At 46.9% G+C, this 70,366-nt stretch overlaps 6 protein-coding genes and 1 non-coding gene across 7 annotated transcripts; 4 read left to right on the top strand and 3 right to left on the bottom strand.

The window, feature by feature from the left end:
* Positions 1-8,896: 8,896 nt before the first annotated feature.
* LOC133913079 (non-specific lipid transfer protein GPI-anchored 5-like) lies at positions 8,897-9,789 on the bottom strand. The gene is made up of 2 exons (XM_062356121.1): positions 9,303-9,789; positions 8,897-9,197 (listed from the first exon to the last, which is right to left on the bottom strand). Exons 1-2 carry the CDS (start codon positions 9,661-9,663, stop codon positions 9,067-9,069), a joined length of 492 nt encoding a protein of 163 aa, XP_062212105.1. The 5' UTR covers positions 9,664-9,789; the 3' UTR covers positions 8,897-9,066.
* Positions 9,790-10,305: 516 nt separating this feature from the next.
* Positions 10,306-14,730, bottom strand: LOC133913077 (uncharacterized). Its single transcript, XM_062356120.1, has 6 exons — positions 14,007-14,730; positions 12,842-12,944; positions 12,245-12,300; positions 11,689-11,853; positions 11,175-11,288; positions 10,306-10,640 (listed from the first exon to the last, which is right to left on the bottom strand). The coding sequence occupies exons 1-6, from the start codon at positions 14,619-14,621 to the stop codon at positions 10,548-10,550; spliced, it is 1,146 nt and encodes a 381-aa protein (XP_062212104.1). The 5' UTR covers positions 14,622-14,730; the 3' UTR covers positions 10,306-10,547.
* Positions 14,731-26,969: 12,239 nt separating this feature from the next.
* On the top strand, positions 26,970-28,653 carry LOC133910714 (premnaspirodiene oxygenase-like). Its single transcript, XM_062353016.1, has 2 exons — positions 26,970-27,894; positions 28,024-28,653. Exons 1-2 carry the CDS (start codon positions 26,998-27,000, stop codon positions 28,651-28,653), a joined length of 1,527 nt encoding a protein of 508 aa, XP_062209000.1. The 5' UTR covers positions 26,970-26,997.
* A 15,164-nt stretch (positions 28,654-43,817) lies between these two features.
* Positions 43,818-47,106, top strand: LOC133913076 (nucleobase-ascorbate transporter LPE1-like). Its single transcript, XM_062356119.1, has 14 exons — positions 43,818-43,957; positions 44,079-44,176; positions 44,270-44,446; positions 44,541-44,641; positions 44,747-44,822; positions 44,910-44,969; positions 45,050-45,234; positions 45,351-45,447; positions 45,780-45,866; positions 45,957-46,015; positions 46,108-46,199; positions 46,280-46,357; positions 46,463-46,623; positions 46,706-47,106. Exons 1-14 carry the CDS (start codon positions 43,864-43,866, stop codon positions 46,922-46,924), a joined length of 1,584 nt encoding a protein of 527 aa, XP_062212103.1. The 5' UTR covers positions 43,818-43,863; the 3' UTR covers positions 46,925-47,106.
* Positions 47,107-56,421: 9,315 nt separating this feature from the next.
* LOC133913075 (uncharacterized) lies at positions 56,422-61,867 on the bottom strand. Its single transcript, XM_062356118.1, has 2 exons — positions 61,475-61,867; positions 56,422-56,697 (listed from the first exon to the last, which is right to left on the bottom strand). Exons 1-2 carry the CDS (start codon positions 61,786-61,788, stop codon positions 56,688-56,690), a joined length of 324 nt encoding a protein of 107 aa, XP_062212102.1. The 5' UTR covers positions 61,789-61,867; the 3' UTR covers positions 56,422-56,687.
* A 2,828-nt stretch (positions 61,868-64,695) lies between these two features.
* LOC133913074 (uncharacterized) lies at positions 64,696-67,627 on the top strand. The gene is made up of 2 exons (XM_062356117.1): positions 64,696-64,958; positions 67,127-67,627. Exon 2 carries the CDS (start codon positions 67,146-67,148, stop codon positions 67,488-67,490), a length of 345 nt encoding a protein of 114 aa, XP_062212101.1. The 5' UTR covers positions 64,696-64,958; positions 67,127-67,145; the 3' UTR covers positions 67,491-67,627.
* Positions 66,292-66,406, top strand: LOC133913919 (small nucleolar RNA snoR104). The gene has a single exon (XR_009909152.1). It is a non-coding gene; the product is annotated as a small nucleolar RNA snoR104 (small nucleolar RNA).
* Positions 67,628-70,366: the final 2,739 nt, after the last annotated feature.

Genomic DNA, 70,366 nt, shown 5'->3' with positions numbered 1-70,366 from the left:
TCGACCACCAGCCGCTGCGGGAGCCTCGGGGCGCCATGAAAGGGGCCCACCGGGCAGCCTCAGAGGTGCCCGGTGCGCCCACCCTGTCTTGTTCTTCTGCCAGGGCAGGGTGGCAGGCCGAGCGCTTCGATTCTGGCAACGTTATCCCGAGGCACCTGGATGAAACGGGACGGGACCCGTGCATTTAATGGACCCACGCCCCCCTGCCAGTGCATGGCAGGGTCTGACACTGGGGCGTGGGCAGCTGAGAATATCAGGATGTCAGGATGTCAGACCGCGCGTGCCTATTAAATGCGGCATTGGGCCTTTGACTGGATGACACCCTGACGACGGGACCCTTCGGGTCGTTGAAGGATCTTGCGCGAACCTTCGGGGAACCGAGTCCTCGGGGGCTGCCACGTGCAGCCCCGAGCACTCTCTCCCGAGCACTTCGGTGGGACCTTCGAGGCACCGAGTCCTCGGGGGCTGCCACGTGCAGCCCCGAGCACTCTCTCCCGAGCACTTCGGTGGGACCTTCGGGGCACCGAGTCCTCGGGGGCTGCCACGTGCAGCCCCGAGCACTCTCTCCCGAGCACTTTGATGGGACCTTCGGGGCACCGAGTCCTCGGGGGCTGCCACGTGCAGCCCCGAGCACTCTCTCCCGAGCACTTTGATGGGACCTTCGGGGCACCGAGTCCTCGGGGGCTGCCACGTGCAGCCCCGAGCACTCTCTCCCGAGCACTTTGATGGGACCTTCGGGGCACCGAGTCTTCGAGAGCTGCCACGTGCAGCCCCGAGCACTCTCTCCCGAGCACTTCCTTCTTGGTATTTGGGCTCTGCGGATCATCGGGGAACTAGGGTGCTCGGGAACCAGAAGCGGCGGCCCCGAGCACCTTCTCCCGGGACTTAGCTTCTACCTACCTTGCAGGGTGGTGATATGTGGTGGATGGTCGGCCTGGCCTCGGGACTTAGGGACCCCTGGTTCTAAATACACCGACAGTAGCCCCCGGGCCCGTTGGTAGCCGATGGGACGGAGACTGCGAATGGGCCCTTCGTCGTGACCGAGGCCAAGGCTGGCGCGGACGCCATGTGGCAAGCTTTCGAGGGGTGGCCCTTGCGGACCTAGACCTCAAGTATGTTCCAACCGGAAAATGAGTGGACGCGTGTCCACACAACTTCCGAAGGGTATGATATCCATACGGGCGGCAACCGCGGTTGCCGCGCAGATCGAGGAAAATACGCCTTGCAACCGCTGACATCGCGCGATCGGCGGGAGATTCGCCTGACAGTTGCGCCGATCGAGGCGACGCTTCGCCGAGCGAACCGTTCGGGCGGCAGTTTTTGAATTTTGAGATATAAAAGGGGGAATGGATCGGTCCGTTCCCCTTTTTACGCTCTCTTGCACTTGCCTTCTTCGTGCTCCGAAGCCCTCAGGAAACTCCCAGGCGACCGGAGCATTCTCCCTTCTCTCTCTTTTCACCACCAAAAAACATCCCCCATCTTGCCGAGATGACGAGGGTTGGAGGAGGACGACGGGACAAAACTTCGGACAGCATCTTGCCGGAGTCTCGTCTGAGGAACGAGGAGGCGGCGGATAAGATTAGGAAGCTGCTGGTGCCGGAGGGTCAGGAGGGTGCTGTGGCGGTGAGGCCGGCGACTCTGACGCCGGCGACGACTGTCCCTGGGTGGACCGTCCTCTTCACCTCCTTCGTGGCGGCGGGGCTAGTGCCGCCGTTCTCCGCCTTCTTTCTGCAAGTGCTGGAGACGTACGGCATTCAACTGGTGCATCTAAGCCCCAATTCCGTCGTGGCGTTGGCGGTCTTCGAGCATCTCTGCGAAATGTTCGTGGGGGTGATGCCGTCGGCGACGCTGCTTCGCCACTTCTTCGTCCTTCGGCCGGTGGGGAAGAAGAGGGGGCACTCCATGGCGGACGTCGCGGGGTGCTGCAACCTTCGGCTCCGGGAAGGCCTGGGGGACCATTACATTCCCCAGGTGATGCGCAGCAAGTGGGAGGAATGGCGACGGGACTGGTTCTTCGTCGACATCGACCCCCACGAGCGCCTCGAATTGCCAGAGAAGGCGGCGGAACCTCGGCGATCAACGTGGGAGGCGCCGCCACCAGAAGATGCGAGACTGAAGCCGGTGCTGGAGAGCATTCTGGAACTGCGCGAGGGTGGGCTGACCTCAGTCATGGTGGTGGCGGATTTTCTGCGTCGTCGGTTGGCGCCTCTGCGAGAACGGGCCCGGCCGAGCTGGTTCTACACCGGGCCGGAGGACATCACCAGGACCCAGATTGGCGCGAGCTGGGATCTGGGGGCGGCGGAACTGCGGGGGATGACAAGGGTGATCACCGGAACGGAGGATATGAGCCGGGCGGAACTCCCGTGGCCGGAGATGGCGCTCTGTGCCAACCCCAGCCGGGTGACCATTATGGCGGGGCTGCCGGAGTTCGATGCCCAGGGGCCCGTGGACCGGCCAAGAAGCCGGAGTCCTGAGGCCTCCGAACTCCCCGGGCTGGAGGAACTACTTGGCGATGAGGTCGCTGGTAGCTCGGCGCAGGCTGGTGAAGGGGTCGCCGCAAGCGGCAGCCGCCGTACCAGAGAGGAGGGCGCCACTGAAGTTGTTGAGGAGTTAGCGCCGGGAGATCGGGGAAAGCATCCCCGGGCCTTGATCCTAGTGCCGGATTCTCCGCCGTCGCCGACGGCAGCGGCGGCATTTCCGGTGCTGGAGCCACGCCTGGTGCGGATGGGGCCTGCATCGGCACCCGCGACCCGCACGGCGGAGACCGAGACCCGTGCGGCGGCACCCGTGGCCCGCACGACGGCGCCCGTACCCCGCGCAGCGGCTCAGCCGAGCCCCCAACGGAAGAGGCGGCGGGAGGAGTCAGGACCGACAGCGCCGGACCCGGACATCAGGCTCCCAGCGGCCAAATGGCGGTATCGGTGAGTCTTCTTGCTTGCTTTTCCATGGGCATTTCCGGCCCGAACTGAGTTTTGACAACTTTCACTTGTCTCCCGTAGGCCGGCTGCAGGCGCTGCTGTGACGGAGAGAGAGCAGGCGCCGGGGCCAGAGCCGAGCCTGCCCGCTGCAACAGCGGAGGCCGGCATAGGAACGGCGGAGATGCCAATTGACGTGGCGGCCCCTGGGAGAGAGGCGGAGGCGGCGGCTGAGAGAAGGGCGCCGGCGGAACCTACCCCGGGCGCGGAGAGCCCGGGGCGGATAATGGTGGAGGTGGATGTTCTGCCGGGGCCGGCGGACAGGGCGACCGATGCGGGAATGCGGCCGCTATCCGAAACCTTGGCTCCGGCGGAGCCTACCCCGGTCAGGCAGAGCCCGGGGCGGATGGCGGCGCAAGGCCCGGCGGAGAGCTCGGCTCCCCTGGAGGCATCCTGCGGAGAAGCCTGGGCCCCCCCAGTGCCCGGCCGGCCTGCCGATCCCTTCCTGGCCGCCATTAAAGGCGTCCAAGTAGCAGTCGGGCAGCTGGGCGCAGTGGTGAGGGCCAAGGAGGGGGAGCTCGAAGCCGAGTGCGCCCGCCTGGCACTGGAGAAGGCGCAGCTGGCGGGCGCCCAGGAGGAGGCCCGTGCAGCAGCCGCGCGGGAGCAGAAACTCCTAGAAGACATCCGCGCGGAAGCCGCGCGGGAACGAGAAACTCTGAAGACCGCGCGGGCAGAGGCCGCGCGGGAACGAGAAGACGCCGCCCGCTTGGCCGAGGCGTCGAGGCAGCAAGCTGCCGAGGCCCTTGCCAGGATGGGGCAGGCGCAGGAGAGGGAGGTGGCTGTCGCAGCCCGGGAGCAGGCCGCGGAGGAGCGGCAAGCCGAGCTGGCCCGCCGGGAGGGTGCGGCCGAGAAGACGCGCGCCGATCTCCAGCGCTGGGAAGACGATCTCCAGAAGATCAGAGAAGAAATCAAGCGCTGGGAGGAGGACGTCTCCGTCCGGGAAGTGGACAACGAGCTATCGGCGTCGGATCTTGGTGCCCGGGAGGATTCGATGGCCCAGCAGGAGGATGTGTTGGCCCGGCGGGAGAATGAGTTGAGTCGCCGAGAAGGCGAACTGAGTCGCCGAGAGGGCGAAGCTGCTGCTGTGACGGCCGCCGCGGCTACCAGGGCGGAGGAGAATGCGAAGCACGAGGCGGAACTGGCCGAGCGCGAACGCGCTTTGTCCGAGATGGTGGCCAAGACGAAGCAGGCTGCCGTCCCCACCGCGGCTGGCGGTGCTCCCGGTCCGGCCGGGGACCAGGGACTCGAGGCACAGCTGCGGGCCGCCAAGGAGAAAATCGAGACTGCCTTTGTCTCGCGGGTCAACCTCGAGCATATGCTGGAGGACATACTCCGGCGGATGCGACGGGCCGTGGAGAAGGGTGGTCTTGGACGGCTTGTCGACGACAAGAAGGGCGACGGCCCCGCACGACAAGTGTTGGGGCTGCAGCAGGTCTGCGAGCGCCTCGAGACCCTGCCCTGGGCAGTCCAGGAACTTGCTGCCCGGGAGGGACATGGCTTGGCACGTGCCGTGGCCGAGCACGTCCTGGCCTGCTACCGAAGCAGGGACCCGAACTTCCCACTGGAGCCGGCGCGGGAGGGAGTGGTCGAGGCTGAGGGGGAGGTCGCCCGGGCAGCGGTCCGGAGCACCGCCGCTGAGGTGGCAGCCGGCTTCAGGCGAGAGGTGCCGCCGCCGCCAGCCCCCGGGGATGACTCAGAGGATTCAGCCGACGCTTCTGCCGCCGACTAGATCTTTTGTAGCCTCTTTTCTTTTGTTTGTAGATGTAGGAGTGAACCCTTAGAAAATGCCTTGGAAGTATCCTATGAATATTAAATGGCTGTTTTTCCCTGGGCTCGCAACTCCAGTTTCTCTGTGTGTTCGATGCTTCTTCCGATGTTTTACTTCGAAGTATTGGGGAGTACTCAGTCGGGCCGTTCCCGACCTTCCCGTCCCCGAGGATGAAGTTGTCTTTGATCGCTGTTACTGGCACAGTCGGCCTTCAAGCTCTCACGAATCCGTATTGCCTAAGTTAAGAACAAAGACAGAGACTTCCTTGTCCGGGAGATGGATTGATCCCGCGCGGAACACGCCGTGCCTGATGAACACTTTTTCACTTTGCGACCACTCAGTTAGTAGAAGGGAGACGCGTGCGGGCGAGAATGTGACCAAGAGTCCTCGCGGTCCGGTGGTGCCCGGGCTTTAAACGGGCCAGGCCGAGCACTGACAGCCCGCCCCCGAGACCTGAGCTCCGGACTACCCGAGTAGCTCGAGCGATAGGATTACCCAGGGCACCCGAGGACTCGGTAGTGCTCGGGGTCCTTAAAAGCGGACCGAACACCACGACCACCACGAAGGGCTTCGGTCAGACGTTATCGCGAGCACGCTACTCTTTTCTGCAAACCGTTCTGTCGTTCTGGGAAAAAATAGTCACGCGGCAGGGTTTTGCGTGCGAGGAGGCCACCTCGCCGAACAGATTAAACCGCGAGAGCCCCCGAGAGTGACTCGAGGACATAAATTTACTTAAAGCAGACTTGTCTGAATATAACCACTCACCGGACAGCTGTCGGCCTTCCAGCTCATCGATCCAGGAGGGATGTGCTTCCGAGCTCGGGTGCCCGGGGACTCGATTCTTTCAACGGAGTGCCCGAGTGCCCAGAGGCATACGAGGCTCCTAGGGTCGGGTGATCTCGACCACCCGAGCCTAAGTGGTAGGACCACCCGAGGACCCTTGGGGCCGACCAAAGGCCGGGGCATTAAAGCCCTCGCGGCCGAGCTGCTTGCGATCGCCAGCCTGTGACTTAAGAGAAAAAATAGGATTTCTTTGTCTGGTGCGCTCTGCCAGTGCGGTACTTGTTATAGACTGCTCTCGTTTTCGACCCGAGACCTCTCGAACACCCAAACCGGCGGACAAGAGCGGGCAGAGGCATAACCCAGAGGTCCTATGGTTTGGTGGCGCCCGGGTATGACAGACCAGACCGAGCACCGACAGCCCGCTCCGGGGGCCCAAGCTCCGGACTACTCGAGCAGCTCGAGCGATGGGATTACCCGGAGCACCCCGAAACTCGGTAGTGCCCGGGAGCCTGTCACGACACCGAACACCACAGCCTACCATGGCGGACGTAAGTCAGCGGCGACTGCTCGCATGCATACCGATCGGGATTCTTTTGTCAACGGGGAAAAAGAGAGAGCGAACTTTTTCTCGCACAACCGAGCTCCTCACCAAACAGATTAAACATACGAAATCCAGAAAAAGTATTTTGACATAGCGATTGCTTATTGAAAAACTTAATGTGCAATATTTACAAGGTTGGGCGACAGCGACTTACCCCACGGGGCGAAGCCTTCATACTGCTCGGGCAGGGAGAAGCCCCCGGCCTTGCTAACCTGAACCCCCTACCTGGCACGCCAGCTGTCGGAGAGTGAACTCCTGTCGCAGGGATCCCGAGAGACCCCTTTTTAGAGATTCGGCCGGGGGGATGATCCTGGAAAAGCTTGTGTGGGAAATAATCGGGAACGGAAATAAATGCGATGGCTGGTGGGAGACGATCACCCTAATGCAAGGAAAAGTGGGTACGCCGGGTTTTAGACAGGTTCGGGCCGCACGGAGGCGTAACACCCTACTCCTGTATGAGCGCTATATTTATCCTTGAAGGGGATTCTTCAAGGAGGTATCTGGTTCTAAGGGGAGAACTGTTTACAAAGAGCTTGAGGCTCTTCTGTTCTAGCTTAACTTGAGCTGGTTCGAGTGTCTGTCGATCTATCTTTGGCCTGGTTCGCCGGAGATTGTTGGTTGTCTGGTCTCTTGGTCGTCTTGTGGTCGGGGGCTCTTGCTCTCTCCTCCTTTCTTTAGTGTTCTCCATCCTTTCCTTTTATAGGCGCGCCGACCTCAACATATCCTGAATGGGAAAGAGGGGACGTGAATGCCAAGGTGCCACGGAGAAAGGCGTAATCATTTCATCTTGGCGAAGTGACAGGGGCGGTGGAGAAATGCGGCGCGCATTCGACCACCAGCCGCTGCGGGAGCCTCGGGGCGCCATGAAAGGGGCCCACCGGGCAGCCTCAGAGGTGCCCGGTGCGCCCACCCTGTCTTGTTCTTCTGCCAGGGCAGGGTGGCAGGCCGAGCGCTTCGATTCTGGCAACGTTATCCCGAGGCACCTGGATGAAACGGGACAGGACCCGTGCATTTAATGGACCCACGCCCCCCTGCCAGTGCATGGCAGGGTCTGACACTGGGGCGTGGGCAGCTGAGAATATCAGGATGTCAGGATGTCAGACCGCGCGTGCCTATTAAATGCGGCATTGGGCCTTTGACTGGATGACACCCTGACAACGGGACCCTTCGGGTCGTTGAATGATCTTGCGCGAACCTTCGGGGAACCGAGTCCTCGGGGGCTGCCACGTGCAGCCCCGAGCACTCTCTCCCGAGCACTTCGGTGGGACCTTCGGGGCACCGAGTCCTCGGGGGCTGCCACGTGCAGCCCCGAGCACTCTCTCCCGAGCACTTCGGTGGGACCTTCGGGGCACCGAGTCCTCGGGGGCTGCCACGTGCAGCCCCGAGCACTCTCTCCCGAGCACTTCGGTGGGACCTTCGGGGCACCGAGTCCTCGGGGGCTGCCACGTGCAGCCCCGAGCACTCTCTCCCGAGCACTTTGATGGGACCTTCGGGGCACCGAGTCCTCGGGGGCTGCCACGTGCAGCCCCGAGCACTCTCTCCCGAGCACTTTGATGGGACCTTCAGGGCACCGAGTCTTCGGGAGCTGCCACGTGCAGCCCCGAGCACTCTCTCCCGAGCACTTCCTTCTTGGTATTTGGGCTCTGCGGATCATCGGGGAACTAGGGTGCTCGGGAACCAGAAGCGGCGGCCCCGAGCACCTTCTCCCGGGACTTAGCTTCTACCTACCTTGCAGGGTGGTGATATGTGGTGGATGGCCGGCCTGGCCTCGGGACTTAGGGATCTCTGGTTCTAAATACACTGACAGAAACCTTAGAGGGTGAACAGTCGTTAGTACGGATCACAACCTATAAATGTGCTTAGTAGGGAAGATGATCTCACCTACGACGGAACAATGTATTAACATACACTGGGCTGTCGGCGAAGTAGTCCCTAAATAGCCTAGTAACACCTTCCTGGTGCCCATGGTCTATGACCGCATGGACTGGCACGGAGCCACGCTGACTGCTGCAACCTTGGGCAGCAAGCTGTTCCTCCTCGATGGCGAGCAGCAACATCAATTCGTCCTCTTCGTCGCTCGAGTCCGACAAGAACATGAACATATCTTCGGACTCTGATAAGCTCATTGTGTAAATCTTAAATGTGGAGGCAACTGTGCCTCTCTACTATGGAGGCTGTCTCTTTTATAGGGATGGCAGTCTTCTCGAGGAAGCAACCCGTGTCTGGCTTCTCTTGCAAGGTACCAGGCATGTGCATAATTCCTTCCATGGAAAGACTCATGACCACGAAGCCAGCTCGCATGTGGTTCCTGCCTTCCATGAGAAGATTCTTGTACACGAAGCTAGCGGCGAAACGGTTTCAGAAATAAGACCATTTTTGTATAAAACACATGTACATATTGCTGGTTTTTTATTAGTTGCCGCCATAAACTTGGTAGTGTATGTCTAGCTCTGCTTTATGGATTTTGGAAAACAACGAAACAGAGAAGATAGTGGTAGAGAGATTGATCGCGGAAAAAGATTGGGTTCGAGGCACAACGATCGTTCTTGTCCCCGTAAAAAATACATGTACAACGTATATGCATCATGTATACGTAGCAATATTGTGTGTGTCGTGGCAGTTATGAGGAAATGATAGAATATTAGAAGTCTGTTGGAGAAGAGAATGTTGTTGAAGTGCAGGAATCTGAAGTGAACGAATCTGAAAAGGGAATCACTTCGTGAGGAAATTTTAGAGTGGGAAGCGAAGAAAATGGTTGGAGATGGTCTCAAGAGTGTGTATATGAGATCATCTTTATTGCGATTGTAGGAAACAACCAATTGCACAAATGGTGCTAAGACACATGTAGCCACAACACTCAAAAGTCAAAATCCTTCTTGCCAATGCTGAACTAGAAAATAATTCACACGGCACAACACATCCTGATCGAATCACATAGCTCACGCTGCGACCACGGCGTAAAGCGCAACCACCGCAAGCCCGAGCGCCAAAGCGGCCGGCCCCCGGAGCACCGCGCCGCCGGACGCCAGGTACGGCGTCGTCGGCGTCGCCTTCGAACCACCGCCTGACCCTGCATCCAATCCACGAGAAGTTCCTTTCATCAATGTGAGAAAAAGCGTAGCAACCAACGTGCACCGATGCGTCAAAAACTCCATGGCTCGGTAGCGGCGCTTACCGTTGCACTGGCTGACGGGCGGTGTCTGGACGTTGCACGCGGCGGGGAGGCCGAGCGCGCGCGTCCGGTCGATGGTGACGCCGCCCACGGAGGACGACGCGTCGCCGCCGATCGCGGCGCAGAGGCACTGCGGCTTGGACTGCACCACGGTCCTGAGCTGCGAGCAGCACGAGCCGCTCGGCGCCGACGACGTGTCGTTGCCGCTGATGTAGTCCATGCACGGTGACAGGCTTACCAGCGCCGACGTGCAGTCGCTGCTGCCGCCGGATCCGGAGGACTGCGCGGACGCCGCCGCGATGAGCAGCGACACCGCGGCCGCGGCCAGGAGCCAGAGCTGCGCTGTTCTTGCTCTCGCTGCCATTTTCTTAGATTGGCTTTGCTACTCTCTGACGTGAGACTTCTTGCAGAGAAGTTCTTGGAAGTTCGACTGGATGTTGCTGGCTACTTTGTGGATCTGTTGCAAGCTTCTGTGTTCCTTTTGCGTTTGTGTGGGTGCGGTTTTTATAGGAGTGTTTCTGTGATGGAAGTTGAATGAGCTGGTAAATGTTGGTGACCTGCCGGTTCCTGCTTCATTAGGAATTGATACTTCCATTCAACTCATAGACAGAGTTGTTATAGACTTGACTAAGAAAATGTGCTGCAAATTTGGCATTCAGACTGAAAATCAGGCTTCGATTCTTGACGTGTTAGGTGAGGCTACCAACGGTATGAATATCCTAAGGAGAGTTTGTTGCTTCTGTTCTCTCTATGTTTATTGGTTAGGATGTTGCTTGTGTCAACCTGACTAGTAGGAGACGAACATTTGGTAAAGTAAGATATATAGTTCCAACAGAATAAGTAGATGGTACCTACCTACCTGGCAATGATCACAGTATTCTATTGTATGGTAATCGTCGAGCGTAGACCTTGGAACTGTCCTGCAAGATTTCGTTGAATCTTTTGTTTTTTCATCTATGCTTCTTACGGTGAACTATAGTCTTACAGTGCACATGAAAAATGGGTATACGCACAAACATAGACTTACGTGTTCTTTCAGAACAACCTATTTACAAACTTGTGTCAGGAACAGTGAACGAGACTACCTTCATACAATTGCACTGCAGTGCACTACAGTTCTGTAATGTAGGCCGACTTTTACAAATTTATATTTTCCAAATACAAGATCTGTGCTATAGTTAATAAGATTACCGCAAAAACTGAATCTACAACTTGTTCTTTCTTCATAGGGTAATCTGCAATTTTCTTTTATAGAGGCCTCAAAAGCGGGTAATCTTCAAGGAGCTCTCTCTCTGACAACGTGTCGTTCTCATTTTGTGGAGTCCATAGGACCTCGACTGCCTGTAAAGAAGGTAAACGAAGTGTCAACGACCGTTGTTGTAGCATAAGGACATCAACCAAAGGCAGATAACCACCTGAGTTATTTGCGAAAGTAATCTAGCAAGGTGATGTTGGTTTGTGTGGCTCTTCTTTTTAGCGAATTCGTGTGGCTCTTGTTGGTTTCATCTAGCCTACTCCAACTTGCGTAGGACTACATGCTTTGTTAATCTAGCAAGATCCCACAACAAACGAAGGGGTGTTGCTTATCAAATGTCACTGCAACGTGTTATTGATTTGTTGACTTGAGATCTACCAGCCTTCTACCAGAGTAATAGACTGGAGAACTATTTTTGGGCCAAGCGGCATGACATTTTGGAACAGATACTATTTTACATAATTTTGATTTTGGTGACTGCAACCAGGTGCCAGTTCACATTATTTTACTCCAATGCAATGCCACTGACATGTAATGACTCATGAGTATCGATTGTAGGACTGAAATACAAACTTCATGGTAGAATAAGAAATAAAATAAAAAAAACAAGCAAGGGATACCAGTATTTTGCTTGACGGAATAGCACCAAGCTTTTGTAGAGCTGTCTTCAAGTCATTGCTGCCATTTATAGCAGGTAGCTTATGTACTCCCTCAGCAGCAACCAATATGGTTATCTACAAATATGAAATAAAAAGGCTTAGATATCATGTGGTGAATCCTACTAACAAAACAGCTAATCAGAAACATTTTGTCACAACCTATAAATACTAGAAATCAGAAACCAATAAACAACAGAATTGAGTGGTAAGTACCCCCTATCACTGGAATGAGAGCTTACAGAGTTTCTTTTAATCTTAATTCTTGAACGACAAGAGGCATCCTCAATGGTATCAGCAAAGTTTATGAAGCAGATTAAATTTATTTGGCAATATGCTAGTAATGCTGGTCGATAAATCACCACACTGTTGAATGATATAATCCGGCATAAAGATATTACACATCAAGAAGGTCCCCAACATCACCACATGCACATAAGATACTGCATGAAAATACTGGTATCATTTGGTTACATACCACGATGTACTCGTTGCTAAAACCACTTGATCTTTGGCTGCCTGCTTTATTCCTCTTGATGCTGTTCACATTCACGAGTGTCTCTTCATCAAACTTGCCTCTCTCCTCAATTGATAGTTGATTGAAACGTTTCTCCCCGTCATCCATGCTTCGTTTCACATCCACCTTTAGAACAACAAAGAGAGATTAAAAAAGATACACAAACAAGAAACTTACACAATTCCAAACCTACAAAACCTTGAAATACATAATTTAGTGCTCATATACGGGATGTTTATATTACTTACAACCTACAAAAGAGATTTTGTATAAAAATATATAGTATACTATTCAAAAGTAGTGAGTTTAAGATTATTTCATAATTGGTCAAATGAAAACACACATTAAAATATTGTCTTTCCTTTTCTGGGAGGTACAGTGAAGCAGCATAACATTCCATTAAAGGACAAATAGCAGAATAAAATCGTTTCAGTAATCATAAATTTAGAAGGAAGCAAGATAAATTACAATGTGCCACATAAATTGACAATTAAAATTGAAGGACGAGTGCACTTACTGATGAGTAAGCTGAGATACAGCAATCTGGATGCCGAAGTAAAGCCAATGTAGTCTCTGGAGAAGCATACCAACAACCAAACGGTTCAAATGATTTTAACAAAAGCAATTGGTCCAAAGTAACACATATTTACAATTTCTGTAAAAGGAAACTATAGTACATATTTTAATGCTGCTCAGAGCCTGTACTTGAATATCTCATCAACATATTGATTTTCTATCAGGGGACACACATCATTGCTAATATAGAAAATTATACATAAAGAGGTATCGTTAGAGTCTGGAGCACAAAACAAATGCCCCAATTCCCATCAAAGAATAGAGATTGTGTCTATCATAGTATGAAAGTAATCCCTCCCAACAACCCAAGGGGGCACAAGCCCCAATCAGCAACTAGTCAAACCAAAAGAGAGGAAACAAACTATCTGAGAACAGAATGCCAGAGCAGTGGAAAATCAACAGCTTATTTATTGACTTCAAATACCAAAAATAAGAACCAAAAGGAATAATACAATTATGTTGTTGCCAACTATTTGGTCCACAGACCTCCATAACACCAAGGTAGTAAAGTGAAACAGCATATAGGACTTGGTTTTACCTGTCAACACATAGCTCAACCCAGCCGGGGTAGACGTATCTGCTTTCTCAGCTATTTGATCAAGTTCCTTCTGAAATGATCGGGCCATGCCCAGCAAGCCAACCTAGCAACAAATGTTAGCATATACATTATGATTTATGAAGTTAATCAAGTTATATATGGATTCCTATGCTCCACAGATCAATAACTGAATGATGTATGTGAATTTCTGTAATTGTTGTACATGTATATAATGAAAAAAATTGGCATGTACTACTAAAAAAATTTAATAGAAGCAAGCAGATCTAGGTACAATGTGTAACAACATCTATCATGTTTTGCCAACCTTGAATAGTGAAGTCAACGTTGTCAATTATTTATAAACGGAGGGAGTACCACCAACAAGTGTGCTACAAATCAAGCAAAATACATCTAACAATATCATTTTCCCCCCGTAGCTCTTTCCAATACAGTTTCCATGACATGCCATTATGTGTAACACCACTAACTAATCCTAATGTAGCTAGTTTATATATTTGGGAGCATGGTGTTGATCTAAGAGCCTTCTTATTTTTGCATATAATTTCTGTATCTACAAAAACACTAAACCAAACAATATTGATCTCAGTAGATCATATGATACATAACCTAAATAATTTGACATTTATTTTCACAGTTACACCCATGATTATCTCGTAGTAAAGCTGCTGATACAAATTAGGGCAGCAGCCTGCCATTACAGAAGGCCATCATTGTAGAGATGCTCCAATTCTTCCAACTATACAAATGTACGTACAGGCCAAAGCTATTGTTTCCCCTGGACAGCTTCAAGGCATATTTACACTCAATAAAACCTAAAGCTAAGACATTAGCATTTCAAAACAGTTCAGCAATTCACAACCAAACAGCCTCAGATATGAATTCTAGGCAGAGTATCCATTGTACTGCCCACCATGCCACACTGAATTACAATGTCATTTAAACAATGGATTAAACCAACATGTTGAAATGGTGTGCAAAATCAGGAGGTGGAATACATTTAACAGTAGCCAATGTAACATCATTTCATTTGTGTATTTTCCAGCAAACAATATAACTTATGAGACGGTTACAGCAATTGATCTATGCTAATGTGAATTTACCCTCGAACGAATAACCCCGAACACCAGAGACCGCAAAAACCTACCTGTAGCTTGAGGACGGTGGTCTTCTGCGTCTCGGTGAGCACACTGCCACCGCCCGACGAGTCCGAGAGGAACCCGGCGAGGTACAGGAAGGCCGCGAAACCGATCAGGGTCAGGAGGAACCCGGAGCCCCCGAACCCGAAGCCGACGACCGGGCCGACGGACACGAACGGCGAGGGCGAGTAGAAGGGCGCGGCCGAGTACCCGCCTCTCGGCGCCGGCGCGGTGTACCCGTACGACGAGGACGACGACCGCGAGGAGAAGGCGGACCCGCCAACGCGGCCCCCAGAGGCCGCCAGCGCCTGGTGGGGGCCCCCCGCCGCTGCCGTGAGCAGCGCGCCGGCCAGCAGGAGCGCGAGTGCGGGCCTCTTGAGAGCGGCGAGAGAGTCGAGGACGGATCGCCTGAGCGTGTCGAAGACGAGGAGCGCGTGGGACTGGGGTTGAGCCGGCTCCGGGGAGGCGGGATGGGGGAGACGGTGGGCGCGGAGGGCGGGGAGAAGGCGCGGGGGTTTGAAGAGGAGGTGGAGGCCGCGGCGAGGGGTGAGAGGGAGAGAGGATGGGCGCGGGAGGGGGGAGGAGAGGAGACGAGTGGGCTCGAGGAGGGAGGCGGCGGCCATGGCGGAGGTGGTGGGATGGGAGCGGGAGGGATGTGAGGCTGCGGGCGGGGGATGCTCGGATCGGGAGACGTGGGACCACGACCGGCGAAGGCGTCGGGTGGGGGCTTCGCCTTCTTCTCTGCCTTTTAATCCGGCCCACACAGTTTTGCAGTGTAGTGTGAAACCAAGGGAACCGACGGCCTAGATGTAGCCTGACCTGAAATCAGAAGGAAATGCGACACTTTTCCAGCGACTATCGTAATTACCGAGCTTACCGATACTCATCGATTTCATAATATAAATAATTTTTAAATTTGAATTTAGAAAATTTAAAAATAAAAAATAAAAAATCCTTAAAAATTAGAGACAATTTTAAGATTTTCTATAAAAAAAATTCACAAATAATATCGTTTGCATCATATTCCCTAGGAATGAAGTTTAAAAAAAAGTTGAAGCGTTCAATTTATTTATTAACTCATATTAAGAAAAAGCTTAATATGTAAACACATATTTTTCTTGTGTGGTGCGTATCTTAAGAGGATATTTAAAATTGGTTTCACTTCATTTAGATTTTTATTAATTTCTTCATAATTTTATAAAGTTCACAAACATAAAGTGAATATATTAAAAAAACATCACTGTAATTAACTTTATCATATCTACCATTATTTTTCCTACACAAGGCATAGTATAGTTAAACTAATAAAAGTAGTTTTACTAATTTTGGAGGTGTGATGAGTTAGTTATTAATTAGTCTAGTTGCAACACATTTACACAATCCTGCATGTTACAATAATAATTTCATGAGTTTATGTATTTTTAAAAAGACATAGGATCATGTAAGAAGACTAAGAAAATTAGTTTCATGATTTTTAGATTAGCAAAGAGTAAAATATGTATTTAATTAGGTTTAGAAAATATATTTTCTCACATAAAAATATTCAACTATTTTATGAGTATAAATACTTTTGTCATGTAGATCATGTTACAAGAAAACCAACAAAATTTGTTTCACTTAATTTGAAGTTCAGGTGAATTAGTTATTGATTTTACAAGGTTGAGCTATTTTTGGTTTTTTTTAACTTCACTAAAATTCGAGAAAACATTCGACAAATCGGGAAAACTGAACGGTTACGAGAAATGTAGTTAATGTAGAAAATATGGAAAAATCGGTCGATAAATCGGTGAATTCACTCAGTTATCAGTGCAATTTGACTGGTTACCGAATATCGATTCGGTCGATTTTTTCTCTTCAATTTTCATAATTGACTGGGTGAATTTTAAACGAATTTTCACCGAATTTTAAGTGATTTTTATGATAACTATAAATTTCCGGTTACCACCTATGACCGATTTTTGGAGTCCAAATGATATTGTAAACCTTATTGGCAAGTGGCGAGGTTGTTCCTCAAACTTTTAGTTTTCCTTTTCTTTTTGGTTTAATCTGAAGTCATGTGATGTTCCATTGTGCCATGTACTGCTTGTGAGTTCTATTGGAATTTTTACATTTTGATCCTTTTTAAAAATATATTTTACAAATAGATCCCTACGAAAGTAATTTTTGAAAATAGACCCGTGGCATGACATTTGGCCCACGGTTGAATAGCACGGCACCATTACATTTAGCGTCGTGTTAGCGACATTCTATTTCGAACTTAAAAGATCATACGTGGTAGCTACCACAACGTTAATCATCTTGACGCCATACTATTCAATCATGACGCCAAATATCATAGCATTGTAAAAATGGTCTATTTTTATATTATTTTTCCATAGATCTATGCGTAATATTTTTTAAAAATGATCAAAATTTTAAAATTCACATGAATTCCATGCTTTTGAGTTACGACATCTTCGGTTTTTTTCACTACCAGGACTCTACTACAAATGCTCAAATGAACCGGTGCGAAGGCAGCTAAAACCTACAAACAAAACACAAATTAGTGTGGATAACCAAATGCCATGCACAACATCGCCGTTGATCAATGACTTCACCGCCTTGGTTTCCTTTTTGGCGTACCATGGTTTTCCAGTACTGCACAAAGAAATATCTTGGGAACCATCTCTTAGCGTGCTGGGTTTAAATCTCGGTAACTACAATTTACGAATATGAATATTTTTAATGATATTATTTATAGACATGTGATAGGAATACATTCACAGGTCTATAAGTGTAGTGTACGTGTAGTGGTATGTATACGTGTATGCGTCATCTCAGTAATCGGAAAAAACACATTTGTCTTATGAGCAACACCAGCTGGTGCAGATATCAGCTTCGCATTTAACACCATATCATTTCTAGCTTCCATAGTGCCCCACACCTCTGCTCAAAGAAAGAAGAGAGTGTGTTTCGTTTTGGAACTTTTATTCCCTAGCACAGAAGCTTCACACTCTCTACGACTTTGAGGTGAGCTTGACCAACCCAGGGTATCTCGAATAAAAGCGCAAAGAAAACTGCAATCGGGTACCGAACATAGGATTTTTTTTAATAATATTATCTTATTAAAAAAATGCAAAAATAATAGTAAAAAAATAAAATTAAAAAATAGTTACCTTTTGACATGCGCAGTATCGATAACTTGTCATCACTGGGCCTCGGGGCCTGTCGGCACACAAAATACGTATAAAAGTATGTCGGCATTCCGCATGCCGACAGACCCTTAGGTAGACACTGATATGGGTGTCAGTCCAATTGATAGTCGACAAATTACATCTATTTTTTATTTTTAATAAAAAAAATTAGAAAATATTAATAAGCACAGTCAGAACTCGGTGTATATCCTATAGAAGAAGCACACTGGTTCAAAAATAGCAACTATGGCTATATAGAGGCTAAAACAATGAGGCACATGGATGTTTTGTAATGAGGCTAATGACATCTCGGAGTGGTTCATTTATTCCTAATTTCTGTTCGATGTGATTTTATCAATATTTATTTATTTAGTTGATCTAAATTTGTGTGAGTAATTTTTTAGTGAAGTAACATTGGGATGATATAAAATCTAATTTTGCGAATAATAGTAGTTGTGAATCACAATTATCATAGAACCCGATATGGAGATTACATACGCTGATAACCATAAAGAGATGACGATAACAAATATTGGCATATATGGTACGCCTAAAAACTAACCTAATAGTATACCGCTGCTAATTATAACATGTCTTAGGGTATAAAAATATACCAGGTTACAATAGATACTCCCTACTGAGCGCACCTAGGATATTTGCCCTTCTTAGGGCATCGGAGCACTGCATCATAGCGCGACGGACCCTCTCACGCTTTCTTTTCCTCATTGCTTCACGTTCTTCAGTCGTAGTGCTCCTTTGCGGCCGTCCTGATGCACTCCTCCTCTTGTCGTTTCATCTGTCATTCCTCCTGATATTGCTCGTACTTGCGGCGTTCATAAGCTTCCCTCCTCCATCGTATCTCCATGTCGATCTACTGCTTCTTGTGCTTATTTTGATCCATATACAACCATTATATGAAGTCACAGATAGGTGGATATTACTGGACAAATGAAACAAGAGGGGAGAATAGTAAGACAATACCTGCAATCGTATAGAAAAGTGTCGTATGAGTGATCTATATCGCTATACCGGTGGATACTCGTACGATCCATATCGAGATGGGTCATACTGGTAGTTGGCACATATGAAGAAGCATAGACCATAGGTGTAGGATATGTCATGGGACTCGCGAAGCCTACAAAGGTCACCACAGAAGCACATCGGTGGTTCGACCCCTTGGGGGATGAAAATCCCTCAATATTTCTTAGGTGGGTTTGGTGGAGCTGAGGAAGATATTGCAGTTGAGAGAGCTGAAGAAGGAGTGGTATATAATTGGGTGAGGGTGGGGTTATTTATAGTGGCTGGGGCTGGGACATGGACTAAGTGCATGGGCTTGCATGGAGGCTAAAGCATATGATTCGCCATCAAAGCTGAAAAAGTTATGGTATTGATACTTGACCGAGATTCTCTATGAAAATGGTTGCTTGATATGGTTATTTTATTCTGCAAAAGTTTAGCAAAAAATTATTATTGCCTCTGCATGGAAGGCAGGGAATCCTATGAAAGCATTGGCTTAGAAATCTTGTCATTTCATTAAACAAAATAAATTACATCACAAATAAGAGTTATCGTAATCATTCATTGTCTGTCTATGGATATAGCACATAAGATAATATGCACCGACTCGTACACATTCTACGACAAGTTATAATGGCATGTAATACTTCATCGCTAAACAAATCATGCCTTATGGAAAGACATATTGTCAGATGCAAGACAGTATCTACTGGGTAGGTGGAAAAGATGGAGGTTTCTCATCTAGATATTCCTAGAGAATCTCTTGAAAGTTGCATCCATGAGGGTAGGGCTTGTTGTACATGTACCCTTGTGCCATTCTGTGTACCACAGTCCCCGACACAGTCGGTACGCCGCACACGCATTATGGAAGAATATACATGTTACCACATGTAGTGAGGTACTTATCCCACCACTCTTCATTAGATCCTATAGCCTCATCTTTGGTCGTTCAACATCCGTACGCCTCATTGCCTCAGCCTCATCGTAGCCATAGTTGATGTTCGCATACTCTTCCTCGTCCGCGTACCATTCGTACTCGCACCTGACATTGTCATACTGTTGGAGGGAAGCAGGTGAATTAGATGAAATTTGTAGCATGATAGGATGTCAAGCACACTTACCCCATAACAGAACCAAGCAACTGTGACAAACGGAAATGGTTTCAGGTTTGCTATTATACCGTAGTCGCACTGTGGCATGCATACCTCGTGCTCTTCTATTTCCAACTGCAGCTCCCTCTTCTTTTGTTCTTGGTCTTTATTTCTCCTTCACTCTTCGTCCTCACGCTTGCATTTTTCAAGGATGTCACGTATAGCTCGTAAGGGCGCATCTTGCCCTTACCCTCGTCGGACCTAGAGCCGGACCCGAAAGTCATGGAAGGGATTGTGTTCGATTGTATTGAAGAAGTAGCCATAGATAGGTTACCCTTATATACAAAATGGAGGTATACTGTCAAGAACTGCTAAGTGTGTTGGAAGGAGAGTTATTGCGATACCAGGGTGATTTTCAGGGATTCCTTTCACGCAGATGTCGAAAGCGTCCATTGATATAGAGAGAAAGATGTGCAATACTATATGAAAATGCATCTAGGCCCCTAAGTGGGTTTTGGCTTATTGATGACAAAACGATTAAGGATCTAATATGTTTATCTAAGTCATGAACAGGTCTTAGTCTAAATTGAGAAGCCTTATGACGATTGACGCCATTCGGAAAGAAAAGAGAAGCAATGAGGAGTACTCAATAGGATTTAAATTTTTCTATTTTTGAAATTGAGTCTAGGATAGCCGCTCTATTAAGAGGGTTGTATTTGATTGCTTGTTTAGTGTCTCAATGCTCAAGATATCCTTTAGAACCAATAAGTTGAGAGACACACTCACCCACGGACACCGGGATGTTAGACAGAAGTTCACTGAGTCCGGAGTCTCCGGTACTCAGTATTTAGGCCGGAGTCTCCGAGAGAGACTCCGGCAGAAGGTGCTCGGTTCCGAATTTTTTTTTTCCCGGAGTCTCCGGTGTTCACCGGAAACTCCGCTGATTGGTGAGTTTTCAGGCCGGAGTCTCCGAGGGAGACTCCGCCAGAGGTTGCTCGGTTAGGCATTTATTTTTGTTGAAAAAAATACCGGAGTCTCCGGTGTTCACCGGATACTCCGGTAGGAGAAAATATTTTTACCGGAGTCTTCGAGGGAGGCTCCGGCAAGGGTGGCTCGGTTAATATTTATTCTTTTGTTAAAAAAGACTGGAGTCCCTGTGTTCACCGGATACTCTGGTACCTGGAGAAGCCGGAGGGTCCGGCAAGTCTCCGAACTTTGCCTGAGTGGTAGCCCTGTCAGGACCGGAGACTCCGGTGTTCACCGGAGACTCCGGCAACATAACAAAACCGTAATGGCTAGTTCTGACACAGTTCTGTGACCGTTCTGATGCCATTTTGGAATTGAGACCAGATACTCTGGTGTTCACCGGATACTTCGGGTTAGGTGTGTCAGAACAGTAACGGCTAGTTTTTGAGAGAGGGCTATATATACTTCCACACCCCATAGCTTTAAAGGCTTGCTGTTGCTGCTGAACTCTACACTCCTAGAGCATTCCAAGAGCATTCAAAGTTCCTCCAACCATCTCTAGTGCTTAGTTTTGCGTAAATTTAGTGAGTTTGGGTTTGGAGTGAGATTAAGGCACTTGAGAATTGAGTTCTTCATCAAGCATTTGCTGTGATCATTTCTCTTGGAGCCTTGTGCTTCTAGACGGCAAGACGTCGCCCGTAGAGCATCCAATCTTTGTGGAGTGCCACGAAAAATTTGTAATCGACTTCAAATTGAGTAAGAAAATTTTAGCTTGATCTTTGTGGTTGCTAGAAGAGGATAGGGTTGGAAAAGATCCGGTTCTTTGTGAGCTCCTCAACGGAGACGTAGGCACTTCTTTGTGAGGTGGTCGAACTCCGGGATAATCCCTTGTGTTGTCATTTGTGCAATTTACTTAATTGTGTAGTTTTGAGAATTTTCCATATAATTAGTCCTAGTGATCATCTTGCTAGTATTTATTGTTGTTTAAGCTTTGTGATATCTAGTATATTTAGTATCACCTTTAGATTCTAGTTGTTCGCGTTAATTCTTAGTTATTCTCGAAATCCTGTATAGACCGGAGACTCTGGACTAGACCGAATACTCCGGACAGACCGAAGTATCCGACCTTCACCGGAGTATCCGGCATCTTTTAATCCGCTGTTTAGTTTTAATTTTCAGAAAAGCCTATTCACCCCCCTCTAGGAACTTTCACTATAGAAGAAGGGATAAGGTCACAAATGAGTGTTTCCTCATCATTTTACTACGTGCAGTCAGGATGTGTCCAAGCTATAGGATATGATGCTTAAAGCTTTGTCGTGTGGTCACTTCATGTGTAAAGCCAGAGTCATGATAGAGGTGTTGTTATTTTATGATTAAAAATGAGTCATGTGGTCACTCCGTGTCAAAAGTGTGATGCACGATAGAATGATGTGCTGCAGCAAAGTGTTGTTATTTTATGCTAAAAGCTAAGGCGTGTCAATAAAAATAAATTACATCACATATAAGGGTCATCATAAGTATTTATTGTATGTTTGTGGCTACAGAACATAAAGAAATATGCACCGACTCATACCTTATTCGTACACAATCTACAGTAAGTTACAATGGCATGTAGTTATTACTACCGCTTTTCAGCAAATGGACCCCTGAATTGTCATTTCATACTTAAAGTTGAGTCATGTGGTCACTTTGTGTCTAAAGTCTGAGTCAGGATAGAAGTGTTGTCATTTAATATTTGATTGAAACTCTCTTAACCTACTGCAAGAACCACAACCAACTATCTGTAGACTCGCGTTCGATGAATACAAAACCAAAGGCACAACCTGGTTCTCACTATCAACCCCAATAGCTGTGAGTATTTGCTCCCTGTATTTGCCTGTGAGGAATGTCCCGTCGACACACATCACCGACCGGCAATGCCAGAATGCCTGGACCATACAACCTAACGAGCAGAACGCCTGCTCAAGGACTCGATCTTCATCTTGATTGACAAAATCATGTGTAGCAATACAAGTGTCTGTGTTCCTACCCTTAATAACCTCTATTAGTGAAGGTAAATTGCAGTATGAGTTCTTATATGTGCCAAACCTCTTCTCTAACACCTTCTATTTTGCTCTCCATGTCATGTCATATGAAATCTCGTATCCAAATCTGATGTTAATAGCATGCATAACTCCAAAAGAAGACATACTAGTCTTCTTCACAATCCCTAGGAACATCAAATTTGGAACATAATCAACGCTCATATTCCTATTGCGCGTGCAGAGGTCGGCTTAAGTTGCAAGTATGCGGCTCAACAATAAACGCTAAACATATTGTGTCACGCCTCGATAAGAATCTATGAATTCACCAAGTGCAACCTCCAGCTAAACATTTTACGTCGTATGTCCGAGGATTAAATATTACCACCTTGAACTCCCTCGCCTCCGAGAAACACCATCTATTCATTGCATAGTATAGATGGATCTTGTCATGAAACATTTGGCCTTTGGTCACCATGATAGAATCATACTCTCATACCGACTCGTGTCCATCGTTCACCGTCAACATCTCCAAAGTAAAATTCGTCCATTCTTCCGGGATACCTGCACCTAAGTTCACAAATATGCAAAACTCTTCATTATTTGCTTCCATCTGGTCCACTAGTGCCTCATCCCGCTCTCCCTCATCAGTAAGCATCGCGGCCTGATTTCCCCCCGTCATTACGTTCTTCTCTTATACTTTATAGCTCAATCGGTGTACTAGTCTGCATGGGTACCTTTGGAGCCACACTCTCCTGCACCTCCTTATGGACAATATTTTCACCAACAACTTCTACGGTGCTAGATCCGGCTTCTGTGGACCCAACATCGCTCATTTCTACAAGGATACAGTGGAAAAATCCCGTCTCAACCTCAGTGACACAAATTGTTGTCATTGCTTCGAATATGTAACGTCCAATAGCTCCCACTACCAGTCGGTTTTTTGACGTCTAGCAATCAGAACCCTCGTTTCTACTCGTCGCCTGAAGCCGCCCGCCGCATGCCTCCCCGCGCCTCCCACCGCCGCCCCATGCCGCCCGCCTCCCCGCGCCGCACGGTCGTCGTTGATGCTCGCCGTCGCTGCCCGCTGTATATGGTTGCGCGTGGGAGAGAATTCACCGACCGTGGAATATATAAAGGTTTATCGACATTCCATGCCGACAGGTCTAACGTGGCACCTGTAGGCATTCCACATGTTGATAGGCCATAACGTATCATCTGTCGGTACTCCAAGTGTCGATAGGCTATCACGCGTCACATGTAGACATTCGGAATGCCGACAAGCAACTACGCGTCACGTAAAGCCTACGTGGCACCCCCGTTTAGCTAGAGCCATGACTTGTTGGTATTCCACGTACCGACAGGTCCCCGAGCCTAGTGTCACGTACGCTATCGGCATTTGGAGTATTGACGGTATTCCGCGTATCGACAGATAAATATTCTTACAATTTTTTGAATTTAACTCTTATTTTTATAATTTTTAGTAAAATAATATTATTTTCTAAAAAACTCCTGAATATAGGATGGATGTTTACTGCCACATAGTTTGCAATTTTCCCCTCTTACATTCATGCCGCACGCCCTCACCTTACCCACCGGGCTGCGACGAGCAGGTTTGCACGCATCCGTCTGGGCCACGCGGCTCGAAAAAACCCCAGCGCTCTTAGACCTAAAACCGCGGCAATCCGGGTGGTATTAATGCAATGCCCGGTCGTTTCCATGACGCGATGCCCGATCGCTTAGTCTAGGTGTGTGCAGGGTTCAAAAATTCGTCGGTAACCGACCAAAATGCGCGATAACCAGGCATCTCGGTCCGGCTTAGTTTCAGAAACCAAACGATAACCGAATTTGAATTCAAAAAAATAAAAACAAATTCAAAAAAATTCAAAAACAAACTAGACATAATTCTAAGACCTTCTGTGAAAAAAAAATTCAAAAATAATATCGTTTACATCATATTATATAGGGAGGAAATTTGAAAAAATGAAAAAAGTTGAAGCGTGCGGCTTAGTTATTAACTTATATTAAGGAAAAGTTTAACATACAAACACATATTTTTCTTATGTAGACCGTATCTTAAGAGGATATTTAAAATTGATTTCATTTTATTTAGAGTTTTATTAATTTCTCTATGATTTTTACAAAGTTCACAAGCATAAAGTGAATGTGTTAAGAAACAACACTGTAATTAACTTTTTCATGTCTACTATTATTTTTCCTACGTAAATCATAGTATAAATAAACTAACAAAAGTGATTTCACTAATTTTTGAGGTGTGATGGGTCAGTTATGAATTAATCTAGTTGCAACACATTTACACAATCCTGCATGTGACAATAACTAATTCATGAGTTCATGTATTTTTAAAGACATATGATCATGTAAGAAGACTAACAAAAGTAGTTTCATGATTTTTGGATTAGCAAAGAGTAAACTATGCATTTAACTTGGTTTAAAAAATAAATTTTCTCACAGAAAATCTTGAAATTTTTTATGAGTATAAATACTTTTATAATATATATCATGTTACAAGGAAACCAATAAAATTTATTTCACTTGATTTGAAGTTCAGATGAATTAGTTATTGATTTTACAAGATTGAGATAATTTTTGGATTTTTTTGTTGAACTTCACTGAAAATCAAGAAAACCGCTATATAAATTGAGAAAACCGAGCGGTTACGGACAAAACCGAGCGGTTACCGGTAATATGAAAAATTCGAGAACACCGCTCGATAAATTGAGAAAATCTCTCGGTAACCGGTCCAATTCGACCGGTTACCGAGAGGTCAATTCCACAAATTTTTTCCCAAAATTTAAATTTTTTCAAACGAATTTTGTCCAAATTTCCGAGCAATTATCACTACTTTTTGATTACCGCTCGATCTCTGTAATCAACCGGCGAACGGTAAGTTGAACCCTGGGTGTAGGGCAGTTGCCTATGCGCGCCCAGCCGCCGAGCCAATCTACTTTGTTTCGTTATCCTCTGGATGCGAGTTTGTTGGGACAAAAACTAACAGGATGAATTTCATTCCGTTCGGTTTCGGTCTATTTTCAATATTTTTCTGATATTTTAGATTTTTGAGACTTATATAAAAACAGGACAAAAATGGTTTTACTATTTTTTTTATCGTATTACCGATATATTATTTTTAATTTAGATTTTTGTTTTTTCAATTGAGATTAAACTTCATAAATTATAATATAGCTCATGCCAAATCCAGTCAGCCAACCTAAACATGACCCATATCTCAAAGTTCACTCAGATCTAGTGGTCTAATCTCAGTCGGTTGCCAACCTATTGATGTCGTTCAAGCTCTTGGATCTGCGTCACCTCTAACCCTAGTTTTGTGTGATTGTATAAGTCGAGTACTTAAGTTACTATACATTGATTATTTTTCAGTTGAGATTTATGACCTTACGTGATCTATCTGTGTATGGTATGAATTATTTTTATTAAGGTGAATTAATTATGTGTCGTATTGATGTTTAAAGTCACAATTCTATGGGTTAGCATTCTCGATTTGAATTATTAGTTTCAAACCGATACCTATATGTTTACGTTCGAATTAGTTGTTTTCAATATCCTGTCACATGTTTACGATTTCCCCTTTTTAATTTCGTTTTCGAAAAAAATATATAAAAATAAAATGGTTAGAGAACTTACTAAACCATTTCTATCCATTTTCATCCCTACCAGTTTGCCAAGTTTCTGATTTTGGTTTAACACTCCTAGACTTGGCTGGTGTATGCGAAGAAAAATAAGGCCCCGTCAAAGATGGTCAATGCACTGTAGTTTTGCACGCTGTGAAAATTTCCAAGTGGGTGAATCACAAAGCAAAAAGGTTATGACGACAGACAGTGATGCGCTCCTGCTAATGACAGGTCGAAGCACCTTCCTGGTAAAGAACAGAGTCATCGGATAAGAAGAAACGCGGCAGGCAGCAGCTGATCTTGGATACCTCCGATCGAGCTCAAAGAGTCGGAAGCCTCACGAAAGCCATGCGTTCATGCTGCAGCCGATGCACGCATCAGCATCATCGGCGTACGTGGAAGGCTAAGGGAGGAGCGCGCGATTTGGACGTCTAACCGGGACTGAAAAGTTGCACGGTTTCTGCCTATCCAGACTCCAAAATTACATCGAACCTCCCGCTACCAGCCATTGCCAATGAGGCACTGAAAGGTGAAGGGGTGTTTAACCTGTACCGAAGGTTAGAAAATTACACGATGAAACGAGAAACTCCTACTACGTACACAGTTGCTGCACTTGCATGGAGCCAGAGGCAGCGCCTAGTATGAATCGACGGCGCCCTATTTGACCTTCGATCACTCCCATTTAGGAATATTTGCAATGTTATCAGTAATTCACTTTCCCTTTTTGTATTGCCCAAGGACAACTCAGACAGACTAGTAAATTTCTTGCGAGGAGTTGCACATTACGTGCTTCAATTGGCCGGAATGTACAATGGGCCAAACGTTCCAACCGAAGAATGACGAAAGTGAATCTCATCTATTTATAATTTTATACATGTCACCCTTTCATGGGCGTACACGTACGTTCGTACGTACGCACGCACGCACTAGCTCGCATCACACTGAATCGCTGCTATAAATACAGCTGGGAACTCACACCAGTGACAGTGAGTACGTCTGCCAGCCTAGCGAGCTAGCTTCCAGCTCGATCACTTCCATCACCAGCCAATCGATAAGACTGACCGATCGATCTGACGCCATGGACGACACCATGTACAACGCCATCCTCCTGGCGCTCCTGGCCGTGTCCATCCTGCAGTTCCTGCGGCCGGGGGGCTCCTCCCGGCGCCGTCCGCCCGGCCCGCGCACGCTTCCCGTGATCGGGAGCGTGCACCACGTGGTGAACACGCTCGTGCACCGCAGCCTGCGGGACCTGGCGGCCGTGCACGGCCCCATCATGATGCTCAAGATCGGGCCGATGCCGCTGGTGGTGGTCACCTCGCGGGAGCTCGGGCGCGAGGTGCTCAAGGTGCAGGACCCTAACTTCGCCAACCGCCCCAAGCTCCTCGTCGGCGGCATCTGCGGCTACGGCTGGACCGATATCATCTTCGCGCCCGCCAGCGACTACTGGCGCAAGATCCGCAAGCTCTGCATCCACGAGGTGCTCAGCCCCAAGCGGATCCTCTCGTTCCAGTACATACGGGAAGAGGAGGTGCAGCGGCAAGTGGAGGCCATCCGCGCGGCGGGGCCGGACGCGCCGGTGAACGTGACGAGGATGGTGTACGACATCAGCAGCCGGACCATCTCGAGGTCCTCGTTCGGGGAGGTGCGGCCCGACATGGCGGTGTTCCAGGACGCCATCAAGCGCGTCATCGGGCTTTCCAGCGGGTTCAACGTGCCGGACCTCTTCCCGCGGCTCAGGGAGGTGCTCGGCGAGGTCAGCGGGATGAAGCGCAAGCTCCGGGAGATCCACAGGACGTTCGACGGCATACTCGTGGACATCATCGAACAGAGGCGAAGGGTGCGCGCCGAGAGGCTCGCCGCCGGCAAGGAGGTCGTCGATGAGAACGTCGTCGACGTCATGCTCACCCTGCAGCAGGGCGACAACTCCTGGGGCTTTCCACTCACGGACAACACCATCAAAGCTGTCGTATTGGTATCTTACTGCATCTTATTTTCTTTGAAGGATAATATATTCCATCTGCTTCGATTACTTCGAAAAATTTCCATGCTTATTAATTCAATAAGAACTGTTCTCACGTACCAAGTTTATCTACAACTACAGGATATGTTCGCCGGCGGCACGGGGACGTCGGGCTCGTCTACCGAGTGGGCCATGTCGGAGCTCGCCCGCAACCCCCGCGTGATGAAGAAGCTGCAGGACGAGATCCGGAGAACGTTCCGCGGGAAGGAGACCATCACCGAGACGGACCTCCGCAACAGCGACCTCAGGTACCTGAAGCTGGTCATGAAGGAGGCGATCCGGCTGCACCCGGCGGCGCCGCTGCTGGTGCCGAGGGAGAGCATCGACACGGCCGAGCTCGGCGGGTACGTGGTGCCGGGCAAGTCGAGGATCGTGGTGAACGCGTGGGCAATCTCGAGGGACCCGCGGTACTGGAAGGACCCCGAGGACTTCAGGCCGGAGCGGTTCGAGGAGGCCGGCGCCGTGGACTTCCACGGGCTCCACTTCGAGTTCACGCCGTTCGGGGCCGGCCGCAGGATGTGCCCCGGGTACAACTACGGGCTGGCCGGCATGGAGCTGACGCTGCTGCAGTTCATGTACCACTTCGATTGGAGACTGCCTGCCGGCGTGGACGAGGTCGACATGGAGGAGGCCATGGGGCTCGGCGTTCGGAGGAAGAACCCGCTCATGCTATGTGCTACTCCCAAACGAACTGATACATTGCAAGAATGAGTTCAAACAAGTTAAACCTACGTTACTTATATAAACAAGGAAGAAGTTTGATTTTCACCTAAAACTATAGCCTCGGATTGTTTTTTAAACCGTTAGCTTCAAAACCGTTCGGTTTGCATCCTCCAACTATACTATAAAAACAAGAGAGTTTTTAATGTGCTTGCAGATGATGTGAACCGTTCATTGGTTAAAATCCAACGCTCCACAATCAAAGGTACCGACTGAAAGGTACTTAAATATTGGGCCAGGTACTAATGGTGAAAGGATGATAAGGTAATTTTATTTGCTAACACAACTGGATAAAGAATGGCAAAACAGTCTTTAGGAGATTAGAATGGGTACGTGCACAATTAAAGCCTCTCCTTTGCGTCATTCGTTCTTTTCGAGAAACTCCTCTGTCATTCTCGTAGTGTTCATGTTCACGTTTTTTTTTTTCATTCTCAGTTGTTCGTCTCGTATTCTTCTGAAGATTTTACCGGATATGTCGAAGAACACGATCTCTACCTAAACATGACCTCTTACCTACTCGACTGCTCTGCTCTTCTGCTGCCGAGAGAAGCGCGCGCCTGCCACTTGGCGTCTGCCTCCTGTAGTCCTACCCTGCTCTGGCTACCGGCTGCCGCTGTCGCCGGCCGGATGCCCAGTGCCTGGCGGCCCTGGCGCAAGCGTGTAGCGCCGCTCGCCGCACTGCCACAGCCCGCAGCCGTGTGCCACGTGTTAACGTGCCCCGCACGGCTGCGCCCGAGTGAGTCAGTGACAACGCCGAGAAGCGAGAGCCCGCCGCGGCGCCATCGAACGGCCGAAGACTGGAGTTAGGGTTAGAGACTAGAGAGGGATTTCGATTTTTGGGGAATTGTTGTCTGCCGCGGTGTCGCCGCCCGCTGGAGAAGGAGGCGGTGGAGGAGGCAACCGTCGGACCGGATCGAGGTGGAGACTAAGATGCGTTTCGTTCAGTGCTAGCAAGAGTAAGACGTGCGAGAAGATTAATCACATGAATAATTACTAAACTACCCCTGTTTATATTAAATTATGTTCCTAAATTGCCCTTATTAGATAAGGGCTCATTATAATCCGGATGGGAGGTACCACAGTTCCCCTCAAGCACCATAACTCACAATTCAGTATTCATCTTTTTTTAACTATCGGTAAGAGAATTACCGTGCCGTATAAAAAGGTGGAGAGAAAGAAAATAAGTTAGATCTCCAATCTTCTCAACAAAACACACGTAAAAGACGAAAACTCTATACTCTATAAATACGACCTAAGGTAGCCACCTCTAACAATAATTAACTACTCGTAACCCAAGTGTTGCCTGCTCCATGCGAGAAACCGACTCCAGTCTAAGCTCTAGGCCTGAAAAACCGTATGTAGGTGGTCATAACCATTGGCTTTGGCTTACATGAAATTTACCGGCCTACGTTTTTTATTTGATTACGTTGATTTGGATGCCATTAAATGCCACATATGCCATGATTGTGGCCGCCAACATAGAAAAAATATCAAAAATAAAATCAACATATCAGGTATGAAAAACTGAAGGGTTTTGATAGTTACTGGGATGTGTTGTGAAAAATTGAAGGGTTTTGATAGTTACTGGGTGCAAAGTGCCCGTTCTAGAGTTGACTTAAGGTTGAAAAAAAGAAAAACCTAGTTGATTTATTCGCATATATAAATAATTGATAAATACAATATTTCTTTCCTTGCAGGTATAAATAAAAGATTTCTCCCCTCAATTAACACACTACCTCTTGTATAAACAGCGAGTTGATTTCTGGATTGATTTTCTGTTTATGTCGAGTGTCCAAATTTTGTTACGATCATATATAAATAATTGATATAGGTATGTCAAAAAGACTTCTTCCACACACTCGGCATATATACTATTGGTGTGTATAAATAACAAGTTCATTTATTGCTTGATTTTCTATTTGATATCATCATATATATAAGTAATTAATATACAAGTATAGAAAAGATTTCCTCACTAAATATACTGCCGTGTGTACATAACTAGTTCATTTATTTCTTTGTTTTGTATTTGTGTTGGGCAAACTAATTTGGTAACATCGCTGCCTACATAAGCTAGGGCGACCGAACAAAATTCCAATCACAAGTACTCTACGATGAGCTAATGGCAGACCTATTAATTGAAAAACATGTTCCACGCGTAACCACTCGCGTTCAACTCTGTTACATGGGTCTATGTAATTTATTTCTAAAAACTTTTGCATAAAATTTTTTAGTAAACTTTTTCTGGTTAACACTCTTCTTAAAACGTTGAGCTAAATTTTTCTCATACAAACTTTTTTGGTAAAATTTGAGCCAAAATTTTCTCGTATAAACTTTTGAAAAAGGAAAGATGGGAGGAAAAAAGTTTCAAAAAAAGAAAAAGCAGAAGCTATCGGGATGGTACACTCGTTCGCTTGCTCGCACACGCGCGAATTAAAAACGGTTTATTAATGCCGGTGCCAATTCTTGTAATCTTGTCCTCATGGTCCTCGGCCTCCTTTCCTGGATCGCAGCCGCCGCGCCGGCGAACCCAGATGACGCTGCGGCCATGCAAGCCCTTGCGAACACGATCGGCGCCGCCAAGTCGCTGGGCTGGGGCGTGAAATCGGTCGACCCGAGCTACGGCACCTGGGCCGGCGTGCAGTGCAACCATGTGGGCCGCGCCACCTCCATCAGAGCGAGCAACTCCGGGCTGCCCGGCACGTTCAACGGATCCGACATCAGCAAGCTCAGCTTCCTCGCCGATCCCGATCTCAGCTTCAACGCGCTGGCCGACAACCTCCCCCTCCTCCCGACGCCGCTGCAGCACCTCCGCACCCTCGGCCTCCGCGCCAACCATTTCTCCAGGATTCCAGAAGGCTTCTTCGCTGGCTTTCCCGCCCTTGAGACGATCACTCTCGACAACAACGCCATGGTAGCCCCGGCCATTCGGCTGGTTGTGCTCACCTGCTCCGGCCTACGGAGCTTTTGGGTCAACAACATCAACCTTTACGGCCATTTCCCGGACTACTTCGGCAGCACCATCGTGTTCCCGGCCCTAGAGAGCTTGTACCATAGATCCTGTCTTCGAGAAGAACAGCAAGATCAAGCACCTAGACGTCAGTGGCCAGAAAGACAGGGCCATTGGCAACCGAACGCTCACGTCGCGCATAGACCAGTTTATTCCCGTCATGGAAAGCCTCGTGAAAGTCCGGTTGAACCACAATGCCTTCCTCGGACACCACCAACCTTGTAAACATGCATGTCTTTGATGCCGCCGACAACTTGTGTGGGCTGCCCAAGTTCGCCGAGAGCGTTGTTTCAGTCAACGTTACTGGAAACCCATATGTCGGCACGGCATGCTCTTACTTATAATTCGTCGCCTTATAATTCTCATTGTGCTTTCCTTCATAATGACTTTAGCAGGTTGTCAATAATTAATTTCTTTTGGGTCTGTGGGAACAAGAAGAATGGGACTCATACCATGAAAAAATCTTCTTAGTTAGACATCTCTAATAAAATCACGATGGTTTCTTGATTTGGGGTAGAATAGATCGATCGTGAGAGATAAAGATAAATAAAATTGATTTATTTCCAACAAAAAATAGTTGAGATCACATTAGAAGGGGGTTAAGGGTCGGATGTCGTTAGGAGTATGGATGAAAATGGAAGGGCCGTCCTGTCCCCTCCTATTTTCTACATTTCTTCCAACCATTTTCGAATTTTAGAGACTTACGTGAAAACGGGATGAAAAGGAAAAACTTAATTAAAAACGGGGTTGAAAATGGTTTTGCTGTTTTTTCCATCGTAATTTTGAAATTCCATTTTTAATCAGAAATTTTCCACAGTATTCCCGTTTTTCATTTGAGCCCACATGCTACAGCCCGACAGCCTAAAGCCAACTAGCCTTCACCCGATCGGCCTCAAGGCTCCAATCTCCAATCCTAGCTGTCGTCCCTGTCCGCCCACCCTTGCCCTGCACGCCGCTCCTGCCCTGCCTGCCACCCTCACCCTACGCGCCATCGGCCCTCGTCCCCGCCCTGCCCATGTCGCCCCTGCTTTGCGCTGCGCGCCGTCTCTGCCCTGTTCCTCGCTCCTTCCCTGCCTACCGCCCCCGCCCTGCGCATCACTCCTACCGCTGCATTTGATGTGCTGGCAATTTATGTACAGGTTACATGTGAGACTTGCTTGCCAGACATAGTATCATATATTGTTACACAGAGGTGGGATCATGAGAAGACTCAATTTTCATTGCCCCCTCTAATGACCCTTGTAAGTTGCCTAGCCTCATGGTTGATGACCAGGTTTTCCTAAATGGCAATTAAATCATTTTAATGGTTGTCACCAGTAACCGGAACTACTGATCTGCTACTAGTGGTACATGAATTACAATTTTAAATAGTTGCAATGCTGTGATGCTTGTAAGTTATAACCACTAGGCCACGTGTAATGCTACGATGCTTATAAGTTATAACCACTATACCACGTGCAATGTTATGATGCTTATAAGTTATAACTACTAGGCCATGACTTAAGCTTATAGAGACAACATGTGAAAACTACTGTTATAACCTCATGTCATCTCTCTCACACACATCATGCTAGTATGTCATCTCTCTCACTGTCGCCAGACATGCCTCCGCCTCGCCATATTATGTACCTTTACCTTCTCTTAAAAGTGTCATTGCAATTTTACTTCACTGTTGGATGCAAGAGATGGGCATAGCAGCCAGTGTTCCAATAAGACCCCTTCTATGAAACTGCAAGTGTTGTAGTACATCATGATCAAAGTAGAACTTTCAGTGTCATGATTGGCATAATTACACCAACATGAATCACTAAGTTATGAAATTGTAGATAACGGCGTCAATATTTTTAGTCAATCTTGTTTGTCATCTTTGTCCTAATTTTGTAGACTGAGCCAGAATCACAAACAAAACTACAAGATGCCACTATGAATCTGGAGGGCATTCAACTAGAGTGGTAGTTTTGCTGTCTTGTACATGATTCTAAGGTCGGTGTTCCCATTTTGAATTATCAGTTCCCAATCGATACCAGTGTGTTTCCATTCGGATTGGTTTATTTTTGATATCCCGACATTCCCGAGTTCGTACCCGTTTTTGGCTTTTCCATTTTCAATTTCATTTTCGAGAGAAAATATACAATTGAAAATGGTTAGAGGTTTTTCCCTGACCGTTCCGTTTGAGGACGAGGTATGCGTTTGGTTGGAGAACAAGGTTAGATGGGATATGTCCATCCATGTTTTGTTGGATCAAGCGATCCAAATTCTTGTTTGGTAGCTTGGATAGGGCGATTTAATTTCTTGTTTGGTTGGACGATAGAACCTGTATGGAGTTATCCAAAATTTTGTGGGATCCACTTGTCATATATATTAGTTTTTTTTATCAAAATTTAATCATGTGAGATCTTGTTTTGTTGATTTAATTACAATTAATACAATGGTACAGTCGAATCGCAAATCAGATAAAGAGTTTATGAGATAATATCATTTACTCTATCTAACCAGAATATACCACATCAGTAAAAATAAAAACTCAGCCAGTACATGGATGGCTCAGGCAAAACATCTAGGAAGAATATTCCCTCTAGATGGTAATTCTATCTAGCTTGCCCTCCAACCAAACACCTAAAAAAACTAGATGGCCATCTGGATATCCCTTCAACCAAACACACCTCAGGACCCGAATTCTTTAGAATACCTAGCCTTTTTTGTCTCTCTTTTTCCATCCATCATGGTTGGATGGTCATCTCCTTCTATTTTTAACTAGATATAGATTAGGAGTATTTTATTTCTGGTGGAAAGTGTATACATCATTGGCTAACAAATTACTCACTGCTTAACATCACACCAAGATAATCCATCAGCATGAGAGAGGGAGGGGCACATGCCCCTGGGACTTGAGATTGATGAACACAGTTGACCCTAGTGATTACGTCATTCTAGTTGTAGTATACTATAAGCTACCTTGTGCATGAGTTGTTGCATTTCAAGCTCGCTACAATGGAAGTGAACACTGATGTGTTCTCAATCCTAATCAGAGTTTCACTGGTTGATAAGCTTTCTGGCCCGATACAGGAGAATTTCGCCAGCCAGGGGCAACACTACTCGAAGACTAGATTGCAGATGCCAGTCAACAAATTAAACACAACAACAAGTAAACTAGTAGAACTCTAGCACCAGCAATGCTTCAACCATGACAACGAGGGTGGAATGTAGTTTCTCACACATGCTTGGTTGGAAGAAGCTGGAGATGTTCAGCGACGGGTTGCCCTCTACCCATACCTCCACATCATTGTGGAACTTGGGCATACTTCCCTCCAGTGCGTTGTTGGACACGTTAAGGATGCATAGGGACGGGACCTACGCAATGACTGATGGGATGTCCTTGCTGATATTGTTTCCTGACAGGATAATAACTTCAAGTGAGATCAGAGAGGTGAAAGCCTAGTGGATCATGCTATTGAGGCCCAGGCATGACAAATTGACCCCGATTACCCTACGACGGCTGCCATTCTTGTCACCATCACAATGTACATCGACCCATCTGGCACAAGGGTCGTTGAGCCTCCAACTTTCTACAAGAACCTCCGTGGAATGCAATGCCCCGACTATGGATATAAGTGAATGAACATCAGGATCACATGTACCGAGATCCAGCCGGTAGATTCTCCCACTCGCGGCAGCCTCGGGGACATAATTCTGCACCATGCTCAAGAACTCTGGTGCTGGCCCATGCAACAAGTTGCCAACGAGAGATACGAATGCCAAGGTGTCACATTAACGATCGATCCAAGCACACAAATCAATCACATGAACACCCCAATCAACTCAACACCGAAAGATGTATTGCCACCGAGGCCTCTAGTATCTGATACAACTAGTAGAAGTGGACAACTGGTAGAAGTGGAAGCATAGACGGGGAAGAGCAATCTAGATTTGGAGGAGGAAGAGAAGAGACCGGAAGAGAGCATCAACAAGGCGGAGGATCAGAGAAGAGGAGTTCAGAGGAGGAAGAGACATCTTAAGGAGGAAAAAGATGTTCTGGTGTCTTTGTTCTTTGATGGCTCTTCCGTGAGGCCGATTGCTTCCTTGTAGGTGTTGCTTCCTCCAGCACGTTGGGCTAAGGGCCAGCCCACTGTCTTGTCTTGTAGTCCAGCCTAGTAGTCCGAGATTCATCCCCCCTTGAGACTCGGCTTGCCCTCAAGCCGATGCGACATTAGCATCTTCTTCGATGTACTGCACCATCTGAATATGAGGCATGCCATTCGTGATACTCCCCAACTGCAAATAATCACTTGGATCCCAAGATGTGTGCCAATTCTCCAGATCAAACACCAATCCATCATTTCCAGCATTACTCATTACCACATTCTGAAGGATGACATAAGGTCCAAAGAACCGAATTGCCAAATGCTACCTATAGTAAGCTGCCAAGGATGTTATAGACCAAGCTTGTTGAAGAGTAAGCAGAAAAGTGAGCAAACCTTTGGGCCGCATTGAGGCATCTAGGCCCCTAATTCGTGTTTTGTTAATTAATGATAATATGTCTTTTGTGTACTAACATGTTTAAATGAGTTATGAAAAGATTAGTCATTAAGATGTTGCGGAGCTAGAAGATGCATGAGTGGAAAACAAGAAGAATGGCTAGCTAAAGGTAAAGATATAATTGTAGGGTATTTTCTTTTACCGGTCAACTGAGATTAGAGAAGAGAAATTGACTGGATTGATAGGATAAATGTCGTACTATAAAGAGAGGTTGATGTGCGTCTACTTGAGGTATCTATAGTGCCCAAATTGCTCAAACTTGCATTTCATATAGAGTGAAAAATTTAGTTTGAGAGAACCCATAAAAAACTCATCTTTGGGGCGTTTCTGTGTACTAGCGGTTTGATCGCCGAGAGGCAAGTCTGACCGTTGTATAAAGCCTCATCGATGCTGAACAGAACTCAGTCGCGGTCTGACCGCTGAAGAGGCCAGTCTGACTGCTGTATAAAATCTCATCGATGCTGAGTAGAACCCAGTCTCGGTCTGACCGAAGAGTGTGCCGGTCTGACCGCCAGTCATACAGAGAGTTTTGGGTCCTCTGGTCTGGCTGGCGGTCTGACCGCTGGCTTGGCCGGTTTTACCGTCCGGGGAACAAAGAGTTTTTGCACTCTATTCCTTGCTCACGGTCTGACCATGAGTGGTCAGGGTCTAACCGTCGACGTGTGTCAGGGTCATCATGACACTTTCTATAGCCATTGTAAAAGCAGCGGTCCGACCGTCAGAGTCGTAGAGCCGTCTTGTCAACAACAACGGTCATATTTTGGAGTGTGGGCCATAAATAGAGACTTGGCTGGTTCAAATAAATAAATAGAGGCATTGAATGGGATGAGGTCATGTCTATGATAGCCATAGTCCTATAATAATCCATGTTACATTTTTTTTGTGAAGCTCCATGCTGGCAGGTTTAACCGTGCATCTTTGTACCTATTTTCTAATTCTAGCAAAGTTTGTGCACGTTCACATGCCATCACCACTTTGTAAGTTTTATTCTTTCTTCACAGAGCATCACAATTTTTGGACCATGGAGCTACACATAAAGCAATTAACTTGATCAAGTCTTTTCTTTTCTCGGATAAAAGGTAGCTAAATATATGTTGATTTCCAAATGCTCCATGATGTCAATTTTGGTAATGTTACAAGGGAAACACCTTTTCATTTAGGAAAAAAAAGGGAACCATCTGTTTCATATTTTTATTTTAAAAATCTTATTAATTAGTATATGTAAAATAAACCCTTAGCAAAATTTGAATATGAATCCTTTGGTCTGCCATGAACCTTGGGATTGCAGCTCCTTTAGCCACTCCATACCCTTTTAGCCATGACAAGCCACATGGGGTGGCTACAAGGGTTTAAATCTCTACTACTTAAAAAAATACATAGTGGTCAGTTCTCAACCAAGTAGGACATAATAGCCTTTCTTATTGCAACTTAAGTATAAAAATTAAACATTATCTTATGATATAGAGTTTTACTTCTATGAATTAAGCACTTGCATGTTATCCAACTGTTGCAGGTTCAAGTAGGTAACTCCCCAGAATATGTAACTGATAGGAAGCTAGGCAAATGTGGATTTGGTCAGGTCTATGTTGGCAAAAGATTATCTGGTGGAACTTCTCGTATGGGTCCTGATGCATATGAGGTTCCTTGTTTTATCTCTTTAGTTTGACACTAAAGTTCTATTTGGTACACCATTCATATATCTAGGTGAATATCTTGCAGATCATATTGAACCTTAATCATCAAAGCAATAAGGGGTGCAACTACACCCCCCATACGAGTGGCAAGTTTGTCAGTAAGCACTTTACACAATCCTTGTCCTTCTAGGTTCATATTATGCTCTGTATACAATGATCCATTAATCTTTTCTGACCAGCACTCTCAACGGTTGCATTAATCTGCCTGTCAATGTTGCTCATGGCTCTTCTAGCCAAGGCAGAGGTAACAAGGCAGCTGTTGAGGGAAGAGGGAAGTCTGCTTCGAAACATAGAGGAAAGGGGCTTAGGGCTATTGACTTGCAGATTGATTTGCCTTGCAAGAACCTCTCTGAAGCTGTTGCTGGAGAGGCAGTTGCTAGCGGAGCCCAGGAAGACCTTGGTTTGAACAAGGCAACTGACTGGGCTGCTAGCTTGAGAATGGATGGTGAAAGTGTGGACAAATTAGCTGTGGCTGAGGATGAAGCCACAAAAGTGCCAGTGCCTGAGAGGGTATGACTTCTCTTTTCCCATTGCATTTATTTACATGGCCTGTCATTTTGTAGAGTGATTGATCATGTGTTCTACTTTCATTCCTTAACAAAATGGTGTGAACACTGAACGGAGTTTTGGAATGGGGGGGGGGGGGGGGGAGGGATTAGGGTTGATAGATCGCTTCTGAAAAAAGTCATGATCGAGCTGGATGATTGTTGAACAATTGCTGGATGTCTGCTACACTTTGATAAAATGTTGGAATGATTCACAAGTTTCATTGTTGCAAATCCATGTGCTCGAGACATGGTTAGTGTGCAAACTACAATTATTTCATGCTATATATGGGTTTTCATTGCAACGTACGTGCACACAACTAGTCTATGTAAGAAAAATGTATATGTTTTTAGGGCCCATCTACAATTACCGTTAGTTTACATTGGAATTATGTCAATATACACTAGGGTTATAGTCTTTTGTTTGGCGTAATTTCAAGTATTCATGTAAATCAAAGTTCCGGTGTTGGAGTACCCAATAACACATAATTTTTAGTGAATACAAAGTTAAGTTGAATCTAAGCAACACTTCTCAAATTGGAAGGGTAAAAATATCGGATGTTAGCATCCAAAAACAATCGGGTGTCATATAGACAACACCTTTGTTTTGAATTTTGATATTTGACTCAGGTGTTTCACACTCCCTCTATGCTAGATCCCCCCCCCCCCCCTCCTCTTCTCCAATTGCTGCGAGCTCTGGTGAGGTTAAGTTTTGAGAAGGGGGTTTCTTCAACAATGTTAGGGCTAAGGTTTTGAGTTTGGGGTTAGAGCCTTGGTTCATCGTGCCCTTTGGGCTTAGAGGGATGGTCAAGAAGACCGACTGGTCCAATGAGGCGACATGGTGTCGCTGGCCAAGGTGGTGGAGGACTAGTGATGGGTAGGGGAGACTCAACGGTTAGCATGGTGATGGGCTTGGATTTGGCGACTCAGGAGCTTTCGGAGATGAGAGGAGGAAGGGAGGGGGAGGGTGCGGTAACTTGCCGTAGTTGGAAAGGATGTGGAAGAGGGTCCGTGGTTGGGAATTGGGGAAAGAATGTGAGAAGAAGATGGTGGGGGGGGGTGGAGAACTTGGCTGTTGGATTTTGATCAACTGGTTTAGAAATTGGGTGTTTCAAGGGGCCAAAACACGCAAATATAACTTGGTTACTTGAAGTAGAGTTGAAAGTGTGTATGAATTTTAGTGTATTCTTAAAAACATCCCATATCTGAGTATGAAATTTAGTGTATTCTTAAAAGAACCCTAAATGTGAGCCAAATACAACAAATGGACCAAAATCAAATCAGGTCGACATTTTTTTGACAAGTTTAGAGATAACCGGACGCCATCACGAAATCTGGTAATTAGCTTTTACCGGCGAGGAAATTTTTTCATGGCTATGATGGAGACCAATTCTATGGTCTTATCAAGTTCCATACGCTGCATCCCTGCATGCAGGGCCAAGGGGCTGAAAGCGCGTGTGGTTTTGGTCCGTAGTGTGTGCACCGGCGCGGCGTGGCATGAATAGGCAGGCTGGTTGTGGTCGCGCGCATCAGTCTATGGGATGGGCCGATGGGCTATTTTCAGGTTGCAAAGGCAAGCTCAGTCTGGCCTTGTTCTGTCTGTTTCACAACTAGCATACTACTCCGGACTCAGGTCTACTGCTACACATGTATGAAGGCTAAAATCTAAAATTAGATAAGGTATACGATCATATTTGTCGAAATATACAATTTATCGTTGTATTTATAATTTTAGTATCCGTATTCGGCACCTTATTTACTGAAAACTGACTTTCGATACACCATACGTCGAAAAAATATGGATCCGCCATATTCGGCACATGAGGTGCAGAATATGATACTGTAACTCGTATTGGCATCTCATATGCTAAAAATTAGGTGTATTCGGTATATGAGATGCTGAATATGCCAAATATAGCCTATACCGGTACATGAGGTTCCCGGCATAAAATGACAACATCAAAGTGGCCATATTCGGTACATGAGGTGCAGAATATGGTACTGTAGCTCGTATTGGCATCTCATATGCCGAAAATTAGGTGTATTCGGTATATGAGATGCTGAATATGCCAAATATAGCCTATACCGGTATATAAGATTCCCCGCATAAAGTGACAACATCAAAGTACCCGCAGCTGGCACAGACCATATTCGGCACACGAGATACCGAATACGGCACTGTAGCCTATATTCGGCACCTTATGTACCGAATGCACCTGATTTTCAGCATATAGCCATATTCAGCATCTCATGTGCCGAATATGACCGGGCCCGCGTTTTTTCGACGTACTACCGAAAGTCAGTTTTTGGTAAATGAGATACCGAATACGAGTACTAAAATTGTAAATACGATGATATATTATCTATTTCGATAAATACGATCGTGTATATTGTTTAATTCAGGGACATAGCTAGATTATGGAGCGTGGGTGTACATGCACTTCTGTTCTATCCAAAAATACTACTTAAATTAGCTCTGATAAACAGTAGATCACTGTAGCTCCGATGAACAGTAAAACGCCATGCACCTGCTTCGCCTCTGGTTTAATTTTCGATTTTGCTCCGTATATGAACTGTCAGGATCTACCTAATTTGGCACGCATCGAGCTGTCAGTGTCTTTCCCGTAAAAAGAAGAAGAAGAAAAACCCGTCAGTGTCAACAAAGTGCCGTGCATATATGAACTGTCGCCTCCAGCTTTGAATGTCTTTATCCCCCTTGCCCCTCTCATCGCCTGATGGTTCCAACTGACATTTTCAGAACTACCGTTCCTAACAACCAACCTATACCGCTACAGCCTACACCATTGGCCTCACATGAAAAAGGCAAATGACGCTGCCATTGGCAGCAAGTGTTCAGGTATCGTTCCACGTGGAAAGAGAGAGAACGATGCTGGATCCAGCCCAGATTTGAGCGGAGGCTTGCTAGTTATTGGATTTCTGTGACTACAGTAAAAATGATCTACAATTCACTAAATAAATAAAAATGAGTGGGGACCGTGCCCCGCTTGGTATATGCTAGTTCAGCCTTTGGCTGGCGTTCGAAAGAGAAACGCACAGGCTTTGGCCTCAAAGGTGTGTGTGACGTACGGAAAGCTCCGGAATTGGGAAATGGAGGTTGAGATGTCGAGACTACGTTCTGATCGAACTAGTTCGCCAACCACATCTAACAACAGAGGAAAGGAAAAGGAGATGATGCTAGCGCAGCTGAATCCGCTTCCATATCTCTCCTGTTTTCCCACCTAAAAGCCTCGTCAGAGCAGCTACCAAACTACCCCAACCCCATGACCACGAGAGCAACGGCTTGGACCCCCAAATGAAAGAAAAAAAGTTGAAAAATCAATAACGATAAAAAAATATTGTGCCCGGGGAAAGGTAGGAGCAATACGTTAGATATACTTGCAGGAATTTGCCATTGAAGAGAAACAAGGTGGGGTAAAAAATGTCTTTGGGGTCAAATGTTGGAGATGAAGACTCTAGCTAAGCCAAATGCTAGAGCCAAACCTAAGCCAAATGCTAGAGCCAAACCAGCAAAAATGGGAATTATTTAGGGGGTGTTTGGCTGATGGTCACAGTTTACTACACCCTAGGTACGGAAGTTTGTCTGACCTTCCAGATGTTCAGTTTGCTGCCATATACAGTTTTAGCGTGCCACAATACCTTAGTTTTGTGCCTACCTGGCTACCTATCATAGACACAGTTCCTTGCTAACTTTTGTCTAAGTTGTAGTGGAGGATTTCTTAGGCACATAAAATGTTTAGCGAAAACACTTGGCGACCTATGGCTTGCAACCAAACGTGCCCACTTACATGCATTTAATAATGAAATATAGAGCTATATTTCTCACAAATAGTTATAAATTTTTACGACGGTGTATTGAACCTCATAGACAACTCGTTCTGATTCAACAAGGCATCTGGTTTTCATTCAAACAGGCAACACAACTAGAACGCAACCGGTTGTGGTTCAAAAATTCATTAGTACAAGGTGGCATGCAACGAGACGAGAGTATGATCCCATTTAGTAGAACTTTAACTCTTAGCTCTATCTCAAATATGAAGTTTGTAGTTTAAATTGAAACAACATTTCTTATCCAAACATTTTTGATATACCTTCAGCTCCATGGTAGCTCACCCAAAAAGCCCTATGAGAAGCCTAGAGTCAGGGATTCAGAGCGACGTCAGTTGTGGAAAGGGCTATGCTGGCACAAATGTTGAGGGATTCAGAGCGTGTTTGGTTTACGGCCGCTACGTGCCCGGCCAAGATTTGGCATAGCCCATGGTATTTAGCTGTCGTTTGGTTCACCGCCTGATTTTGGCTAGGCCCGAAAAAAATTGGCCACGCCCGAAAACAGCTAACGCGCAGCGCCGGTGAAATCGGGCCAGCGTTTCGCTCGCCCGGGAATTGGCCGGGCTGCACAAGGAGCTGAGGATGACGTGTCAGCACGAGAATGGCTGCATTAAGTGAGTTTCATTTGGAATTAGCAAGTTTAAAATCGTATTATTTGCTAAATCGTGTATCTGATTTGTAATCCGTTTGTACCGTTGTGTTTTTTTAATTAAATATACAAATCAAGACCTATATTAACTATATTTTAACATAAAAAAGATTAGTTGCATACATGTCTACATATTATACTTACTATTCTAACTTTAGCTTGATCACAAGCCACACAATTTTTTTTCTATCAAATTTGACACTACTCGATTTTGGTCATAGCCAAAATTTAGCTTGTTAGGGCAAAAACTAAACAGGCTTTTTGGAAAAACTAAACAGGCTTGTTAGGACAGTTTTAATTTTGTTACTATTCTAACTTTAGCTAGGAACGAAGAAGTCCTAGAGTGAGCATGTAATACTCACATGTACTGGATTTTTAAGTTCAAAAATATACAATGGTAAATAATAACTATGATAAGTGGTACAATTTTGGTAACATAGTGGAAAGAAAATTATATAGAATTCTTTACAGTAAGACCCATGTGAGATATTAATTTATACCGTTCTTCCCTTATCTAACATGTGACTCGTGCAAGAGAGAAAAATGAAACCACATGTCATATTAAGAAAGGAGATCTTGATCGGATAATATAAAATTTACTTTCGAAGGACCTTACTGTCCCACTTTTGGCTAAGCCTCTGACTGGATCCAAATGGCGCCTATACCTTCTCTTTTTCTTTAGACAAAAAAAAAATGACTTGTCGCCGTGACGATTAGGCTTGATGCAGTGAAACTGAAACGCGCGCGCGCACGCCCGCAGAAACGCGAGAGTCGAGCTACATAAAGGGAGCCGCGCTTGCACCGTTTCTTCCTCCCACCCTTCTCCTTTCGTCTTCCTCCACCCACCGATCAAGCTCGCCTCACCAAGTTTCGTCGGCTGCGCGGCGAGGAGCTAGCTAGCTAGACCGACCGGCCTGCGCCATGTCCCCCGTGAAGGCCGAGGACCTGATGCCGTTCCCCGTCAAGGAGCAGTTCGGCGGCCTCGACTACTGCATCACCAGCCCCCCGCCATGGCGTCCGTTACTCTTATCATTTCATTTGATTACCACCCGTGACCCGCCTCCACGCACTGACGATCGATGATAGCGTGAGCTCTGACCCTTCGCTTTTCTGTCTGTGTGCTTGCTCTGGTGCAGTCACGACTGTGTTCGTCGGCTTCCAGCACTACCTGGTCATGCTCGGCACCACCGTCCTCATCGCCACCATCATCGTGCCCCTTATGGGCGGCGGCCATGTGAGCCCGGCTCCTCCTCTCTTCCCTTTTCGTTTGACACGCTGCGCTGCCCTGGACGAGCACTGAGCGCGCGCCATGGGTGCATGCATGCAGACTGAGAAGGCGATCGTGATCCAGACCATCCTCTTCCTCGCCGGGATCAACACGCTCCTGCAGGTGCACTTCGGCACGCGGCTCCCCGCCGTGATGGGAGGCTCCTACACCTACATCTACCCGGTCGTCGCCATCATCCTCAGCCCACGATACGCCCTCTTCATCGACCCTCTCGAGGTCCGTCGCCGTCGCACGCTTCTGCTTCCTCTGTTGTTCTGCAGCGCCGCTGATGATGCAAGTGCAACTGATCCGATCAACGTCGTTCCTTCAGAGGTTCGTGTACACGATGCGGTCGCTTCAGGGCGCGCTCATCATCGCCGGTGTCTTCCAGGTCGTCATCGGCTTCTTCGGCATATGGAGGGTCTTCATAAGGTCCTCTGTCCTATGATTTCCTCGCTCATCTCTCTCCCTCGATGGCTCGATCAATGCGGTCTCTCTGTTCTTACTCTCGCACTGACGCTGAGCCGTCCATGTCAGGTTCCTGAGCCCCCTCGCGGCGGTCCCCTTCGTGACGCTCTCGGGGCTCGGGCTCTTCTACTTCGCGTTCCCCGGGGTGAGCTCTTGGCACGGCAGAATAATCTCTTATTTGGCCGGTGCAGCTTTTGCTAATCTGTCTAGTTTCTTGTACCTCGTCCTTCAGGTTGCTAAATGCATCGAAGTGGGTCTCCCCGCACTTGTTCTTCTGGTGCTCTTTGCAGAGGTAACAGCAGCCAGGAATGGAATGATCACCGTGCGGTGCTATGACTTTGGCAGTTACTGACAGCCATTTTTGCCTTGCAGTACGCCGCCCATTACTTCAGGCAGGGAAGCTTCGTGTTCGGCCGGTGCGCCGTGCTGCTGACCGTCGTGATCGTGTGGATCTACGCCGAGATACTGACGGCGGCGGGCGCCTTCAACGAGCGGGGCCCCGTGACGCAGTTCAGCTGCCGCACCGATCGCTCCGGGATCATCCAGGGCGCACCTTGGTAGGCTAATTGCTACATGCCCAATTCGTGTACCGATCGCTGATGCGTTCTGTTCAGTTTTGCTTTGGTTGCTCTGAACTAAGCTGATGATACCTAACATGTTCTGCTTCGAGCAGGGTCAGGTTTCCTTACCCGTTTCAGTGGGGGTACCCTATTTTCTGGTTCCAAGATTGCTTGGCCATGATGGCTGCTTCTTTTGCGTCACTTATTGAGGTCTGCGATTTATATTTTTCGGTTCTCCTTTTATTTCGGTTGCACATCAGCAATAGTAACAGAGCCTTTCTCTGAGGTTCTGAATTGTAGTCAGTAGACATTGACGAAATTCCAAGGATTGGAACAGCACCGAAATAGTTTTAAACATAAGCAAATATGATCCTCCGAAGGATAAATGACAATCACAAATTGCATCTTCAAGACTTCACAATGTTTGTGCTTGCTATAAGACAGAGACTACCAAGTCATGTCTATACGGACGCTTTATATTCATCCCAAGTCTGTAACTTAGAATGCCCCGTTTTTACTCTGATGAGCAACTTCTCTTTCAGTCTACCGGCACCTTAATTGTGGTGTCAAGATACGCAGGCGCAACATTCTGCCCACCTTCAGTTTTCTCTCGTGGAATTGGCTGGCAGGTAAGCAAACAAGTAGCCAAACCGTTTCAGTTCTTCTGACTGCCCCTTACAAGGATTTTACTAACTGAAATGCAACTTCCAAAATATCAGGGCATATCCATCATACTGGATGGGATGTGTGGTACATTGACAGGCACAGCAGCTTCAGTGTAATCATTTTACTCTTCTCTGCTCAGAATCTCATTAGCAAGCCAGTTCAAAGTGAAAATTCTCAAGTAACCGGCCATTGTTGCTTTGAAAGTGAGAATGCAGGTCTGTTGGCGTTGACTCGAGTTGGAAGCCGACGAGTTATAAAGATCGCAGCATTGTTCATGATTTTCTTCTCATTGTTTGGTAGGCTTCTCATTCTCTGAAACTTTTGGAACTATCAGTATTAACATTTCACAGTTAATGACTTCACCTGATTTCAACAGGGAAATTTGGAGCAGTTCTTGCATCTATTCCGTTGCCACTTTTTTCTGCACTGTACTGTGTTCTCTTTGCTTATTCAGGTGATCCTTATGGTCCTATCCATATTAGTTTACCCCATCATACTTTGGACTCTGAATTTTCATAACTTCTTTCGCTGCTCTAAACTTGCTTTCTGCTTGAAACAGTTGGTGCAGGGCTTTGCCTCCTTCAGTACTGCAACCTCAACACCCTGAGAACAAAGTTCATACTCAGCATCTCCTTGTTCCTAGGATTGTCCATCCCACAGTACTTCAGGGTCTATGAGATGTTCTTTGGCTTTGGACCAGTTCACACCCATTCAGTTGCGGTACGCGCGCTTAACGCAGATGTGACAAACAATTTCCTTTAGCTTTCACACTCTGATCACTTTCTTCCTCTTGACATTGCAGTTCAATGTGATGGTCAATGTGATCTTCTCCTCGCCGGCGACGGTGGCCGCCATACTGGCCTACCTCCTGGACTGCACCCACCTCTACTGGGACGCTCATGTGAGGAAGGACAGGGGCTGGCATTGGTGGGAGAAGTTCAAATCCTACCGGCACGACGTCAGGAGCGAGGAGTTCTACGCTCTTCCTTATGGTTTGAGCAAGTACTTCCCCTCGCTTTAGGATGCCGCGGGAAGACAATGATGTTCCCTGTAACTGGTGGAAAGTAGAAACTGAAAATTATTTCAGGGGGATAGAATCATACTATGCTATATCCACTATCAAGCAATAGGACCTCGATGTTTTGATTCTACCTTATAAACATTTTGGGTGAGGAACATTTTATACCTGTTCGGAGCTCGCAAGGTTTCCGTCCACATTTTGGCTTCACATTTATCTCCGATTCCAAACAGCAGAACACAAATGCCTTGTAACTAGTGCAATTGCGGAACAAGGCTTTGAATCTGTTTGCAGTTCAACCCTGTACTAATCAGGTTCAGGTAGCCACTGAAGGATTGCTGTCATCATCCAAATGGAATTTGCCCCAAATTCCAAGAGATTCCAATTGCAGTCCAATTATTCGTCTAATATGGCAATTTCAAAGCCCAGCGCAGCCAGATGAACCGACCGCCGCCGCCGCCTTTGGTACCCACACTCGCCCGTGCTGCTCGGCGGCCCCGTTCCCCCGGCCGCCGGGAAGCCGCGGCAAAGCCGAGCTCCTCACGACCCATCGCTGTTAACCGTCGCCGCTCGATTCGACGTCCTCGACGAGCCTCCTTCCGATTCCTCTTCATCTAAGCACTGCCTCACCTCCTGAAACAAAATCCCTCACTCAGATTTAGGTTCTCGCCAGAGGTCCGCCGCCTTGCTCGCCTTCTTCTCCGTCACCGGGCACCCGTGTAAAGCCCATCTGGAAGCACCTCCGACCCTTCTGTCTGCAGTGGAGGGATCCACGGGACACGGTGATACTAATCCAGCCCTCTCCTTCCTCGATTGCAGATTGACCAGCCGTGGCCGCCGCCGCCGCCGCCGTTGTGTCCCGACCGCCAGGAGCCGCTGCAGGAGCTCAAATCCGAAAAAAATCTCACCACCTGTGGACTCATCTACCTTCCCTTTTTCCGTTTTGGTGGTCTCCGGCACCCCTCTAGCCAGATCTCGCCGCCGGCAAGCTCCATGGATGGATGCGTGTGCTGTTGTGTAGAGGAGCCCGTCCAGTGAAAACATGTTCAATATCTGTAGGTTTTTTCTCAGGCATATGTCCCAAACAAAAGATCGCCAACTGGGCCGTGCGTGCTGCACCGGGCCGGCACGAGGTTGTTACTGTAGATACGGCACAGCCCAAAGTTAGGTGGGCCGGTCCAATAGGCCGACGCCGCGGCATGGCCCGACCTGACTGCGATGTGCCGGCATGGGCACAACTTGGCACGGGCTAGCATGAGTATGGCCAGACACGGTTTTGGAGCCCTTGCGCGTGGCGACAGTCCGGCTAGTCACAGCAGGCCCATCAGGCACGTGGGGGCGTGGTGGTTTAACGGGTTAAATGGGCTATTTCTGGTCTGTTAACTCGAAATTTTCAAAATTTCAAACCCTTTGGGCTAAAAAAATACAAAATTTACTAATACAAAATTTACCAATTTTCACCTATAAATAAAGCACCATCTTATCCTCCCATTCCACACTAGCAACAATATTTTCTCTCTTATTTTCCTCCTCTCATTCTTCTCTCAAAGTTCTTGACAATCTGCGATAATTTGGTAAAATTAGTTTGAATTATTGCTAAAAATCCAAAAAAATTCAACACGTCATCCTGCTATTTTGAAGAAATCTTAGTGATTTTTTGCATCGATGTTCTTTCTTGTTTCTTCCATTATTTGTTCTATTATTTGATTATTTTGAATATTTGAATTTTTTTTAGTGTCATTCAACATTGATCATAGACGCCAATGATCATGATGATATGTCCATCGATCATGATTTTTTTTCTTCAAATGCTCTCAGGAGATTACAGCCCTTTTGATAGTAGTACTGCAGATGAAGAAGGACCCGTCGATGAACCTCCAGCTGGTTCACATGCAGCAGCACCTCCATCGTCAGGTTCTACAAGTGTGCACACGTCGGCAAGCACGGGCTCCAAAAGATCAAGAACCACTACTTTCAAAGTTTGACAAGACTTCAAAAAGATCTATAGAGAGGAAGATGAGGTAAGTATCAGATAAGCTAAGTGTTATATTTACAAACATGAATTATATGCAAAATTCTCAAGTGAAACGGGACACTTAAATAGGCACGTCGTAATTTGCAAACGAAAGAGTGGAGTAGTCATGAAGCAGACGGTGCTACAGTATAACCTCGATGGCTCTGTTCGCTATTGGGAGTATGGCTTCGCCAATGATCAAAAAGAAATGTAGATGTTATCTACTTTACAAGATGTACATCACTTCCTCATGAGTTTCTCTTGAATCGTGACCTTTTAGCTCAACTTTATCCGAGTTTTACCGAAATGCCGCTTCATTGCAAGAGCAAATATGTCACTTAACAATGGCGAGTCTGCTGCATTTGAATATTACTCATAATCCTAGGTTCACATATGTTTCTAGACATATAGCTACTAGGGATATGGTAAAATATTATAATGTGTGTCGTAGTAAGCTTAAAGAAATGTTAGAAATATGTACATATTCAGTTGCTTTAACCTCGGACATATGGGCAGGTAGGACTAGAGCTGATTACTTTAGTGTGGTTGCTTATTTTATTAATAATTATTCAAAACTAGACAATAGAATAATAGGTTTCTGGTTAATTGACAACGCATATACCGGTGAAAATATTGCTAAAAATATCTCAAGGAGTTGAAGACTTTGGGCTCACAAATAATATATTTGCTATCACTTTAGATAATGCCAGTGCAAACTCTAAAGCAATGGATATTCTTTCTTCGTTGTTTAATACATATGTTGAATCTTTCTTGTTACATCAATGTTGTATTTGTCATATTATCAATCTTATAGTAAAATTTGGTTTAAAGAGGTTGACGCAATACCTAGACAATTTTCATACTGCAATATCTTTTGTGAACTCCTATAACCAATGAATTACAACATATAAGCAATACTATGTTGCAATGGGTGTACGTCCACATAAATTTGTTGTAGATATGTCGATAAGATAGAACTCTACTTTCTTGATGCTAAAAAATATTATACCATATAAGATCACATTTGGTGTATTTATTCATACACACTATCATCAGCATGGGAATCAAACTTTACTCACGGAAGCACATTGGTATGTTGCTGAAATGATACTAGAGTTTCTAGAATTTTTTTTATGATTCAATTGTGAGTTTATCAGGAGTTTATTATCCAATATCTTGTTTAATAGTGCATAATATTATTGAAATTGCTACTCATTTAAATAGCTATGAAAATGACAATCTCCTAATAGGTGATGCTCTTGGCTACGATTATTCTACTTATTATACTAATGGTTATTCTAAGTTATTCGATGTTTATAGTAAATACGAAACAAAATATGCTGGAGTTTGCATGCAACGACCTCCACTAGCACCCACAACAAGTAAGAAGATGACTACATAGGGAAAAGTATTTGGTCTAGGTTCTTCATTAAGAAGTTCAGACTCTTTGTTACGATCGTCTACGAGCATCAAAATTCCAACATTCGGAGGGGACCTAACATCCTGAAAGTGTATCTAGCCATTATGTGTGGTTTTGGTAATTAATGACAATACCTATGGACTAATAATATTGTTGAGAATTGTTAGTAGGTTGTTTCATAGGTGATGTATGGAGGAGAGATATACACGAGCTCTAAGTGAATGGGGAGATTGAAAATGCATCAAGATGAATGAGCTCTAGGTGATGCTCGGGTAAGTGATGACAATACATATGAACTAACAATTATGTTAAGAATTGTTATTATGTTATTTCATAGGAGATGCATAAGTGATGAATCATGAATTTGAAATGCCATGAGAATAAAAGAAATGCATCATTGTCATTGAGCTTTTAGTGGTGTCTATGAGGAGAGGGAGAATCTCAATAAGATTGGCAATAAACTTGAAGACTAAGTTACTTGTGGAGATCAAGTAACTAAGTCCGCATCAACTAAGTCAAGAGACAAAGACACGAACTTCCTTGCTCGGGAGATAGATCGATCCAGCACGGAACACGCCATGACCAGTGAATACTTTTCCATCTTGTGACCACTCAGTCAGCAGACCGGAGACACGCGCGGGCGAAAATGCGACCAAGAGTCCCCATGGTTCGGTGGTGCCCGGGCTTAAAGCGGACCGGACCGAGCACCGACAGCCCGCCCCTGAGGCCTAAGCTCCGGACTACTCGAGCAGCTCGAGCGATAGGATTACCCGGGGCACCTAGGGACTCGGTAGTGCTCGGGGCCCTTAAAAGCGGACCGAACACCACGACCACCATGAAAGATCTCGATCAGACATTGCCGCACGCACGGCGCACCTTTCTACGGACCGTTCTGTCGTTCTAGGAAAAAGTAGACACACGGTAGGGTTTTGTGCGCGAGGAGACCATCTCACCGGGCAGATTAGAATACGAGGGCCCCCGAGGACAACTCGGGAACAAAATATTATTGAATGTAAATTCGTTCTGAATTTAACCACTCACCGGATAGCTGTCGGCCTTTCGACCAACCGATCTAGGAGGGGCGTGCGCTCCGATCTCGGGGTGCCCAGGGACTTGGTTCCCGCAGCCGGGGCGCCCGAGCATCAAGGGGTACGCGAGGAGCCTGGGGTCGGGTGATCTCGACCACTCATGCTTAAGCGGTAGGACCACCCGAAGACCCTTGGGGCCGAGCAGCGACCTAGGCATCGAGGCCCTCGCGGTCGAGCCGCTTTTGCTTTGATTGTCAATCTGTGACTTAAGAGAGAATAGAGAATTTCTTTGCTTGGTACGCTCTGTTAGTGCGGTTCTTGTTATAGACTGCTCTCGTTTTCGACCCGAGACCTCTCGAATACCCAGACCGGCGGACAAGAGCGGGCAGAGGCATAACCCAGAGGTCCTATGGTTCGGTGGCGCCCGGGTATGACAGACCAGACCGAGCACCGACAGCCCGCCCCCGGGGCCTGGGCTCCGGACTACTCGAGCAGCTCGAGCGATAGGATTACCCAGAGCGCCCAGGGACTCGGTAGTGCCCGGGAGCCTGCCACGACACCGAACACCACAGCCTACCACGTCGGACGTAAATTAGCGGAAACTGCCCGCACGCATACCGATCGGGATTCTTTTATCAGTGGGGAAAATGAGAGAGCGAACTTTTTCTTGCACAATCGAGCATCTCACCAGACAGATTAAACATATGGAATCCAGAAAAGTGAAATTGACACACGATTGTATTTCAACATTCATACTGAATTGACAATTTTTTACAAGGTTGGGTGACTTACCCAGCTAGTGGTAGCCCCCGGTCAACTTAGGCGGGGGGGGGGGGGGGGGGAAGCCCCCGGCCTGGTTGACCTGAGCCGCGAGCGTGGCCATCTACGGGTAGAACTTGCGCAGGTGCTCGATGTTCCACGGGTTGGGAAGCGGCTGCCCATATTCTGCTACCAACCTGAAAGAACCTTCTCGCGAGACCCCGATCACGGTGAAGGGACCTTCCCACATAGGGGATAGCTTATTCCTTCCTTCGCGTGACTGGACGCATCGGAGAACTAGGTCCCCCACCTCGAGAGACCGGGCCCGGATATGGCGCTGATGGTAGCGCCGCAGACTTTGCTGGTACCGAGCTGCCCGGATGGCGGCACGCCGCCGGCGCTCCTCCAAGTAGTCGACGTCATCGCGCCTCTGCTGCTCCTGTTCGCCTTCAGAATAGGCATGCACCCGAGGGGAGCCCAGAGTGAGCTCGGAGGGGAGGACCGCCTCAGCACCGTAGACGAGGAAGAAAGGAGTCTCCCCGGTGGCGCGGCTTGGTGTGGTCCAATTAGCCCATAGCACGGCGGGCAGCTCGTCCACCCATCCCTTCCCGTGCTTTGCGAGCACATCATAGGTCCGGGTTTTGAGGCCCTTCAGCCGATGAAGGCAATGGTATGCTCGGGCTCTGGAAGCCGAGCTCAGTGTTGCCGGGGGTGTCCTCAGCATCGCCTCCCCCACGGGACTCGTCGCGCTCCCTCTAGCGCTGCTCGACGAGGCCTTTGACCGTACGACACTCCGTGAGATCGTGCCATCTGGTCTGGTGTATGGGGTACCATTTGCATGGCTCGGGCCCCGCGGGAGCGGGGGCCCTCGCTGGAGCAGGAGCCCGGGCGGGTGCCGGGGCTCTTGCGGGAGCTGGTGCTCTTGCGGGTGCCGGGGCCCTCGCGGGAGCTGGAGACCTAGGAGGGGCCCTTGCGGGCGCAGGCCGCTGGTCGGTGGCTGCCCGGCGTTCTTGCCGACGGTCGGGCTCTTGGGCCGGCCTATGGGCAGGGCCCTAGGCCGGTTCGATAGGAGCGGCTTCGCGCTTTCTTCTCTTTTTCTTTTCCCTCCTATCGGAGCGGGAAGAACTTGGTTGGTCGGCGGCGGGGCACTCAGGGCGCGGAGCATGCCAAGCCCGGGCCTCCGCCGCCTTGGCGCACTTGTCGGCCAGTGCGAAGAGTTCCGCAGTGGTTTCGATTTCGTGCGTACCTAGCTTTTCGAGCATCCGCTCGTCGCGGACGCCCTGCCGGAAGGCGACGATAACAGCGTGGGGGGCTATTCGCGGGATGGTGTTGCGGACTTGGCTGAAACGCTGGATGAAGCGTCGCAGCGTCTCCCCCTCTTGTTGCTTGACGGCGTGGAGGTTGCACTCCAAGCCGGGGCGCGTGAACGTGCCCTGAAAATTAGCCACAAACTGGTGGCAGAGGTCATCCCAGGAGCTAATAGATCCTGAGGGTAAGTTCATAAGCCAAGAACGGGCAGAGCCCCTCAAGGCAACATGGAAATAATTTGCCATCACCTTTTCACTGCCTCCGGCCGCCTGGACGGCCGTAGTGTATATTTGGAGGAACTCAACGGGGTCGATGGACCCATCGTACTTCTCTGGCAGCTCAGGGTGGAACTTGGAGGGCCATTTGACCCGTCAGAGTTCACTAGAGAAGGCACGGCAGCCGGTGCCATACCCCATGGCGCGGGTGGCATTCCTTGGCGGTGAATGCCAGCGAGCCGGGGAATCCTGGCGATCGTGGGCCGGAAAAGAGAAAGCCTGGTCGTCAGCCTCGGCCTCCTGCCGGGTTTCCCGATGGCGCTTGAGGGTGACACGCGCATCTTCGTGGCCCCTCCGCTCGTTGAGACGCAAGCGGAGGTCCTGGGCTTCGGACGCGGCCAGGGGGGTGGCACTCCGCCGGGAGGCCCCCCGGCCCGTGCGAGCGTTGCCCGTTGATGGGCCGGTTCTGGCGGCGCCACGCTGGGTGGTGGCGCGAGAACTCTCGGCCAGCAACTGGCGGCGAGCAGTGTCGACCAGGGCAGCGACTTCTTGGATCCAGCGGCCTTCCGGAGTGTTCGGCGTTGCCTGGACGGGCGGATGCCTGAGGAGAGCGTGCGCCGCAAGCAGCGCACTCCCGGGGCCGGCCTCGCCGAAGGCGAGCCTACGCCAGAGAGGCACCCGACGCTGTCCAGAGGCGGACCTGGCGGACGGGGTTTCGACCACCAGCTGGGGGTCGGACGGTGCACCGGGGGGGGGGGGGGGGGGCGGCGGCCCTGCTAGGCCCAGCGCCCTGGTCCCCTTGGGAGGGGAACGCCGTGCGTGCAGATAGCGGCTGCTGCTAGGACGCAGCAGCGACTGGGGCCTCCGGTGCAACGGGCAGCATTTCCTCGCTGGAATTGGAGTCGGAACGCTGGAGACGGTGTCCACCAGCCATTTTTTCTGTGAAGAAAACAAACAAACAGATTCAGGGATGTTCCCCCCTACCTGGCGCGCCAGCTGTCGAAGGATTAACTCCTATCGCAGAGATCCCGAGAGACCCCTTTTTAGAGATTCGGCCGGGGGGATGATCCTGAATAAGTTCGTCGGAGAAATGAATGAGAGTAAATGCAACGGCCGGTGGGGGGGATGATGACCTAGTGCAAAAGGAAGTAAATGCACCGGAGTTTAGACAGGTTCGGACCGCATGAGGGCGTAATACCCTACTCCTGTATGGATGCAATAACTGTCCTGAGGAAAATCCCTCAAGGATGTAGCTGGTTACAAGAAATATGATCTAACTAAGAGCTTGAGGCTCCCTGTTCTTTGGCTGGAACTATGCTCTGGTCTTGTGCTTTGTGTTCGTCTATGGTTCGGTTCTTGATGCTTAGATGCTTGTGGCTCTTGTTCGGGTCGGGTCTCGTTCGGTTTCTGGTTCCGTCTTGGCCTCTTCCTATTCCTCTGTGCCACCGGCTCCTTTAAGTACTCGTCGGCTGCGACACGCCCCGAACGGGAAGGAGGGGGCCGCAAGTCCCAAGACGCCATCACTGGGAAAGACGTCATCATTTCTTCTGGGCAAAGTGACCGGAGGGAGGAAAAACGCCGTCCGCCCGGTCACCTATCACTGTAAACGCCCTGGCAACGGGCGCAGTGGAGAGGGCCCACTGGGCAGCCGCAGAGCAACCCGGCGTTCCCGTCCTGTCTTGTTCCTCTGCCACAGCAGGGCGGCAGACGGAACGCGATCCTTGCGATGATACGGGCGATACGGGACGGGACCCATGCAATTAATAGCCCCACGCCCCTTTGCCAAAGCATGGCAGGAACTGACGCTGCGGCGGGAGCAGTTGGATGTGTCAGGCCACGCACGCTCATTAAATGCGGCCTCGGACCTCTGACTGGCGGACACCTCATCGGTGGGCCCCTCGGGGGCCTTTCTGGGTCGTCGGGGAATCGAGTGCTCGGGGGGTACTGTTCACCTCCCCGAGCACTCTCTCCCGGGAATGCCTATCTTTGTCTTCGGGGTACCGGGTGCTCGAGGGTACTGTTCACCTCCCCGAGCACTCTTGCACGATCTTTCGGGGAACCGAATGCTCGGAGGCCGCCACGTGCAGCCTCGAGCACTCTCTCCCGAGCACTCTTTGTGTGGAACCTCAGGGAACTGAGCGCTTGGAGGCTGCTGCTCGCCACCCCGAGCACTCTCTCCCGGAACTTTAGCTCTTCTGGTCATCGGAGGACTAGGGTGCTCGGGGGTGACCAGGCACCGGCCCGAGCACTTTCCTTCCCGGTACTTAGACTCCGTGGATCATCGGGGAACTAGGGTGCTCGGGAACCAATGACTGTGGCCCCAAGGACCTTCTCCTGGGACTTGAACTTTCCTCACCCAGCGGGAGGAACCTCACGGGATGGCGCTGTGGCGGACGGCTGGCCTGGCCTCGGGACTCAGGGACCCCTGATTTTTGATACATCGACAATCACACACAAAATTTATAATACATAAACTTCGGCAAATGGGTTATGATGAAAAAAATATTATAGAGTCTAGTGGTGCTATTAGAGCGGACCACCTTGCTAGTTATTTGCAATAGTAAAGCATAAACCTACTCCTGAGATCAGTGAGATGGCATACTTGAGAGGTCACTGACAGAAGTATGGCTCTTCACACGGTTGCGAAAATGTTTGTATACCATGGTTGAACCGTGCCATTGCTCACTAGTATAGATGACATTCGAGTGGTACCAAACATATTTGCTCGAACAGCATTTGCAAGCACACAAGTCATGTACTAACAGCAGGTCAGTCCATAGATAATAAGTTGAGTACCATAAAAGAAATCACTATCAGTTTATCATCAATTTGTCCTTGATGCAAGACATCAAAAGCTTTTTCACCCAAGGTCACAGTTGAGTTATTATCAAGCTGGTCTAAACAGATCCACCATCGTAGTACTACACTACACCATTGGGGGCTGATTGCATGCTCAAACTTCGAGCACCCATACAGAAATGCTACCAGTGAACTGCCGATGTGCTGCCAGCTAAGATATGTCTCACTGACCCCTGCACAAAGCAATACTTTCCCAGTGAGTAAAGAGACAGCAATGTGATTCATGCAAGAAAAATGAAGGCATATACACAACTGCCTATTTCTATCTGAAAGCTTGCATGCAGCCAAAATGCATATTGTTTTGTCAATAAAATAAAAATTAATAAATACAAGTTATACAGCGACATGATACCAAATGATTGGCGTTGTATTGGCATATTACCAACGGTAAGTTGGAAAAGCGACTTGTTTGCATGACAGTTTCAGAAATGTGAATGGGGGTCAGAATGCAGCAAAACAGTTATAACCAACTTTACATGATACATTGATAAGCACAATTGGGATCACAACCATATGTCAGAGTTTTGGGGAAAAATGCTATTGTCCAACACTATGAATATAAACATATAATGAAACTATTATCCTGTACAATAAAAGGTTTCAGTTGTGAATTACTATCCCATTTCTCATTATACAAAATAACCTCTGGGATGCCATTCTACATTTCAATGTTGCCCTCTTAAACATTTCTCAGCTGTTGACAGAACAGATTTTTAATACTGGTCAATTCAACTCTGGTGTCTTGACCTGTGACACATGTCCCCATACTTTAAGGTCATATAGTTTCAAATACCCCACTATAACAAAATCACACCCGAATTGATGTGCCAATGCCACCTGCAATTCCAATTTGTCATAGTTGCAAAAATTTGTCAAGTAGCCAACATGGATGACAAATCGACATTGAAGGTCAGACCAGCATGACAATCAAAGTGAGATCTGGTTAGGGTGGGTTTTTTGTGAAACATGACCATAGAACCTGATGTTACATACACTGATATCATAAGCCAAAACATATGGCGCTCTCTATAACAATGACAAAAAAATGACATTGATCGGAGGAGGAAAAATTCGAGAAGAATTATTATTGATGTTTGGTACAGTGATACTTTGAGCCAAGTCATGGGATCATGAATCAGCAGTTCAGCACAAGTCACAAAAGGATCCATCAGTTCATGGAAGAGGTTCTTTAAGGCAGCACAGTTAATGGTGGGAATTGGTTTCAAGAATAATTTTCTGACACTGCCACCAAGCTACATCAACCATTTTGGTGATAATATTGGTTGGTGTTGAGTTTGATATGATTTATATCAGGATATTTCCCTTTTTTCTCACGTGCTTCTTGAAATGTGGCAAATAAGTACTGGCTGCCTGGACAAAGTTAGATCAAATATGTTTCATGCAACTTGCAAGGGATTACAGGCTGTGTACAAGGAGATGCATGACATACATATCATCAGGAAATGCAACATTTTACATAAGTGTGTTTACAAGACAGTCCATAAGCATATGCAACATATAAATGTATCATCGGGAAATATCAAAGCCGATGCAAGACATAGACACAAAAGGAACTTCCCTTGGAATAACTCTGTTAACTAACATGACATATACGGAGTTCATTTTTGGATCAAGTAATGCACAACCTATGGGTTGGTTTGATATTCATCAGAAGCTAAAGAAACCAGTTAGACTCTTTTCTTTTGTAGAGTTACCAAAACATTAATTTCATTATTGGATCATAAACTTGTGGGTCATAGGTTCGCCATTTCCACACTGCTGATGCAAGAACATCAAATTTGTACATCTCTAACCTGAAGGCAGCATATGATATGTATAGTCACCCTACTATTTAATAAAGATTCCACCTTAGATAGACATTTATTGACATGCTAAAAAGAGATCACCCAAAACTTTGCTAATAACAGGGCTCAAAATTCCAGAAACCATAAGTCATCAAGGACAAGGGGACTTGCTAAAATGTTACTAAAGGATAATAAAAATGATGGAGTGCCAGGATTTGCAACCAATATGACAAACGGGCAATATCACAATAGCAATTTAGTGCTGTAAGCCTGTAACCTAACAGTTGTTGCACCACATGCCACAAAAATTATCAATACCACACCATCTCTTTTGAGAACAAATTACTATCACCAAACTGTTTCTAAATTTGCAGCATGTTCAACATCCTGGTGCCTACAGCTTCTACCATACTACACACTTGTTTCGTTGACACCTAAGTGAGGCCAAGAGAGGTGGAGTGCAACATGAGAGTATTCCATCTCCAGTCCAGGTTCTCAAAGGAACAGTTCATAAAAAATATCCTGCGTGCAACCTAATCGGTCCCCTTTGCAAAATCCACCTAATCTATACTATATCCTATGCCGCCAGGAATCGGCGAGCTCTCGAAGCGTCTCCCTCACCCTCCTGTGCCTCCCCTCCCCCGGCGCCAATTCCCGGCTCGCGTGAAACCCAGAGAAATCCAGCAACTTCCTTGACGAACCCCAGTTGCCAGGCCAAGAGTTCGCGTTGCCGCCTCCTTCCACATCCCCCCCCTGCGTTCTCACTCTGCCCGCCTGCTCCTCGTCCCTCTCCTCCCATTGTTCCACCTCCCGCGTGAACAAATCACCGGCCCCCCCACGTTCGGGTCCAAGGAGGAAGGGAGCCGACGATGGGCGTGTGGTCGGGCTCCCTGGAGCGGAAGACGAAGGCGGGCCTGTCCGGGGGCTATGCTCGGAGGAGGACGACGGTGGGTCGGTAGGTGAAAGCGGCGTCCCATAAGGGAGCCATGCATGAGTAGGGACCACTCCCTGTGGTACGGAGTCCACTTCCTTAATCCGCCACCGGCATGTCCCTCCTCCCATTGTTCCACCTCCCGCATGAAGGAATCGCCGACCTCTGGCGATGCCTAGCCACGAAATCGACCCCCACGGCTTTCTCCATGCGTCCATTGATTTGGAGGGCTTCCAGCCCTTGGTGCGCTTCCCCATCATGAGCCTCCACGGACGCTACACCGACGAGATCCCCATCCACGACCGCACGGTCGCCACACCGGTACCGTCGGTGGCGTCCTTGCTCCGTTGGCCTGCTCCTCGCCCCTCTCCTCCCATCATTCCGCCTCCCGCGTTTGGGGCCCAGGAGGAAGGGATCCGGCAGAGTTCCAAAAGGAGGCTAGGAGCCCGAACCGAGCGTCCCGTGATGGGGGCTTCTGGCCCAGCCAGAGGGGCTGGAGAGGAGCTTTTGTTTACAAGTCTTCTTTATCGCGCGTGCACCCATCCATGAAGAAGAAGAGGAAGGACCAAAAGGCGGCTGTGATCGACAAGGGTGCGTGCAGCTTCCTGGTAGCGTCGGTGCGCAGCTGATCCGGGCCAAGGACGCCACCATCCATGCTTCCAACGGGGTTGTCTTCCTCATCAACAAGGCCTACATATGTTTCCCTCGCCCTATTTCTTCGCTTTTACTCTAAATGCAATTATTTATGCTAGCAATTATATGTGAGAGGATTGAAGCATCATATCACTCTATCCGAATGTGATGATTTTGGATTGATTCTTAGTTCTTACGGAGCCACCGAGATTTACTTTGGTGATGCCATCAGTGCCTACAAGGTGTTCGATGAATTGTCTGAGATGTTGTCACATCATGGCATGTGTTTCTGTTTTTTCGTTCACTGAGAATGCACACGACTTGTGTTTCTATACCGTGAATTGGATACACCATATATGAAAACAAGTTGCCCGAATGCCTTCAGAGTTCAGCCTTGCTAAGGGATCTATGAGGGACCTTTTCCTACTGTGTTTATGTACTGGGAATTGTAAGCTTGACTAGTTGATCCTGGCAAGTGATTGGGAACACCTTCCATTTAGATACCATCACCCTCATGCAAACTTTAGTGTTTGGACCAATGAGAAAGCTATCCCCTTGAACTGATGCCCAATCAGAAAAAATATTGATGTGAAGATTTTAAATGCTTCGTTTTCATTGGGGGAGGAAGGGACAGAGGGAACAAAAGAATAAGATTGTTGGAGAGCACGTCCTTCCAAACATATAGTCTGAAATAAATGGCTTCTTTCTTTTCTTGCTCTTTGTTAATATTGCAAATTTCTTTTGGGGGAAAGCAGTGTTTGTGTAGTTTGTTTGTTGTAACTCGCATTCTGTACCATTCATTTGGGAACATCTGTTGGCATTTGGCGTGTGTACATTTTATGTAATCTGAACTGACAGTGTGATTACACCTATAACTGCAGGAGTTATTCTTGGAGAAGTTTGCGGAGAATGCTTATCACAATGCCCTAAAGGATCGGAAGAAGTCAATTATTTATGATAATCTTTGTAAGTTGGCCTTTCCTTCCTATCCACTTCCAATTTTTCTTCATTGTCTATGCTTAAAAAGACAATTTGTTAGAGGTTCAAGTGGTGACAGTATTTAGGAGTGAAAAACTTAGATTGGTAAAACACGAATGGTCTACTAATACCTGAGTACACATCTTCATGGTGACATCCATGAAGATGCTTGGTGATTAAGCTTTGGGTTGGTTGTTGGTGTGGTTGCGTTAGAATTTTGCCTGTGGAGACGAGATAAGGGAGAGGGAAAGCGCACCTATGACCGGCATAGCCAGACGTGAGGACCGAGAGCCAAAATTGCATTAGAAATAAAATTCGTGTCCGGTCACACTGTGGTATTTTTGTGCCTCACAATAAAACCTCCACAGGCGCTGCGTAGCGCGCCAATCTGCCTAGTTTCACTCAGCCTCGCAACTAACACTCCGCCAATCATTTCGTCGAGCATTTGTCGAGCACCAACAGAAACCTCCCCGATTCCTCACAGCGACCCACTAAGAACCCGATCAAACAAGGCAAACCGCACGAACTCGCAACAAGCCAACAAGGACACAGGAACGTTACGTAGCAGGTGGAAACAGTGGTGGAGAAGGGTCTGGCCCTGACCTGATCTTCTTGATGAGGATCTCGCGGAGCTTCTTCCCGAGCTCCTGAGACCGGACGCGCTGCATGAGCGCCTTGCGGGCGAGCACGCGCTTCTCCGAGTCCTTGACGTGGTGGTCGGTCCGGGCCCGGATCAGCCGCTCCATGCCGCTCGACCGCATCTTGCGCTCCATGATCGTCAGCGCCCGCTCCAGGTTTCCATCCCTCACCTCCACTACGATCCCCCGGGCCGGCTGCACCTGCCCGCGGCGGCCTGCCTCCACCGCCGGCCGCGCCGCCGCGGCGATTCCACGCATCGTCCGTGCCAGCGCTTGCATCTCGTCTCCTCGTGCCGCCGCCGCGCACTCTTGCCCTTCACGCCTTGAAGTCACTTCACGTGAAATCCCGCCGTCCGCGAAGATCGTGCGGCGCTCGCGAACGGGAGAGTCTGAAGCAATCTTCCAGCCCAGAAGCAATCGTCCAGCCCAAGCAAGTTCGGCCCAACATGGCTCGCGAACGGAAGACTCTGGTCGCGGGAAATCTTCGTGGGAAACGAATCCTCGCGCAGGGGCTCTCCGCGTGCCCACGCCAAGCACGCCGCTCCGCCGCAGGCCTCCTTGCTGCTGGCTCCCACACCCCCGCTCGCGCGCCCTATCATGGTCTCCCGACCACGCGTCGCCACTCTATAGCTCACTCCCGCTCTCGGCGACAGCACGGCGCGCGGTGGCAGCCAGGGGTCCTGCGCTCCGTCTTGCCATACGCGTCCTCGTCTCACCTACTGCTTGACATATTTTGATGCATAAGTATGGCTCTTCTTACAATCTGTATGTACAAGGGATCATGGAAGCAAAAGATATAGCCAGCGATACATATTCTGATGCCTGACATCAAGTTGTTTCATTTACCAGAAAATCAAGAACCCTATGATTGACAACCCAGGTACATTTCTCTGGAATTGATCTATGAGGCAATTCTTCAGACATCCTTCAAAGCTGCAAAGGCATTTGTATTCAAATCCTGGCTCAAATGCAACATTATGATGAAACAGGCAATTATCTTTCTTTTTCTTTGCGAAACTGCAATATATGGGTACATTCATCAGAGTACAAGGAGAAACAGGCAATTTTGTATGTCATGCAGTGTACAAAGAGAACCGATTCGACAAATGGAATAGTAGTAGTAGTTCACTAATCACTAGAACATATGACACGACCTTAATTAGGCCATTCATTTACACATTCAGGATACAAAAATACACAACAGAATGTGAATTCAATGGGAATTGCAATACAGATCGAGCCATTCAGGCCATACAGAAAAAAGAACTACTACTTGAATCAAAAGGCATCAAGCAAGTATCACTTCCTGCATCACCTAGGCTAATATCCTGTCAGCAGCTACAATTGAGAAGTATGGGATTCTAAAACAACTTCTGATGTTTCACAGACTATTACCTTTGATTCTTGCATCTCCACCTCAACAGTAATAACTTCTTTTGACTTGCTAAAACAACTTCTGATGTTTCACAGACTATTACGAGTACTTTGAAGATCCTTGCAGAGGTTTTTTTTCGTTGGCAGCCAGCTTCTCCAAGACCTGCAGTTTGTCCATCCACGGCTGCTTCTCTGCAACAAATGTCGCGGTCAGCTAATAATTAGTTACAATATCGCAATTTCACTGCTCAAAGGTACTCACCTTAAAAAAAGGTACTCGGTGCCACGAAATAGAACCTCCAGAACAATAAATTGCTCAACTGCATCAGCCATAACCAGGACTCGGGCCGTGGAGGAGGGACCGATCCGAGGAGGAGGTGAGGCAAGGCTCGGGCCGAGTGAGGAGGAAGCCGCGGGTAAAGAGGTAGATGGCCAGTGAGTGCGCGGAGAGGATCGCGAAGAACATTAGCGACCACCATGCACCATGTGCAGTGGCGGCGGTGGCTCGCCGGCGCCACCATCGACTCCGGTCTCGATCAACAAAGCAAAGCGGGATTTGCGAAAAGGGAGAAGTGATGGGTACCTCGTGGTCTCGAAGGAGATAAGAGAGGGAAGAGGGATTTTCCTCAGTTGGATCCCATGCACGACTGGGATCACGTGAAGTCACAGTGACTTCAATTTGCGTCAGAGGGATCCCGATCCCGCCTAGTCACGTTGCTCGCTCCTTTTGCCTTTCGCTATCGGAGCGTCAAATTCGGGACGTCTCACTCTAGGTACTCTACATACCGTTCATTTAGATTTACATTTAGGCTCCCTTTGGTTTCTAGAATTAAATTGGTTTTTTAATTGAAGAATCAATTCCATTTTCTCATCCGTTTGGTTTCTGAATTGAATTGGTTTTCTAAAATTAGAGAACCAATTCTATTTCACCAGGAATTAGAATTGATCTGTAATTCCAATTCTATTGTTTGGTTGCAAGCTGAATTTGTCTGATGGAAATCTGATGCAATTCAATTTCTAAACCTATTTGGATCTGCTCTTTTCAGAATTGTTTGCTTCGTCCATTGAATTTTCTAGCATCACCAAATAACACTTAACATGTGAACTGACATTAGCCTTTATTCAATTATCGTAGACTACCTTACTGTATTAACAACCACATGACAACTACGTGGTACATCATTTAACCTGGAATAGATTGCAACGCATTCTTTATTGGATTAAAACCATATTTTGACAGTAGAAAAGTACAAGATATATAATATGTAAACACTGTCATCCTTGCACATTCTCGGTGCATATTAACACTCATTAATGCCGCACGATCACACTCAGTCACACCACAAATTCATGTTCATTCAAGCAAAACGGAAAACGTTTAGCTTCCTTTATCCTTTAAATAAGAGATTAAGAGATGAAGCAAAACAGAAAAGCTGCAACTTAGCGCAGCACCAAAAAAAACTGCTCTCGCGTTCCTGCTCTCTCGGCTCCCTCTCTGCTCGTGTGTTTCAGGTGTTGTTCGCAACGGCAAGGGAGTGAAAACATAGGATGGAAATTTCTTTTGGGGAAAAAAAAGACTAGGTATCTGGTATGGGAGTTCAATAATATATCATCTGTTCAGACTACGTAAATACTTCTAAATCTATCATCTTTTTTTTTCACGCAGAAACATAAATAACATCTACAAAATACTTTGATTACTAATAGAACAGCAACAATAGAATCACCACACACATACAAAATCACATCACACAAATATTAAAATTTCATGAAATTAGAGGATCAATTCATTTCCACAGGGACACAAGAAACAAACACCCGAATTGAATTGGGTCCAATTCCAATTTCAAAATTCTGGGCCCGATTCTGATAACCAAACGGGGGTTAGACTTCCTCACACTTCTAAATTTTCGATCTAACTCAATAGGTCAAACCTATCACTCTATCAGTCCATCACCAGAACAGTTTTGTATCCTCTCCTCATTTCAGCTCCAATCTCACTCGCGACGGCCGGCGATTGCGAGCCGCCCTTGCCAAGCTCCTCGGCCGCGGCGGAGAGTAGGCGACGCGCTCCGGTATACTTCCTCCCTCCCTCTCTCTGTCTCTTTCTCTGGGCTAGGGTTTCACGCCAACGGAGGGGTGATTTCCGCCGGTGCCGCCGAGGGTTAGCCCTCTGTCCTAGTGGAAAGAAGCACCGCCCATGTGGAAACAAGCAATCACTCGAGTAGGTCCTTGCAGTCAATTTTGGATTTTAGCCTGCGGCTGCTGTTGCCTGGGTTTTGACAAGATGCCCTTTGTCTACAAACGATTCAGCTACAAAAGGAAGCCCCAAATATGTTGTTGTGTGTCCAAGTTCTTCTGCAGCTTCAGTTAACAAAGTCGAACTGCCAACCCACCAAAGAGTATACAGAAGAACAGAAATAACAAAATACAAAATGGGGTGAACGGATTATTCAGATATTGATGTCTCGTGGGTTTGTATGTGAACCAGCTGATAAAGTCGTTATGGAGGTGCTACCCAATCACATGCCGTGCCTCCCTTTTCGATTTTTCGTAGAATGCGAAACGCTACTGGTTATTACGTTTTGTGTGGAGAACAGTTCTTCTCTGGGTTGGTTCTTGTTCAGTCTAACATCATCTCCAACATATACTTTAAAAATTCATCCCTATAACACTATTACAACATCCCCTAATACTGTTACAGTATCTCTTATTTTTTTCATCTCCAGCAGCTACTCTATTTCCTACCTTACATTAATTTCTATCTCTTTTCGGATCTACAGTCATTCGGTAGCTACAGTAAAATGGTCTTATTTTTCTGTCCGCAATTTTGCCGGTGTTCAACTCCATCCATATCCCTGTAGAGTTGGATGCCGTACCCGTTGGAGAGCGATGCGGATGCTGGAAGGAGGCAAAAGGATGGCATAGTGCTTGGCACAGTGAAGCTGCAGTTGGAAACCGAAGCTGTTGGAGATGTCCTAAGACCGCTTCAATCCTTGAACTTTGCATTTGCAATGGCAAGCAATGTGTCTTAGATTCGATGAAGGGCTTCTTTTTTATTCGGTATATATTGTCAGATGTTGGATCTTCCTAAAAGTAGCTTGAAATCAAGTGTGCTGTTTTACTAAATAAAAAATTAAGAAGTTAAATGCTAATATGTGTTGGTCCTTAGTTGTTTGTGCATCAGAAATGTGTTACCTTTTCACCCATTTTCTCTGTTTGAACTGAATTGAAGGCAGTGGGTACCAAATATAAGATTATTAAGTTTGCACCGTAGTAAACAAATTGATGTGTTTACCTAATTACCTTTTGTGCGAATCAGCTAATCCATTCTTTAAAGTAGCAATTATATATGAACCCAATGTCAATGCCGAACTGTCTGTGACTTTGTGCTATGGAAGAAAAGAAAGGTAGCATTCAAAAGACAAGATGCCTACCCGATACAATCTTCCTAGAGTAAATTTGTCATTTCCTGCTTGTTCTTTTAAGCGAGTTCTGCAAGTCCGAATGACAAGACAGCCATATTCACTGTTAGCAACCACATTGATTGGATCTGTTGCTGCCTCCATTGATGTTTCCTTGTGGAGAACGATTCTTTCTTATTTGGTTTGATCTTTTCAGGGCTTTTGGTTTCTTGTTCAGTCTGGGATCGCTTCAATATTCAAATAGTTCTTGCTTATTTGTTTTTGAACTTTTCAGGGGTTTGGGTTTCCTGTTCGGGATTGCTTCAATCCTTGAACTTTGCATTCACAATGGCAATGCATTCACTGTGTCTTAGCTTCAATTGAGGTCTTTTGGATATTGGATACTGTTAGAAGTTCAAATATCCTCTAAAGGCAGTTTGCACTTGCTACATGTTTGTTGCACCAAAAGGCCTTTCACCCCTTTTTCTTTGTGAATAGAACTGAATAGAAGGCAGCGAGTAGCTAGAGTAAGAGTATTCAACTTAGCAAGCAAACAAATAAATGATTTCCCTGGATTTGTGTAGCAAGAACAATTGAATGAAATGTTTGTATGAAATCCTGGATTTAGAATCTGCAACATCAATTTCTGTGTTATATGCTCATCTCCTGCAACATCAATTTCTGTGTTATATGCTCATCTCACCATGTCATTTTGTAAAGTTTGCATTTTCTGTGTTATATGCTCATCTCACCATGTCATTTTGTAAAGTTTGCATTTTGCAGACACACAGGTGGGGCTATTGATTTGATCATGCTGTCTTGTTTCCTGGTTTGTGCAGGTAAGCTTAACTAGACGATATGGTTATCCCTCCACCAGCCAGATCACCTGCAATCACCAAGTTCCTAAAGCCCTATGTTCTGAAGATGCATTTCACAAACAATTTCGTGAATGCTCAAGTCATCCACACCCCATCGGCCACAGTTGCATGCTCAGCTAGCTCTCAAGAGAAACTCCTCAGGCCAAGCATGGGGTCGACGCGTGACATCGCTGCGGCGGCAAAGATTGGGAAGCTGCTTGGCGAGCGCTTGCTGTTCAATGGCATTCCTGCAGTGTCTGTCTCCATGTCAAGAGACCAGAAGTATCATGGCAAGGTGAAGGCTGTGATAGACTCCCTTAGAGCTGCCGGTGTGAAGTTGCTGTAATGGAAACTGATGATTTTGAAGTGGATTGCTGATAAGGAGAAGAAAATGCGTGTTCTTCAGTTTATATTCTGTGCTTCAAACTAAACCACACTTTCTTGAGACTGCCGTGAAGTTGAACTGTGTGGCTTTGCACTGCGAATTGAGTGTTACTCTACATCGTGATAGTGACATGGTTATTTGGAGGACACATATGCTGTGGTGGCTTGGTCTCTAATCTCTATATTTCTAGTGCCACGACCAAGTCATGAAACGTGGACATGCTTGGGCAGACAATGTTGTTTGTCTGTTTCATGGTTTTAGCGCCTCATGAGTGGAGAGTAGATGGATTCGTGGTGACTGTTTTTCGTTGGTGCTTCTTACTGAATCAAGTGGTTTGTTGCTTTGCTTTGAACCATCTGTTCATTCGGTGAGCTCCGGCCTCTTTTGCGAACACAGTAAGGGACGGCTTCCGCTGCGCTAAGACAGAAAATTCATGCAGAGAGGTAAGCCAGAACATAGAAAGAGCTGCTAAAGTTTGCCTCCTTGCTAATTGCATCATATAACACAATGCCTGGCCTACTTGCGGGGCTATGCGTGTTCAACGACAATCCAGCACCAACACGACAGATAGGAATTGAAGCTAAACGCTCCTGCGTAGTGTGTCAGTGTGTTTTGGAGACCCACTTGACCAGAGTAGAGAGAAGCTAGCTAGCCGCGGTGATTGATGATGCGGCTGATCGTCGCAGCCGCCTCGGTTCTCCTCGCTGTCCAGAACACGTCCAGCTGCTGCCCTCCATAGCCGTCGGGTTCCACTTCCCGGTGAGCCTTGCGGCGAGCTGGAGAGGGGACGACCCGTGCGCCGAGTGGCTCGGCGCCTACTGCAATAAGAGCGTCATCATCACCGTGTTAGCATAATTCACCTAAACTAGTTGAGAGCCCGTGCGTTGCAACGGAAGATAAATTGCACAAGGTAGCATCAAGTATTACGGGTAGATGTTTACGGTAACCTATTACAATTATAGATAACCAAAGTTATGAGCAAAAATTTAGTTAAAGAGAAAAATTAAACGGTACAATAGTCATAAGCAAAAATAATAGCACAACTAATCTTTCATTCCGAAACGATGCACTATCTGATGCGTTTAACTAATTCTTGTACAACTTCAGGGATGTTGTCTTTTGATTCATTCTCATTGTATTTCAGCAGGTCAACCAAGAACTTCTTTCTAAGTTCACGCACATCCTGTAATCGAATTATATTTCATTGTAATTGTCAAAAAAGTGCATAACCAGATGTCCAATTGCTTAATGTAAACAACAATTCTGTTGAGAACACTCACAGTGCAAATCGGTGGTTGTAGTTGTTTACCGTTCCACGCGCGCATGAAGTTAATAACAAAAAACCCCGAGTCGAACCTGCAAAAGAAAAAAAATGTTACATATACGTTGATAGTCTAATTGATATAACCGATGTTGTAAGAAATTTACCAATCCTTTGTCTTTGGAACACAATTTGGTAGTATACGACGCCAATCACATATGTCGTCATTCCACGGGGGGTTTGCTACTTCTAAAGCTAGATTCAATTTATTGGAAATTTTGAGAGTTCTCAATAGATAGAAGCATATGAGTTCATGTCCTTTAAAAAAATCCGGTATAGGCAGTGGGTCCAATACCGATACACTTCTAGCCTCCATGTCAAATGCAAATAGTATGAAATGCCCATGTTGACATATCGGTAATAGAATCTGTAAACAACAGTCACTATTGTTAGGAGAAACTAAACCACGACACAAATAAACAACGAAACAAAATATACCAACTTGCACATACCAACTTGCACTATGAAATATTGTACACCATCCCAGGCCACGTATCAAATGTTTTTGCCAACAACTGGACATCAAGCTTCCTTTTATATTTTGGATGTCGTCCGAAGTCACATAACAACTATGATAAATAAGAAAGCTCGTAAGATTATGTGCAAACATGATGATCACATGAATATATTATATCGTACCCAGAACTGAAGGTCCATGTAGTGATATTGGGTGTCCATTAACAAGTTGATCTCGTCGCAAGCGAACATCCTCACACCCATGTTGAAACAATCCTTGTCCATAGGCTTTTGCACATCCATTATTTCCTGTATCTTTTTTAGGCTTAAACTAATCGGTTGAGGCTCATAGCTCCAAATCCATTCTTTCCTACAAAACAATGTATTGCATTAGATGCAATAACAAATAAAAATAATGTATATAAACAATACATATTATATGGAATTAGATAGACGTACTCCAAAGTTTCAGCATGGTCTATAGACATGATAAATTTGCAAAGCTCACCTACTAACTCAGATGCATTTGTCGGCATGGTGACAATAGGAAGAGTACATAGTAACGATTGATCTTCCGTCTGATGTGATGTCTTCAAAAATTTGCCACACTTGGTAGGACTCTCTACCATCACAGCTGATCTTCCGTCTGATGTGATGTCTTCAAAAATTTGCCACACTTGGTAGGACTCTCTACCATCACAGCATCATCTGAACTTTTTTCTTCTTCGCTGTCATGTTTGAAATATGAATGTTCTTTCCTCGTGTTTAGTTTGGAGTCCAACAAAATTGCTCCTAGTTTTAGTCTGAAATTCGTCATATCACGCTACAAAATTGTAATTGAAATTAATCGGATATCTAAATATAATATAAATATTTAAACATGTCGCAAACCTTTATGATCTAGCTTAAAATACCTGAGTCACACTATCAGATAGTTTATCTCCTGTCCAATATTCCATGAAGTTTAGCATGAACAGACCACAAGAGATGCTACAGTATTGCAGAAACTTTATTTAGTTATTAATTTAATTTAATCAATCAATGAAAGGTAATTATTTCA

Source organism: Phragmites australis, chromosome 3, assembly GCF_958298935.1.
Source record: "Phragmites australis chromosome 3, lpPhrAust1.1, whole genome shotgun sequence".
NCBI classification, from domain to species: Eukaryota; Viridiplantae; Streptophyta; class Magnoliopsida; order Poales; family Poaceae; genus Phragmites; species Phragmites australis.
The sequence above is the reverse complement of the archived record's forward strand: the minus strand, read 5'-3'. Positions and strand labels throughout refer to the sequence as shown.

Coding starts and splice junctions, on each gene's coding strand:
- LOC133913075 (XM_062356118.1), bottom strand. CDS start 61,788: ATGCAAGCGCTGGCACGGACGATGCGTGGAATCGCCGCGGCGGCGCGG.
- LOC133913074 (XM_062356117.1), top strand. CDS start 67,146: ATGGTTATCCCTCCACCAGCCAGATCACCTGCAATCACCAAGTTCCTA.
- LOC133913076 (XM_062356119.1), top strand. CDS start 43,864: ATGTCCCCCGTGAAGGCCGAGGACCTGATGCCGTTCCCCGTCAAGGAG. Junction 43,958..44,078: donor CACCAGCCCCCCGCCATGGC/GTCCGTTACTCT, acceptor GCTCTGGTGCAG/TCACGACTGTGTTCGTCGGC. Junction 46,016..46,107: donor ACAGGCACAGCAGCTTCAGT/GTAATCATTTTA, acceptor TTGCTTTGAAAG/TGAGAATGCAGGTCTGTTGG.
- LOC133913079 (XM_062356121.1), bottom strand. CDS start 9,663: ATGGCAGCGAGAGCAAGAACAGCGCAGCTCTGGCTCCTGGCCGCGGCC. Junction 9,198..9,302: donor GCCCGTCAGCCAGTGCAACG/GTAAGCGCCGCT, acceptor GATTGGATGCAG/GGTCAGGCGGTGGTTCGAAG.
- LOC133913077 (XM_062356120.1), bottom strand. CDS start 14,621: ATGGCCGCCGCCTCCCTCCTCGAGCCCACTCGTCTCCTCTCCTCCCCC. Junction 11,854..12,244: donor GTATCTCAGCTTACTCATCA/GTAAGTGCACTC, acceptor GTTGTTCTAAAG/GTGGATGTGAAACGAAGCAT. Junction 11,289..11,688: donor TTAGCAACGAGTACATCGTG/GTATGTAACCAA, acceptor TCATATTTGTAG/ATAACCATATTGGTTGCTGC.
- LOC133910714 (XM_062353016.1), top strand. CDS start 26,998: ATGGACGACACCATGTACAACGCCATCCTCCTGGCGCTCCTGGCCGTG. Junction 27,895..28,023: donor CCATCAAAGCTGTCGTATTG/GTATCTTACTGC, acceptor CTACAACTACAG/GATATGTTCGCCGGCGGCAC.